General features: G+C 42.6%; 3 protein-coding genes across 3 annotated transcripts; all 3 read right to left on the bottom strand.

Annotated features, from left to right (window-relative positions):
• Positions 1 to 13,506: 13,506 nt before the first annotated feature.
• Positions 13,507 to 14,220, bottom strand: LOC133927595 (exocyst complex component EXO70A1-like). The gene has a single exon (XM_062374054.1). The coding sequence runs from the start codon at positions 14,218 to 14,220 to the stop codon at positions 13,507 to 13,509; it is 714 nt and encodes a 237-aa protein (XP_062230038.1).
• A 6,295-nt stretch (positions 14,221 to 20,515) lies between these two features.
• LOC133926624 (nudix hydrolase 21, chloroplastic-like) lies at positions 20,516 to 21,597 on the bottom strand. The gene has a single exon (XM_062372639.1). It carries the CDS (start codon positions 21,372 to 21,374, stop codon positions 20,853 to 20,855), a length of 522 nt encoding a protein of 173 aa, XP_062228623.1. The 5' UTR covers positions 21,375 to 21,597; the 3' UTR covers positions 20,516 to 20,852.
• Positions 21,598 to 42,171: 20,574 nt separating this feature from the next.
• On the bottom strand, positions 42,172 to 70,486 carry LOC133926623 (uncharacterized). Its single transcript, XM_062372638.1, is given in 44 exon segments — positions 42,172 to 44,821; positions 44,961 to 45,416; positions 45,501 to 45,560; positions 45,657 to 45,851; positions 46,043 to 46,108; positions 46,221 to 46,391; positions 46,469 to 46,636; positions 46,773 to 47,828; positions 47,906 to 47,968; positions 48,048 to 48,122; positions 48,217 to 49,206; positions 52,538 to 52,621; positions 52,743 to 52,826; positions 52,967 to 55,103; positions 55,186 to 55,407; positions 55,512 to 55,569; positions 55,675 to 55,782; positions 55,871 to 55,968; positions 59,233 to 59,307; positions 59,401 to 59,479; positions 59,621 to 59,790; positions 59,959 to 60,066; positions 60,153 to 60,233; positions 60,343 to 60,459; positions 61,565 to 61,654; positions 61,746 to 61,871; positions 62,039 to 62,252; positions 62,329 to 62,501; positions 62,607 to 62,703; positions 62,841 to 62,897; positions 63,061 to 63,104; positions 63,174 to 63,341; positions 63,454 to 63,634; positions 63,712 to 63,897; positions 63,985 to 64,082; positions 64,376 to 65,199; positions 65,284 to 65,348; positions 65,469 to 65,668; positions 66,124 to 66,326; positions 66,419 to 67,138; positions 67,219 to 67,424; positions 68,422 to 68,483; positions 68,570 to 68,686; positions 70,233 to 70,486. Coding segments are annotated over 43 exon segments (12,903 nt in total). The 5' UTR covers positions 68,675 to 68,686; positions 70,233 to 70,486; the 3' UTR covers positions 42,172 to 42,458.
• Between the last annotated feature and the right edge of the window lie 1,603 nt (positions 70,487 to 72,089).

The raw sequence follows: 72,089 nt of genomic DNA, 5'->3' as shown, positions 1-72,089 counted from the left end.
ATTTCAGCAGTCCGTTCGTCGCTTCTCCAAGCTTCTTCCATTGATTTCTTCTCCAACCGATGGTCCCCAACCTCCATAAGTACCTTGGATAAGTCCCTTAGGTTTCCCTTGGTGCAAATGCACGTTTTGGTTTGGTTAAGTTGGAGTTTTTGAGCTACGAACAAGTGAGTTGCGAAGCACTTCTGTTGGAATGGAGCTAGTGTGAGATGTTTGAATAAGCAAGAGCCAGTGATTCGTGTTAGTGGAGTGGGTAAATTAGGTCTAGAACCCTTACATTAGTGCCTAGACATGCCTATGTGGGTTACGTTTTGACATGCAAATCGAATAGACCTTGGTTTCTTCACGAAATTTGGCAAACTAGAAGCATCAGAAGTTCTGAATTGGATCAGAACTTTTGGTTAATCTTGAATTTACCCAATCGAGAGCCTCATTTTCGTATAAGTCCGGAATATCTAACCCGGTTAGAAGTTCTGACTTTTATACCGAACTTCTGATTGAATAGAGCTGCAACTTGAGGACCCCATTTTCGTATAACACCAGATGTTCTGACCACATCGGATGTTCCTACCCGAGGATCGGAACTTCCGAAGTTATTGTTCATCAGATGATTTTTTTTTATACTTTGCTGATAGCTTGTATATTTCGTAATTAATTCATTCAAACAATAAAAATCATGAAACTAATTGTGTTAGCTTCATATGAGTATGAACTACATGTTAAAAATGTTGGAACTCTCGAAATACTTTCTGATAATTAATTAATTAATTAAATGCATTTTAGTTTAATTAAATCACAGTTAATTAGTACCATGTCCTAAAATTATGGAACCACTTGGACAATTCATATTATGATCAATGCTATCTAGAAAAAATATACTTTGGTATGAAATGTTGTTTAAATTATTGAAGCTCATTTAGTCTTGAGAGCTAGCTTAATTAAGATTCTTTGTGGACATACCTTAAATAAATCATTTTTAACATGAGCTTATGTATTTAAATTCGAGTGTTTCTTGCTGCATTATGTTCATTACCCAGTGCCACATCACTATTAAAATATTGTAGCATTTTCATTGCATCTCTTTTATACTCATCATTGCATGCGATATTTCGTTAGTGAACGAAAGATCGAAGGGTGACACGGGCGTGATCGAGGATGATCTGGAAGTTGTTTCCCTTGCTTGTGAAGCTGATGAACAAGGCAAGCATCTAAATATTTTCATCCCATTACTTTGGATCATATATTGTGTCAATTGATAAGTTATGCTTTATATATGTTTGCATGTCAATGAGTTTTATGTCAGGTTTTGGGTTAGATCCTATTTGTTGCATTACCCTCCGTTGACATTGTTTATCGCTTGATCCTTTATAACCTGGGTTGTTCATGTCACATAATGGTCTAACTTAAAAGAAATGTTTTATGCTTAGCATGGCCTAGGTCCTCGGTAGAAGTTGAGCGGTAGTTCGACCATTGTTCATGAGCTTAGGGCGTACCTTATATCACATATAATGATGATGAAGGATGGTGTAAGCTAGTGAGGATGAGCCGAGATTTGGGCAGGCAATAGGGATGGCTCGAGAAGGGAGTCTTGGGTGTTATAGGCCTGCTTGAATCGATTAAGCACCGTCTGTTGTTGCAGTTGGCTTTAGCACTTGTTTGTACTTACCACATATCCGTATATGGGACAGATGAGCCAAATATCTTATGTAGCTATGATCTTTTGGCGTACTAGTCTCAGGTGTTATTGGCATAATAAGCTTAGAAGGGGTATCTAGTTTGCTCTAGGAGTAGTTCTAGATGACCCCCACTTGCCAAGACGCATATACAAATGGTTGGAGATTATTTGAGAAAGGTTGATATGAGTATCCCTTGTGTGGACCTGTGTGGTCATGCAAATCGTATGGTCCTCAAATCGTGTGGGTAATGGAGTACCTCCTGCAGGGTGTAAAACAATTCAAATTGCCGCGCTCTCTGTTATAAGCACACTTTTGTCCATTTGCATCAATCATAGAGTTCCGGTTATGGTTGTGATGGTATGTTGGGAAATGTGTGGTGATATTGTTGAAGTTTTAATACGATTCAAGTTACAATTATGGTATGGTAATGATCTCAGGATAGAAAGTTATTTATAGTTAGGTGTAGATGCTTACAATTGAGTTAAGATTGCTCTTGCATATGAAATTCACTTAACCTTGTGGCCAAGTTCTTACTAATTATCTAAATTGTATTCTCCTTGGAGTCAGGCTATTTGTAAGTGCCTATTGTGGATTAAGTCTTGTGAGTACCTTTGTACTCACGTGCTTTGTTTGCTTTTCAGGTGAGGAAGATTTAGTTTTTGGCTACTTTACGCCGGCCGATGTTGACAACGGGTATGAGCAGTGTCATTCTACTCGTGTGTTGTTATTTGGGGTGGCGCCTTAGGGAAAATGATGCTACCATCTTTTGTCGTCATGTAACTTATTCCACTGCGTAGCTACTCTAGCAAATGTTCGAGTTATGTATTTGTTGTAAAGTTTAATCTACTTAAAGACTTGTAACTTAATTTAATTACTCACTTTTTATTATGTATTATGATGATGTGCTTGTTGTAAAGGCGTGTGTTCCGATTCTGAAAGTAAACACATGTCGAGACTACCAGGGTGATATTCTGGTTAATCATTGTAGTCATGATTACACAAATGATTGACTTAATGATTAATTAGAATATTATCTAGATGGTTTCACATAGTAAGGGTCTGTCATGGCTATGAAATGAGCATATTTAATTAACCTATCCACTACCACCAAAATGACATCCTTCCCCTTGGATTTAGGTAATCCCTCTGTAAAGTTCACATAAAGATGAGTCTAGGCCATCTCAGGAATGTCTAGAGGGGCAAGTAGTCCAGGTGTAGCTACATTTTCAAATTTAGTGACCTGACAAACTAGGTATTCAGCAACATATCTTTCCACATGGATCTTTGAGTTTGGCCAATGAAAAAAAAATTTGATCTTGTGATATGAAGCTCTCATCCCAGAATTACCATCAAAAGAGGATGAGTGAAAACTCTACATAATCTTTCTTCTCAATTCAGTGTCATCTCCTACACAAATTCTCCCTTTGTACTTGATGATGCCATCATCTATTGAAAAACACCCCCTATGCTCCGGGTTAATTCTAAGGAGCTCCAAAACTTCTTGACACTTGGATCAGTAGCATAGCTTTGCTTCACATCCTCTATCCAGTCAGGTTTCAAAGTTGTGATGACTTGGCAGCTTGAAATTTTCCTAGATAGTGCATCTACAGCCACATTTTCCTTGCCTTTCCTGTACTCCACAGTATAATCAAACTCCAATAACTTCAATAGCAATGTGTGTTGGATACCATCAATTAACATCTAGGTAGTGATGTATTTGAGGCTTTATTGGTCAATTTTTATCACCACTTTGTTTCCTAACAAGTAGTGCCTTCATTTTCTGAGAGCTTCTAAAATGGCCATTGCCTCCTTATCATAGATGGACTGCACATGTTGGTCATTTTGGCACACATTAGGTTTTCTTTGAGAATGCTCAATGCCAACTGCACATGTTGTTGATGCTCATCGGAATTTTTGCTATAGATCAAAATATCATCAAAGAAGACTAAGATGAATTTGCCCAAGTATTTCTCAAAGATAGTGTTCATGAGTGATTGGAAGGTGGGAGGAGCATTTGTCAGCCCAAAGGGTATGACTATGTATTCATAATGCCCTAGATGGTTCCTAAATCACTAACACAGAAAAGGTCAATTCGCGCCCCCTCTTCACTGCCAGTTCAAAAATAACCGACAGTGGAAACATATCACCGCCAGTTCGTAAGCTTTAACCGCACATAAAAAGCCAAGCTTGCATCCTAATTTGATGATACCCTAACCACAAGTCCCATTTGGTAAAGATCACAACTCCATGTAAAGCATCCAACAGATCCTCTATCACTGGCATGGGGAAATTATTCTTGACAGTCAAGGAATTGAGCTCCCTATAGTTCACACATAACCTCCACAAACCATATTTTTTCTAACCATCACTGATGGTGATGAGTACGGACTTAGGCTTGGTCTAGGTTCTAATCAGTTCTTCCATAGCACCTTTTCTGTAATGTGGCTCTATATGGTCTGAGATTAGGAGGGTCTGATCCTAACTTTAAATGTATGGCATGATCACATCCTCTCTGAGGTGGTAATCCTTGGGTTCCATGAATACATCCTTATACTCCTCTACCATCTTCTTTAATAGATAGGGAATTTCACCCCCTCCTGTATTCACTTGCTCCTGCAATACATGTACTTGTATCAAGCTTCCCATTACTCATTTCTTGATCAATTTCTCCAGCTTAAGAGCATTAACCATACACCCCTTATCCGGAATGGTATGATTAGTAAAGGTCAAGGTATGGCCTTGCTTAGTGATAGTAAATAACCTCTTGTGCAAATCAAGTCTTATTGGACTGCACTCATAGAGCCAATCTGCACCTAGAATAGTGTCATAGATGTTTAGTTTTAGAAGTTTAAATCAATTTCTAAATCTGTGTCCTTGAATCCAATAGTCCAATTCATGTGTCACAGTGTCCATATCTAAGTCCCTTGCTCTAGCCACAGTGACCTTTCTATTGCTTACATGCTTCAAAGGGCAATTGATCCTAACAGCCAATTCATAGCTCATGAATGTATCTCTGCTTCCACTATCCACCAAGGGCACTGCTTTCTTGTTACCCAAACTAGTGATCAAAGAAAATTGACTGTGCTAGCAGTACCCTTCACTGCATGTGAGTATATCATCATTAATTGATCCTAATCACTTGTCTGAATGGATGGAGTATTCTCTTGAGTTTTGATAGGATTGTTAGGAGCGGTTACAAAGTTTTGCTGAGTGTTGGGTTCTTTCTCTCCTTGTCCCTCCTTTTCCCCAAACATTTCCATTAAAATAGAGTGTACTCTCTTTTTAACTTTATAGTTGTGTTGAGGGCTCCATGGTTCCTGACAATACCAACAGGCCCTTTTGTCTCTTTTAGTCTTCTAGTTCTTATCAGTAAGAAATGTTCCTTTCCTCTATGAGCCAATAGGTGGAGCTACCTTTCCCTGATTTGTTATGATAGTGAGTGGTCGGCTATTGTTGAAAGGTCTTCTATAATTGCTAGAAAGTTCCAATGCTTAGCATACCAAAAGCCTCAAAAGGTTGTTGGGTTGGTCGCATGTTACTTGGTGTTGAATATTGGTTTTCAACCATCCTATGAAGCAGCTCAATAAAAATGCTTCCTTTAGATATGTATGCTCTCTTTTTAGCAAAGCCATGCACTCAAATTTGTCAATGTACTGATTAACTGACCCCAACTGTTGTAATCCTTGAAATCTAGCTACAGGCTCATGTATTCCTAGAGGTGCAAATCGGTCCTACAACATTCTGCTAAGTTGTTCCCAAGTAATCAGTTGTCATGGTACACCCAATCCATGAAACCATTTTTCAGCTTTATCAACAAAATGGGTAGTAGACAGGTTGACCTAATGTCCATAAGGAGTTCTAAGTTCTAACCACTTCAAAGAACCTCTCACACTGCCTAATCCATCCCCCTCGGCTTTCTCCATTAAACAGAGAGATTTCCAGTCTAGGTCCCTTAATTATGGCTTTAGCATAACTCATGTATGCCCTAGTCTAAATCTTCCTGGCCCCTCTGCTGCTCCAACACTTGCACCCCATGGTAATTCAATTGTCCATCAATCATACTGCCCCCACCCATAGCTGAGTTTCCTAATCCATAAGGATTGTATCTAGGGAGTCAAGCATATCTGCTATCTTTCAAGGGTATGACAGTGGGATGTATATCATGAGTGTAAATAGACAGTCCATTGGTACAGAACAACTGCGGGGAAGATCTTACTATCCCATGCTGATCTCCATCTACCTGACCCCTATTCTCACTAAATGGAACACATAATGCAGAAATGGTAGAACTTAAGGGAACAATAAGATTACCATCAGAGGGAGCGATCACTAGATCAGCTGGAGAAGAGGAGAAGGGAGGTACCTGAGAGGCATGGGCCAAAGAAGGCAATAATCCTATCATAGGATGTGCCCAATACCAAACCCAAAAGCGAGTCAGAAATCTCCCACGACCAAGAGCCCCTACCTAGCGCCTGGGGACCGGGATGTCATGGACTGGGCCAGGGACATGAGCTACGGTTGGGCTGCAGTAAGCCAAAGTGGCCCACTTGGCTAGAAGCTAGCGGCTATATATGAGTCGGTCACCACTAGAGAACAGAAGCTTCTCCTACCTATGGATTTCATCTTCCTCCTCACACCAATTCCCCATTCCAATACTGTTCTCTTATCTCCTCCTAACCCCTTCTCTATACCCAGTCTAGAATTGCTGCTCCTCCCTAAGCTCTATTTCTCCCTCAATTTGTGTCCCTGCACTTGTGGAACTGGTTTGAGCTTGCAATACATATATTTGGTTGTGTTGATTGAGTGTTCATGTGATCGATTTGGTTGTGTGATCAAGCGAGAAAACGACAATTGGTATCAGAGCCGTTCCGCCTGTGGAGTCGGTGCTATGGAGAACATGCTCGATGATCTGTGTGCCATATTATTGGAGAAAATCACTGAGTAGGGCCAAGTCCTGGACTGATTGAGTAAGGCCATGATAGGCTAAAGACGGAGTTAAGAGCTTCCGAGTCCTCGAAGCCAGAGGCAGAAAAGGAGCCTGAGTCGCAAATCGAAGCCACTAACGTTATTGCCTAGTGTGATGCGCTCACCAGTGATGCCATAAGCATCGTCCCCATCTCGGCCCGTGAAGCTACCACCGTCAACACCGACGCCATTTCTGAACCAACGACCCCTACAACCGCATCACGCCCGACCTCATCCACTTCAACCTCAGCGACTTCCACTTTGACCTGCTAAAGGATCTCATCCTCTCTAACAACTCTTTGTCTCACGTGTAGCTTCTCGGCCACCCCATCCGAGGCTACCATTTCTCTAACCCCGTCGCCCATGTCGTTGTCATGTGGATGATGGTCCCGCTAGAAGATGGCATTGAACATGGATCCATCACACTCCTCCATAAGCTCATGAGCCAGGTAGTACTAGAATGGATTCTACCACTACTACGTCACTGCCGCCATTTCCTGTAGCTCCTGCTATAACTGGAGCTCGCCAAGTTCAAGACAGAATGCATCTACCACCTTCCAGATCTCCCATGCATGTGGATCATTTCAGAGCTCATCAATGACCCACCGGCGTCATCTTCTCCGCCGTGCTCGCAAGATTTGCTCGGTAGCCTCTGTTGCAGACGTGTCAAGCTCTGACGTCTGTATGTGGAGGGATCGGTGATTTTTTTAGGTCTGACCATACCGAATTGGAACCAGCTACTTGCCGCAGCATCTGACACCTTTCACTCCTTCCAGAGGACCTCCAAAAACACTATCAGGCTATTGTTCCTGTGTCAGACCAAGCTGGAACCGCTTGTGCGCTGCAACCTCACTACCATGGCATTGTGCGCCAGCATCTTCTCCCTCGTCACCAACCTCCACATAGTGTAAGGGCAACATGGCTCCTCGGACTCAGAGGTTATCAAGGTCAGGCTGTTCCCGCGATGCGCCATGTTTGAGCTGCTCGCGTACATGTGCTTCAGTGCGCAGCTCAGTCAGAATGTGCTAGATGAGATCAAGGAGGTACCCGTCACGTCCTCATCTCTATCACCTCCTTCTCGATCTTTTCTGATGGGCCCGTCGAGGAGGCACTCCTGTGCGGCCAGGTCATGGCGCTCCTTCACAAGGTCAAGGAGGAGCAGGGTTGCACTGTTGCCACTTTCGTTAAGCACATGCGCATCTGGGTGCTTCTCGGCGTCTCAAGATTGCCAGCATAGATCGTCGCATGCATGTCGACCTACACACCACAGCTCAGGCTCATCTCTACAGCTAGGGAATGCCTCCTGCCGCCTGATAGACCGGTGGTGATGTCTTGCATCCTAGAGAACGTGGAATTGCTGCTTCCAACGCTACAGGTCATTGATTTTTCCCTACCACTGCCAGCTGTGGAAGACAACCTTAGTGAGTTCCATCTGCACCGTGGCCTGGTGTTCGATGGCTCCCTCAGGAAATCCCTCACATTCCACGAGAGCAGCGGCGCCAGAGCTTGGGCAAGTCGTCATCATCTAATGATGGTAGCTTCTCGACGTGGTCCATTCAAGTCCATGCCAGCTCCGAGAAGGGTGATGAAGAACTCAGTGTAGGAACCATGGAGGAGGTGGGAGAGTACACAGGAGAGGGAGACACTGAAGACTCAAAAGTTCCATCAATTTCCTCTGTTATTGATCAGGACATCATCGATGTCAAGCCCTGGGGATTTTGGCTCTAATGTTCCCAGCATCCTTGGGTGTCAACACGATTGACCAATCGACCACCACACCATTGGTAATTGTCACTCTTGCTGGTTATTTTCAAGGAGATTTTGGTGTTATAAACAAGTCTGCTGCTCTTTTGGTTTATGATATCCACATAGTTACCAATTGCCCAATTGCTCAATTACTTTCTTCAATTTCTCCTGGCGCAGGAGTGTTATGAATTAACTGCTCAGAATGGAAGTCAAATTGACCCCAAAAGGCTGGATGAGAGTGGGGATGTGATGGCCAGCTTGGATCCTAGAGATTCCATTGTCACAGCCAAGACATTCTCATCAGTGCACATCTTGGGCTTTGATGCCAAGAGGTCTGAAGAACCCTTCAGATTTTGAATTGTGGGTGATGTGACTGCCTTATTCTATGTGGATTGCAGGTTGAATTTGTCGAGCATTAACAAAACCTAGCACTTGTGTTCAACGTTGCAGAGGGCTCTATTGATCATGTGGAATTGAAGCCTTGGCCAAATTGGCATGGTAATTGGTGTAGCAGAAGCATGGTGAGGTTTGTGATTGCTATTTCAGAACTCACTAGTCTAAATCCTATTGAAGAGGCTATTGTTCTTAGTACCTATCATGGAAGGGGAGTTATATGGTGGCTCTATCCTGGAACTATGAAATCAAAGGAGTAGTAGATTGGATGCTAAAGAAAATTGGTATACCTTCTTCTAAGCTTAGGGAGCACCTGTTCAGGTTGTGTGACAGTGATGCTACATGCCATCTATTTGATATATCAGATGTGCTTGATTCTTTGGTTCTTGGTGAAGGAAAAATCCTTGTTCATGTTAAACAAGTTGTGAGAAGTGGACAAAGCAGTGGAGGCTTGGGAAAGAACATGAATAGGATGTTCAGGTATGTAATCATAGCTGGTTAACATGTTTGATGTGAAACTAATACATCATCTAGTGTTGGGTCTTCTACCGTGTCCATGGTCTATGCCACAACCAGATTTGTCGAGCTATCTATCTCCCAAGGAAAATTCAGAGGTGACCAGTGTAGGAAGATGATTCTGATGATTCGAAATACAAGGGAATGAGTTGGTTCGGGGTTGAATAATGCATGGAAGTGCACCTAGCTATTCATTTGGACTATGTGCTACTTGAGTTGAAGCCATGGCCACCACCTACGACACAAGTTAAACTCCATGAATCAACAACTTGGCAGCAGAAGCGTGAAGTTGGCATATGCGCGGGAAATTGCTGAAGCAAGGAAGATGGAAGAGACAAGTAATATCTCAAGTGGTGGTGGTCGCCCTCACTGTGCCTCCTACAGCAAGGAGGGCCAAGTTGAGGCGAACTATTATCGAAAGAAGAAGCATCTTCGATGTTCCTCTGGTGCTTTCACCTCGGCTACCTCCTCAACTACCTCTCTGACTAACACTCAGCAGGAGATTGTGACGTTGCTTCGTCGCCTGGTTACAACCTTTGGCTCTACACTGATAGGTTTTACTTGTTCTTGTACTCTCTCTTCTGTCACTAAGAGACCACCTTCTACGCAATCAAGTACTTCTCCTTGGATTCTTGACTCAGGAGCATCTTTTCATATGACTTCTAATTTTTCCAGTCTGTCTTCGCTTCATCCTCTTATTTCTCCTATTCATGTCATTACCGCTGATGGTACTTCCTTTTCTGTTGCTGGTTGGGGCACCCTTAGCACTTTTCTTTTAGTGTTCCTTCTGTTGCTCATGTTCCCAACTCACCATGCAGCTCATGTCAACTGGTTATGGTTGTTGCGTTATCCTACATTCTAACTCTTGTTGTGTTCATGATCATTGCACGAGTCCTCTGGTTGGTACTGGCCTCGACACCATGATTCTCAGTGTTTGTGGGAGCTTGACTAACTTCGTCTTCCTTCCAGTGCCGCCACCGGTCTCTCTGCTTTCTCGGCTACTAGCTCCTTCCAGCAATGGCATCATCGTCTTGGTCATGTTTACGGGTTGTGTCTATCTTCATTAGTTTGTTGTGGTCTTTTAGGGTATGTCTCAGGAGATGTGTCTTTAAGTTGTCAGGGTTGTAAGCTTGGTAAACTTATGCAACTTCCTTATCTTCATATGAGTTAGTGTCTCAACGTTCTTTTGATATTGTTCACTCAGATGTATGGGGTTCGGCTCCATTCATTTCGAAAGGGGTCATAGTTAATATATTATCTTTATAGATGATTTCTCTCACCACACTTGAATTTATTTCATATCTTCTCATAGCCAGGTGTTATCTATATATAAGTGATTTGCCACTATAATTTATACTCAGTTTGACACTCCTAATCGTGTTTTCCGTGTTAACTCTACTGATGAATTTCTTTCTAGGTATCTTCGTTCCTTTCTTGCTGAACATGGTACATTGTCTCAATTCTGTTTTCCTGGAGCTCATGCTCAGAATGGTGTTGCTGAGCGGAAGCATCGTCATCTCCTTGAGATAGCTCGTTCGCTCATGATTGCCTATTTCGTTCTACCTCATTTTTTGGCTGAGGTGGTCTCCACTTCCACATACTTAGTCAGCATCCAACCCTCTTCTACTCTCAAGGGTGGGATTCATTTTGAGAGTCTATGTGGGCACCTTCCTGACTACTCTTCTCTTCATCTTTTTGGCTATGTTTGTTACATTCTTCTTGCCACCCATGAACGTACCAAACTGACTGCTCAATCTGTTTAGTGTCTCTTTCTTAGTTACAGTGATGAGCATAAGAGTTATCGGTGTTGGAACCCTGTTACTCGCAGGATGTGCATTTCTCAGGATGTTACTTTTGATGAGCCTCGGCCCTTATATCCTCGTACATCTCCTTTCACTTATTCACCTCATGTTATCTCTCATCCTGTTGTGCCACCTTCTGATGAGCCATCTCCTTCTAGCGATTCATTTCCTCCATGTTCTCATCGCTATTCTCTTCATGATCACCATTTGATTTGACCTCTAGGTCGCTTTCGTTTTGCTGGTGTTGTTCCTACCGAGCCATCTTCTTATCGTAAAGCTATTGCTCATCTGGAATGGCAATATGCAGTGGCAGAGGAGCTTGCTGCTCTTGAGCGCACTGGCACGTGGGATCTTGTTCCTCTCTCCATATGTTCATCCTATCACATGCAAGTGGGCTATAAGGTTAAGACTCGCTCTAATAGTTCTCTTGAGCCTTATAAGGCTCATCTTGTCACCTGTGGTTTCTAGCAGGAGCATGGTCGTGATTGTGATGACACTTTTGCTCCGGCGGTCCACATGACCATAGTGCACACTCTTCTTACTATTGACTCTGTGTATCACTAGTCTATCTCCCAGCTTGATGTCAAGAATGCATTTCTTAATGGTGACTTGTGTGATGAGGTATACATGCATCCACCGCTAGATTCTTCTATTCTTGAGGGAATGGTTTTGTCGTCTTCACCGCTCTCTCTATAGCCTTAAGCAAGCTCCTCAGGCTTGGTTTGAGTGCTTTTCTTCTGTGATCATTGTTGCTGATTTTTCTGCTAGTGCTAATGAGCCTACGCTATTTAATCACACTTCCTCTCGTGGTCGGACTCTTCTTCTCTTGTATGTTGATGATATGATCATTACAAAAGATAATTATGAGTATATTGCCTTTGTGAAGGCTCATCTCAATCAATAGTTTCTTATGTCCGATCTTGGTCATCTTCACTAGTTTCTTGAGATTGAGATTTCTTCTACTTCTAAGGGCTTATTTCTGTCCCAAGAGAATTATATTCAGGATCTTCTTCATTGTGCTTCTTTTACTAATGAGCGCACTGTTAATACTCACATAGAGTTTAATCTTCAGCTTTGGTCCATTGATGGTGAACCTCTTGCGAATCCCACTCGTTGTCGTCATCTAGTTAGGAGTCTTATTTACCTTGGTGTCATTCATCCTGACATTTCATATGCAATGTACATTCTCAGTCAATTCGTTTATACTCCCACTCAACTCCATTATAGTCACTTCCTGCATGTTTTGCGCTATGTTCGTGTGACTATATCTCATCATCTCTTCTTTCTATACTTCAGCTCTTTACAGCTTCGTGCTTATTCTGATACTACTTGGACTAGTGATCCTTCCGATCGCTGGTCTATTTCTACATACTGTGTTTTTCTTGGTGGTTCTTTCATTGCATGGAAGACTAAAAAGTATACCGCAGTTTCTCGTTCTAGTGCAGAGGCTAAGTTGCATGCTATAGCATAGTTGATAGCAGAGCTCAATTGGTTACGGTGGTTACTTGAGGATTTTGATGTTTCTTCTCCTGCACCTACTCCTCTTTAATCAGACAGTATATGTGCTATCAGTATTGTTCGGGGTCCAATAAAGCATGAGCTCACCAAGCATATTAGTGTTCATGCTTCTTATACACTAACACATGTATATGATGAGGTGATTACTCTTCAATATGTTCCTTCTGAGTTTCATTTGGCTAATTTCTTCATGAAGGTACAGAGTATAGCTCAGCACAGGTTCTGTCTCTCCGAACTCAGCGTGGTTGATCTTCCATAAGTTTGATGGGTGTTGTTAGATATATATATTGCTTTGTGTAATATCCTCATACTATAAGAAACTCTTTGTATACTATCACATGTATATATATACACTGGCACATGATCTCCAGAGAATACAAGTATTGCTAACAGTTTGAACCCTGCTTATCTCTCTGAATGCCGAGTTGAAGTTCTTAGTCTTTTTCACAAAGCTGTAACCCCATTTGCCTTGAATGATTGGCTGACCTCGAGGTCTCAAATGATGAAGAGCTGCAAACCATGAGGCTCGAAGGTACGCTGTAGCGTACTGCTCCACCCGCAACACAAGTTGTTCATGGACCCAATCATCCCTCAAGGACCTCCTGAGAACCGAAGAACGTGAGTATTCAAGCACATACATTGCATTATTCATCAAGAATATATACCGCAAGCGTTGGTCCTTGTAAGATTCAGATTTCTCCACAATCTTCAACTGCAAATGAGAAAGCACACGGAGCACATAGAGTTCCGAGGGGCTCATCGTTCTCTCTATGCCATCCTCCTCCTCAAGGGGTAAAATAAGATTAAGTGCGTCACTGTACTCATCAAGTACTTTGATAAAGCCCATGACATAATGTGTCAATGAAAGGATATTTCTATCAAGTACAGGCTTCTCATCTGGTTCGCGATTGAACCATAAACTCAAGAAACCCAACAGTAGGCAGAGATGCTTCCCCAAGCTTATCGAGAAGCATGCTGGCCTCCTGACTGATCACGTCCTTGGCATCGCCAGGCAACAGGTCTAGTAGGCTTGGTCGAATCTTTGCCAGTTCCTCGTGCATTTGTAGGAGTAAGGGCATTTTTTCATATTGCTGGTCCTTCACTTTGGTCATTACACTTCCTCCTGCGAGCAATTGTTGAGTACAACGTGTGGTGGCTCCGGCGAAGCAATCCTCCTCAACTGTGTTATCGCACCCGAAAATCTGAGCACAAGCGTAACGCTCCTCAGGAATGACTGTGACAACAATAATTTTGAGTCCTTCGATCCACAGTTTCACTTTTCTACAGTCTAGCTTCAGGTTGTATCCACCTTCAGCAGTAGCTGCTGCTGGGCTGTGGATTTTTGGCTCAATCTGAACACCAAGCAGATAAAGGCACTGCATTAATTTGTTGTAGCGGGTTTCACTATAGATATGACAAAGTTTTGGATCATGGCCAGAAAGGATAATAAGTTCAGCAATCTCCTTTAGCGCGATTGAAGCTTCAGGGTCGATGAGATACAGGTATACCTTCTCCATGGACACAGAATCTCTACTGAATCCAGGACAATATGTTCGGCTGTCATCAGTAGGAGTTGTGGTGAATGAGGAGATGCCGTGAACCTCCATGTTGGGGAATAGAAAAGGATCGGACTATGCTGTCGTGTAGTGATGCTTGGAGACTGTCAGGGGCGTGAAAATATGTGCCTGAAATAAGAACTTGGCGAAACTCATCGACAAGATGTCCCATTGCTGTCTGCAGGAAAAGTAATGGTCAGTTTAATACTTCCTGCATAACCAATGACGAGTACAATTTATAGAAAAGCATGTTCTAATCTTCCATATATAGTATAGTTATATATTCTCACGAGGTGTAATACTTGATACACCTTCTAATCCAAAATATAAGTTATTAAGGACATGCATCTTCAGTAGTATAGTACTAAATCTAGGAGTTTAAATGATGTTGTTGGCCGAAACACGAAGAGAACGCAAGCGGTCGGAAGATAAGCTTCTCACCGCTGAATGGGATTCAGCCCGAAGGTTGAGCGAAGGAACACTCAACATGAAGGCTCACCCCCCTCCCTAGGACCGTCTGAAAATGAGGTGCACCTAAAGGCTCCTCTAAAGGCCCCCATCCGGAACATCGAAAAGGGATCACCTGATGGTTAGGCCCCACTCACCGGAGCTTGTGTTCGTGGGACCCAACTCGGAGGCACCACACAGTGGTAGTTTTGTAATTAGCTTTTAGGATTATAGCAAATTATCATTATGCCCTCAGAATATGCCTCCCTATGATATTATTTCGATGAATATCTAATAAGTAGTTGAGGTATGAGCTATAAATACCGGTACACCGGACTGTAATAAGGCATTGAATTCTCATGTGCTAGACACCAAACACGAGTCTCCTCAGTGCCTAGTCTTGGGAGAATCCCCCTCTTCCAAACCGACACATGCACCGTTTCATGGTAACACACACAATAGCAATAGTCAAGATAGTACTTCCTCCGATTGCAAATATAGGTCGTTTTAGATTTGTGCACAGAGATTAAGAAAGTAGATCAAATGACCTTGTTGCCTTTTATTTATTCTGCATTGAAAAAGATAACTCATTCATTTATGAGAGTGGTAGCATTTATTAAACAAGGGTAAGAAAGTAACAAAAGAGAAAAAGTGCATAGAAGTTCGAGAATGACTTATATTTAGAGAATAATTGAGAAGGCTAAAATGACCTATATTTGCAATCAGATGGAGTATATGGGTAACTTATGAAAGTTACTGATGATGTCAAAGGCATGCAATTGCCATTCGGGATTACATGAGAAATAAACCAAATTGATTTCTGGCATTTGCTTGCATGATATATATATTTTTTTTAAAAAAAAAAGAAAATGCTGCTGAACCTGGTTGACCAATTTTTTTTTGTGTGTGCTGGATGCTTGATGTTATATGGTAAGTGACATTTTTTTCCATAAATCGTTTCAATATTGTGCAAAGGGTTTTTTAGATGAATATTGTGCAATGGTTGGTTCAAAAGAGATGCGACCCTCACGCATTTGTTTTCGACACTTGTTATTCATATTTGTCAAATTGATTAAAGCTTCGATGTATTGTTCAACTAGCACACTGGATGTTATTTTCCAATTTGTACATATTCTTCAGAAGACGCACGCATGATGACTGTAGATCTTTCGATATGAGTGGTTCCGTCATTAACTTTTCCAGGTGAGCAATACAACGATCATGCCAGCTGCGTAGTATGCCTGCATCTGGGCTTCCTGACCCTTAGCGCACATAACAGTTTGTTTCACACTTGTTTTGTAGAATGTCAGACCTGAATCTGAAACACAGTCATTACTGCATTTCCACAGACTCCAGAGTACAGCAGCAGTAACCGTATTCAGAGAGGTTTATTTCTTATCACTCAACCAAAACCTGGCTATAAATTCACAGTGTTCAGTTCTTTACCAACTTGACAGTCAATGATGGTAGGAATTTCTTTCCCAGCTATGTCACAATAAAAAAAGTAAGCGCATAATTCTCCCCCTTGCATTGCAGAAAACTGGCTCAGGTTTATGGGTGTTCCTCTTCAAAAGATTGTGACTAAGCATCCAAAGAAAAACATGAATGCGTGAAGGAGGAACAGTAGTCAACCGCACCCACACAGCAGGAATGTTGACTGGTCGAATACCTCTAAAATTAACAACAACAACAACAAAGTTCAGGAGGAATACTCCCCTTCAGAAAAAGAACTGCAGATGCAATTTCCACTAGATAATTGCTATTGTAGTAGGAAAAGTTTCCATAGCTCTGTTCAATTCTGATGTTTACAGACGAGCATGCTTGTTATCCATTCCCCCCCCCCCCCCCCCCCAGAAAGGAATGAAGCTGGAGCATTCGGATCTTCAGAGCTCTCCCTCGTCAATCAGCCCCATGTCAGTCAGCATCACATCTATGTATCACAGTGACGCACAACTCACACTATTCTGCATCCGGGTACGCGAATCCGTTTCGACCAGGAGTGTCGCTTCTTCTCAGAATTCTCATGGCCGGGTGACGCGTCATCCGGCGGTGCAGACCGCTGAATTTCCAGCACATCAATTCTTGCTTGCCGATCGAGCTGGTGGAGTGTAAAATTCCGGTACGAGTCTGGGTCTGACGATGCAGGAGAAGGAACGACTGGTTGCAGTTCGAGTCCACCTCCCACAAGGAAAGGGCAGTAGCTGTAGCTCGGAATGAAAAGCTAAAGCAGCACATAGACCAGTCGGTTCGCGATCGAGCGATGACCGCTGACCGGGATGTATACAAGCATGTGCGACGGTGGTGAACGACTGAACGAATTAGCGATCCGTCGTTGTCAACGGCACGATCGGCCCGCCGTGTTGATCTTCGGCTAGTTGTGATAACTGGGTAACTGGAGGAACCGTTATTCGTCGTGTCAGATCCTTGTGATTCGAATGTTTTGTACAAGAGTTCCCTCTAATTTGTGCCTGTAAATATGGACATGAGTAGTGGAGTTAACGAGCAGGGCCCAGGGTGACACGCAGGAGTGTCTCGTAAGTACCATCACCTGAATTCACTTTGCTGGGGAAAAACAGCATGTCTGGCCTACAACGCACAGCAAACACTCGCGTGCCGTCATTACCGGCAGGCAGATCACGCATCTACGTGCTGTCGCTGTGGCGCAGCAGGCAGCACGTCGTACAGGGAGAGTTGAAATGTCATCATCGGTGACGCGAAAACGGCGGACAAAACCAGGGGCAATGGCAGGCAATCAATCAGGCAGCGGATAGCACAAGAACCAGCAGGCAAACAGTCACACAGAGCGACAGAGGATGCAACAAGCAGCAGCCCCGGAATCCATCCGGAGGCACACGTGGACCACACGGCGGCCCTGCCCAAATGATTTCTCCCGGACCACGTCCGCAGCCACTTGGCGAAAGGTCATCGCCGCTAAAGGACACGGCGGGTCGTCATCGCCTGTCGCCTTCGCCGTCCGGGCGAGGCGAGTGGCTCACCGCGGCGCCCAAGTGATCTGTCTGGGCGTGTGGCCCATTTGCGTTTCCGATGATAGCCCACCGCCCGCCCTCCCGCGCCCACAGGAACGCGTCTAGTGCTTGGTGCTGGGAGCCTGGGAGTGCGGCCCGTGCCCACAGCCGCATTTCACGAAAAAAGATGCCGCTTCATCATGGACGGATCAGACCCCTTTTCCAGCTTCCATGGTGATCCACAACTCCTCCACTTGCGGTACCAATGTCTGATCGGCGTTCCAACTGCTGGACACAGACTACTCTTGTGGATGAATGTCTCGTGTCGCGTGGAGCCAAAATATGAACGTATCGAAATCCCTTAAGCTATGTTTGTATTAATTAGAGCTTATAAAAAGTTACTCTCTATGATAACAAATGTAGATCCGTTTTAGACTTATGCACAAGAATTAAAAAAGTAGATTAAATGATTTTGTTGCTCTTTACTTATTTTGCATTGAAAAAGATAACTCATTTATTTGTTAGAGCGGTAGCATTTATTAAACAAGGGTAAGACGAGAACAAAAGAGAAAAAAAAAATATAGAAGTTCGAGAATGACTTATATTTAGAGAATAGTTAAAAAAATTAAAACGATCTACATTTACAATCAGAGAGAGTAGCTTACAACTTATAGATCGTTAAAAGTTAGTTAAGTAAAAAGTCCAGCGCTGTTTGTATTTTTATTATAAGCTGCCTTATTATTGATTTTAGATGTTAATTGTCTATAGTATCTTTATCTTTATAATTGTTGTTTTGCTAAGTTGACACCTTTTTTGTTATGGTTGTTGTTGTTCAATAGTGAATTTATTCATCTTCGATTCATGTTAGTTACCCTCAGTTCTGGACTCTCAGCTTCAAGATAGATGATGCCTCGTCTATCCTCTCTTGCATTACACACGATAGAGGCAAACGCATGGCTTTGCTCTCATATTGAAACCTCTTTCACGGGCGCAAGCAAAGCAAAGGAGAGGTGGAAGGTGGGGCCAAAGAAGTGAATGCGGACAATGACTAGGTTACATAAAAATAAGCAAACATTAGTGTTGCCTGTCATCATGCAATTACATCCAGATTTATGGTTCATAAGGCATAAACCATAAAAGGTTTATGGTTCATACAAATTTAAATATTTATCTATACAAATAGCCTCTCACAATTATTTACACATAGCAAACAAAATATTAGCAAGATTATCATGGAAGATATTCATGTCCCGATCCATGTGCTCCCAAAAAGGTCCATCAAGGCTATAGCGACTCGCGGCAGCGGTGGCCGAGCTGCAACCCAATGGTGGCTAGGGTTCGGCGAGCGTGAGGGAGAGATGGGCGGCGGTGGTGTGTGAGGGAGAATGTGATGAGGGGATAAGATCAGGTGAAGGGCAAAAGGGTCTTTTTATATCTATTAGCTGAAAATAGTTAGAGAGAACCTGTTTATGAGATTAAGCTAGGTGGTTGGATTATTATAAGCTAGATAAAAAGTTAGGTTATTTAGATTAACTAGAGTTTTTAAAAGAAACTTTCTACTCTATATATTCTTCTTTAGATGTTATTTTAACCTTTAATATATAAAATAAAATTGTAATAAATTCTTTCATGTCATGTGCAGGGTTAAAAAACTGTCGGTAACCGTCCAAAAATTCTAGTTAATCGAACGGTAACCAAAATTTTTGGGCAGTTACCGACCTTCCCGGTCTGGTCCGGTTTCAAAAACCGAACGGTAACCGAAATTTGAATTCAAAAACTTCGAAAAAATAAAAAAATTCAAAACAAATTCAAAAAATCTTAAAAAAACTAGACACAATTATAAGACCTTCTGTGAAAATTGTTTTCAAAAATAATGTCGTTTGCATTATATTCTATAGGGAGAGTTTGAAAAAAATGAAAAAAATTGAAGCGTGCGGCTCAATTATTAACTCACGTTAAGGAAAAGTGTAACATGTAAACACATATTTTTCTTGTATAAAACGTATTTTAAGATAATATTTAAAATTGATTTCACTTTATTTAGAGTTTTATTAAATTCTCTATGATTTTTACAAAGTTCACAAGCATAAAGTGAATATATTAAGAAACAGCACTGTAATTAACTTTTTCATGTCTACTATTATTTTTTCTATGTAAATCATAATATAAATAAACTAATGAAAGTGGTTTCACTAATTTTTGAGGTGTGATGGGTCAGTTATGAATTAATCTAGTCGCAACACATTTACACAATCATGCATGTTACAATAACAATTCATGAGTTCATATATTTTTAAAAGATATAGGATCATGTAAGAAGACTAACAAAATTAGTTTCATGATTTTTGGATTAGCAAAGAGTAAACTATGCATTTACCTTGGTTTAACAAATAAAATTTCTCACAGAAAATTTTGAACTTTTTATGAGTATAAATACTTTTATCATGTAGACCATGCTACAAGGAAGCCAACAAAATTTATTTCACTTGATTTGAAGCTCAGATGAATTAGTTATTGATTTTACAAGATTGAACCATTTTTTAGGTTTTTTGTTGAACTGCGCTGAAATTCGATAAAACACTCGATAAATCGAGAAAATTGAGCGGTTACCGACCCAAACCGCTCGGTAACCGACCAAATCAAAAATGCGAGAAAATCGCTCGGTAACCGACCCAAACCGCTCGGTAACCGACCAAAACCGAGCGGTTACCGAGAGGAAAAAACACGATTTTTTCGCAAAAATTCAAAAATTGCCGAATGAATTTTCTCCGATTTTTTTTGAATTTTTGACCGGTAATCACGGTTATCGTAGTTTTTCGGTTACCGCCGGAGGTCGGTAACGTGAACCATAACGTGAACCATGGTCATGTGTGCCTCCGCTGCACACGTTGCTGCCTTCGCAGCTTCACGCTGTAATAAAAGAGCGAGCCAGATTAGTGAATCTTTGCTGTCGTTTCCTCTTCGTATCACAGTGAATTTGGTAACTACGTGGGATTTACATTTTGAAATCCCCAGCCAGCCAAGAATGTACAAGCTGTGTCCTGTCACAGCACAATGCTCACGTTCGTGTGTTACATTCAATCTTCCCGTCTCCGTCCCACCGGCCCGGGAATCCCGAGCCCGCCGCCGAGCCGAGGCGGCACAAGCCGCGGGCGGCGGCGAAGATGCAGCGGAGCAGCAGCCGGCGTCCCGCGCGCGCGAGCGCGGCCGAAAAAACGCGGGAGGGAGCATCCGAGCGAGCGCGACGCCGCACCTTACGGGCCGCCTTGCTTACAGGGCAGAGCCGAGCAGCATCGTCTCCGCTGTGGCGGCGGCGTCGAGGCGGTCGGCGAACCGCTGGAGCGCCTCGCGCATCCACCAGTGCGGGCACCGGCCGATGGCCTCCGCGGCGGTGACCCACGCCCGGCGGCGCGCGTTCATCTCGGGCCACCGCTCCAGCTCCCGCGTGACGCGCAGCGGGAGCACGATCCCCTCGTACGTCGCGTCGTAGCTCCGGCTCCGGTACCACCACCGGCCCAGCGCGGGGCCCGCGACCTCGCCGGCCACGCCAGCCTCCTCCATAGCCTCGCGCTGGGCCGCCTCGTCCATGGACTCGTCCAGCTCCCACCCGCCCTTGGGGATCAGCACGCCGCCCGCCGTGCCCTTCTTCTGCGAGCTGATCACCAGCACCTCCACCTCGCCGTTGTCCGCGCGCACGCGGTACGGGATGCAGCCCACCACGACGCGCCCGCCCGTGCTGTCGCTGTACCGCTGCAGCTCCCGCCCCTGCCTCGCCACCATCACTGCTGCCATGGCCTCTGTCTCTAAAAAATTGCTTCTTTTCTTTGTTTCTTTCTCAAATTGCTACTTCAACCTCTTGGATCGTATGCTCGATCGATCAACCTCCTCGAGGAGGGAGAGGGATTCTAAAATAGGGAGTGAGATGCGGTTGTGCTATCTTTGGATCTCTGCCAGGAACAGAACCGAAGCCAGCTGTTGGATTGGGGCTGATCCGCTGATGGCTGGAGTTTTGGTATTCCCGGCTTATTAATAGGACGTGCGCGTCCCCCGGCGGTCGCTGTTGTTGTCAGTGTCGTTGCCGAGTGGGCACGGGCGCGACGCGACAGAAAGGCACGCGGCACGAGTGCGTGGCTCGGCGTTGATGGCGCGTGGACAGGGTACATAGGCTGTGCTAAAAAATGCTGTGCGTGGCTTCTCTTTGCAGTACCTCAATTCTATTTTAAGGTCGTTTTAGCATTCCATATATAGAATAAGTTTTTAATATTTTTTATATGATATATTTCCTCCTCTTGATTTTTTTCACATTCAATCAATAACACATAAGTCACTAATCCACCACACTCATTAAATTGAAACTCTACTTTTCAATATCCTTTAATATGGATATTTTAGTAAAACATTATTTTAAAAACCTAAAATTATATCTATTTTTATAACAAAAACAAATTCCTAACATGACATCTATTTTAGAACAGATATAGTATCTTGTTCCGGTATCTGATTTCTGCGACGAGCCGTCGATGCATGCTTGGGCAGGCGGTTGAGCTTCTAGTGGGTTTGTGGGGTTTTGAAGCATGAGAGTCCTTCTCCTGTTGAATCGAAGAACAGGGACCGAGACTAGAGTGTCTAGAATACTTGACTTTTTGCATATTTCATTGTATTAAATTAAATTGTTTCGTGTTCTTTGTGGGACTATTTGGTCTCCTTTCTAGATGCATGGAAGCTTTGGACGATTCTAATGAAAATGGTTTGTGTTGCTTCTAGATATTTTCAAATAACCTAAACTTGGTTACCAGATCCACATGTTCAAGAATTTCAAGACAAAATCTTGCTCTCTTCAAATATTACTGTTTTTTTAGACAAAGACATGTCATTTTCTCTTTCTTACAAGTTTCTCACTTGAACAGTAAAAAAGAAAAACTTTGTTAGGAGTACATAATATAGGGAACAAAACTATTAATATAATAGACTGTTGCATAGAGTGTCTTTTCCTTTCACTCACGATTATATAAAAAACTGGATACTACTCTTTTTGTGTAGAAATCATGAATCAGTTGTACAAAAGCAATATAAGAAAAAGAGATACTTGGTTGTTCTATCATCAATTGTTTTCTGATTCGTTATCTGAAATTTCAAAAGTTGAAATCCTATAGGAGACATGGCAAGATAATTTTATCCATATTTGTATTTGGTTCTTATATAAAGAACATGTTTGACAGAGTTTTAGCTCCAAGATACATATAAGATTTAGAGTTTTTATGATAAAATAAAATATTTTAGGTATTTGTTTGTCAGTCTGAAATAAGAATGAGATGTCTAAACTAGAGACCTTTAATCTGATCATAACTTTAACCTAAAATTTTGTAAAGCTAGAAACTGCCAGTTAAAAAAAAATTAAAGCTAAAGCTCCGTCAAACGAACTCAAAATTGCTATAGCTATACGGGGCCTCGTAAACCAATAGGTCCAACACCATGCATTACTTGTTCCCCAACCGAATCAGTTGCCCCTTTGCCCATTTGGTCCAATGGACCGTGTCCACGGTAGTAGCGTGGGAGATGGGACAAGGGTGTGATAAAGCGCGTACGCGAGAGCATCTCGGGCTCTCGGCCTTCGCAGCTGCTTCTCTTATCCTTCCCGCTTTTCCAGTCTCAGGACGGCGCTCGCGTCGGCTTCTGCTCCTCGGCCACACGCGCCTAGACTCCGCGCTCCCGCCCACTCCCACGCGCTCCGCACTCCTTTTTTCCGCTCCTCTTCTCGCCCGCTCTTTTCATGCAGCCTTGGACTGACTCATGGCGGGCACAAATGCGTGCCAAAAAAACAAATTTGTTTATGACATGCCGAGATTCCATAGCCGAGTACGTCTTTTCCATTCTTGTGTTCCATGTGGATCGTAGTTCGTTCTCGACAGCCCTTCCTAGCTGCCACCACCGAGTCCTAGTTTATGATCAGAGTTTGGAATCTATAACATATCCTAACGAGTTAAGAATCGACGACCTCTCGGTGCATCGAGTTACGTAGGTATTACACACCAATCACAGCGCTACAAGTGGCATGCGAAGCCGGCACTAGGGGAAAAAATGCTGGAGAAGCTGGATCTCCTTGTGGTTGCTGTCAGTTGGATCTTGTCGGATCCGTCTCTCCTCCCTTTTGCCTCCTCCTGCCAGTCGGATTTGCTTTGTCGCCCACTACATCGACCGTGAACATCGCACACCTCCCACGGAGATGCGCATTGCGCCTGTCAAATCTACTCTACCACCCGCCACATCGAACACAAGCGTCACACGCCACGCGCAGAGAGGCGCACCGCGTGGAGGTCATCACCACCACCGCCGAGTAGTCGTCATGACCCCGCCCTTCATCTCTATACACGAGCTATCGCCGAGTTCTTCGGTCTCACCATAGTCACCACCACCAAAGTCCGCTGGCCCCCTGACCCCATCAACCTCCCCACCGGTCCCCGCAAGTGTGCCGATGAGGAGCTCACCAACACGCGCATCTTCAGGGCCATGCAATGGGTGGCACCGGTGGCGATCCACACGGCGACCCACCCCATCCGCTGCCAGATGCGACAAGCAGCCGGAAGCTCTCGCTCGCCACGATGCCACCGCTTGGGCTTCAGCCAAGACTCGTGGGTGCGTGCCCATGTCGCACGCGATGTACATGCCACAATGTTACCGTCGAGGGCCGCAGACACCTAACGGACAAGCTGCATCCATGCGAGCCGTGCCGCGGAGCAGCAGCAAGGTGGCTCAGGCCTTGCCAGCCTTCGCTGATCGTGGGCCCTCTTCCGGTGGTGCCATCAGTAGTAGGAGCACCTCCTCGGTGCCATCATAGCCCGTTTCCAGGACGTTGTCGATGTACACTCACAGCGGGCGCGATGGACGGGGTTTAGGTGCGGTGGAGCGGGGTTCGGGCGCGAAGGAGACCGAGGCTGCATCCCCCAGTATCCTAGCTGACAATGTCGTGGTCCTCATCGGTGTGGTCATGGGTGGATCTAGCCTCCCACCTCATCACCAACTTTCCCAACCTCTATGTGCTCCTCTAGACCTGGCACTCTCCTCCGCCATCGTTGTTGCTACGCCGCCTACCACCCCGGCCTGCCCTGATGGACAAAGTGAGGACTGGATATAGAGAGAGAGAAATGAGGGGGTGGGGGGTTGGATAAGGATCTCGGCTTGCCCCGATGGCTGGTGGAGGAGAGGAGTGGGTAGAGAGAGAGAACTGAGTGGACTGAGGGAGACTGAGGGTGAGAGGATGGATAAGGATGACTAATACTTTAGTTTTTTTTTATTTTTTTGCTCAATCCAATTCACTATCGGTTGGGTATGGATAGGCGCATCAATCTACCTAGTCTTTTTGTCATGCCCGTGCACCAACTGCACTCTTTTCTTGTAGCTTTTCGCCAAAAAAGGTAGTAAAAAACAGTTAAATTGTGCGCTTGCATCATAAGCTCCTACAGTAATTAGGAGTGGGGTGGCATCACTTGGGAGCGCATGCAAAACCAACCCCCTGTGAGGCACGGCGGGCGCCAGGCCCGGCGCGCTCGTGGGGCACAGGGCGCTTCCCACTACCGCGTCTGCGCGCGCGTGCCAGCGCCGCAGTTTTCTCCAGGTCGGCCGGGCTTGTTGGGATTGGAAGATTGGAACCGTACCCGCGCGCACGGGCGGCCAGGCGCTGACTTTAACCGCGCCTACCCGCCGTGCCAGCACGCGCGCGCACGCGGCACTCCAGCTGCCACACAAATGACGTGCGTTTAATTTGATGGCGAGGTCAATGCGTCGTTAAAGTCTTCCCCTGTTGCCGTGCGTGCATGGCAATGGCAGCAAAGGATGGACTGGATCACGGATGGGGCGGTCGCCGATAGTCGAATCCTCGGGCGCCGACCACAGGTTATGATGTCTAGGTCTCTTCTTGTCACCAACCGTGACAACCAGGAAAACGGGACTACTACAACTCTGGTGGATTGGTACGGAGAATTTTAGGTCTGTTTGTTCAACCGAGGATTTTGAAAAGCAACTTGTAAATTATGAATTGTAAAAATTTAGATCGTACAAAATTAGATTGTGAAAAGTTTTTAATTATAGATTTTAAAAAACTTTTATGAACAATTTAGTAAAATAGATTTTTACCGTCTATAAAAATTGAGAGAAACCAACTTCTCATATTTCTATAATCCAACAAGCAGATTATAAAAAACTATAACAAAAAATTATCTATTTATTTCAACTTCATATCGTAAAAACTAAAAGCCATAATCCAAAACTAAAATAAACACATCTTAATCTAGGCTGACATCTAAGATGTCATGAGTAGTTGTACAAGGAATAAGAAAAATAGTACACGGTGCAGTTTTGCTGCAAACATATCATGGACCGAGGCATGGAAAAAGGGACTAGAGACCTTTTGGAACGTAACAATAGCGAAAGCACATGATTTTAGTAGGAATACAAGTGCAAAATATATAAAAAGTTCACGAATGACTATTTAAATGGAGCGTATAAAAACATAGAAATTTAAGGAAAAAGATTGGCGCAAACAAATTATACATGAGGTTAAGTCTCATGCTATGATTTGGCCAGTTTTTTTTTAAAACAAGCCAATCCATCTGAACTTCATAGGATTTGTAGGATCGCAATCATTTATTCCACTATTTTCCGTTGTTCCGAAGGGAACGTAGAGTAAGTAATATCCATCACCCAACCAAGGCACAAGTCTAGTACAAAGAAAAAACAAGGGTAGACTTATGATTACAATTACTATATGATCCTTATGTCTGTAGTTAATATATTATAGTACATGGTTATATTATAGTACTACCAAAATAAATATATTGTGTTCTCTAGAATTTTATGCTTTTTCTTTAAGGACCATCGAGGTCCCTCCGGTTTACTCTTTTTTATATAAGTATTCTTTCAGTAGCTCAATTGCATATGTGAGAAGAGACTTATTCTCCATAATGAATAAGAGGAACCACTTTTTACTATGCTGGTAGAGATATGAGGGTACAACTCCACACACCAGTGTTTAAATTCTAGTGACTATGATTTACACCCATGTGAGTGTTTTCAACGATTTATTTTTAGGCATGTGATGTGATATGAGGTATACTCGTGGATGTATAAGTGTAGTGTGTATACATGGTAGAGTGCTATCCATGTAATTGAAAAAAACCTAGGCAAGTGGGCCGGCATGCTCGTCCCAGAGGTGCAATCCAACCACACTAGCTACCGACCGAGATGGCCGTTAATTAATTAGAGTTGGTAGTTGCCTCGCCACCAAATTAGCAACGGCACATGAATCTTACGCTCCCAACCGGACAAAGCATTCAGCTAATGCTTGTCTCCCTCCTTCACGTACTGTCAATTCGAAGATCGAGCAGCTGCTATTGCAGTTGCAAGCATGATTGCATCGTAAGCATAATTGGTTTGTCTCTTTGTTCCCTCACGTACCTTTCTGTGCGACAGATCACAGGAGTATCTGTATCTCATCTTATCCATCACTCTATCCATGATCTGTCTCTGAATTTTTTTTTTGGAAAAAATGTTCTTGACCATATCAGGGAACAAAAAATCCAATAAGACTTACCGTAGTGTTTGACTTTTTTTTCAACGGGATACTGTAGTGAATGGATAGTACAAAAGATGATGGGGAAAAAAGAAAATATAAGCAGAAATGTCCAATTTTCGCAGGGTTACCCAACACATACAGTATCAAATTACCTCCCTATACTAGATAAAAAACCTGCTGTTTTTGTCTTACGTTAATACAAATCCAATACGAGGTCTATTTAAAAATAAAATCAAGTTTCTAAAACCACATATAAAGATAATGGTGAGAGTACTGTAGCTGTGGAGAAAGTAATTTAGACCGGTAGAACAAAACAGAGGAGAAACAGTGTCGTGCAACGTAGGGACGTACATGCGACGGTGCAGCAGGCGACGCCCTACTCCTGTTGCATTATATGTACAACACGCATGACTGTAACCTGGACCGAGGCGCAAAAATCAAAATTAGACTAGAGTTGCTTGCAAGTTCGCAGCTGCATATGTTCACGTGGTTTCATAATGAACGGGCGCAAACCGCTGCTTTGCTGCTACCGATAGCAACAGACGCCATCATCTGCCTTAACCTATCTGCAGTAGCGTGTAGAAAGCCCCAAGTATTTCAAGGTGAAAAAAATTGCAATTTGAGGCAATCTTTTTGGATTTTTGGATTTATAAAAATTGAATAGGAAGTCGATGTCATACCCGATTTCAAAAGAACAAATCAGATGTAATCCACATGCATATCAGGATCAAATTTCATACATACGGTGACTTTATAAGTGATAACATAACAATGTCATTACATAACGATAATATTCATTAAAAAAGACCCGTATGTCTTAATGAAAAATACTAAGATAACTTCCATTGGTAGCGGGTCTTCCATCTATTCACAGATGTTGTCCGAGAGAGCGTCAACTTAGAACATAGTCTTTAGGTCGAAAACTTCTTTCTTCTAGAATCCAGCTCCATTGGCCAAGATGTCATTGGAGTCCTCATCTTCTGAGTAGCATCATGAGGTTGGGAGAAGGCAAGCGTGAGTACATGAAATACTCAGCAAGTATGAAAAAATATGACATGAAGGCTTAAGGCAAGAAAAAAGCTTGACTCGGGTTTACTACATTTATGTCATCCTAATCTAGGACTCAAAAATGACTTAGCAATCCTATTTACTATGTGTGACGACACTAACATTAAAGGAATAGCTCATCGAATTCCATCCGACTGCTAGACTCACCAGATATCTCATATTCAGCTTCCAACTCATCGGAGTACCACCACTCAACTACTCAAAACCAACCATCCAAGATCCCCATTAATCATGAAGAAGTTCAAGCCCACTCTTAACCGTGAACACGACTGATCGATCAGTTATATAATCTACAGAGTCTGCACACTTTACCCACTAGTCGTGATCAACTCTTTTGCCGGTACCCGTCGGTACCTTACACATTTCTGAGCTATGCTCCAAGAGATCACTACAAGGCCTTTACAAGATATCTCCAAATCCGTAAACACTCACTAAGGTTTCACTGCTAATAGGAATTTCATCCACTGCAGAGGCCTCCTTTTGTGTCACTCAACCGTCCACTGGTGCGTACAGAATAAAGAGGGCATCCAATTAATTGGCTAGACCGTACCATATAAGCCTCGTGGTTGCGCTGTTATATCAGATTACATGTCCATGAGCTGGTCCTTAGGATGTAAAGCAGATACTTGCACATCACCCAATATACACACAATAGCCATACCAACCAATCCAACATGCCTAGATCCTACGTTCCATATTGCTACAAAAGATTACCCAAACCGGTTCATGTTGCATAGACCATTAATCAAATTAACATTTATCCCACCCGATTTGATACCATAACTGAGCATTTCTACCCTTGACACCCAACAACACCGGCGATAAGCATAATCATGGAAAATACTAATAAACCCTAAACACGAGATTCATATTGACAAAAGCATGAAATTAGAAAGTAAAAGACACACTTTCCTACAATAGGATCAATGTGATTAAGGATACTTGCCTTCAGCAGCGGGTTACTCAAACTCTTCAAAGATCTGGTCTTGCAAGCTCACGTACTGCTTGTCTCCTATTGCAACCGTGCACACCGGAAACAAGCAAGAACAAATATCTAAGAACAATACACTAAACAGAAGCAAGGTACTATGAAAAGCCTACTAATGGATAGTACTCACTGCTACAATTATATGAGCACAAGAATCATGTAAAACAGAGCTATAACAGAAATAGAAAGTTACATGACTTATTTGTAAAACTTAGGGACCTATTTATAAATAAGTAAAATTTCAAAGGGCTAAAAGTAAAATAACGGTACTGACAGGGGAATAATTGTGAAAATAGTAAAGTCTAAGGGCCTAAATGCAAGATCACCTAATTTCAGAGATTAAAGGATTTATTATTGAATTAAAAAACCTAATTAGTGCGTCAACAGGCTAACTGGGCTCAAACGAATGACGTGTCGCCTATGTGGGTGCTGACTGGGCCTATGGTGACATACGGTGCGATCTTACTGGTTTGCGAAGGGGTATGGGCTAGTTTAATCATGGCCGCTCATCTACAATTGGATGACCGAGGGCGAAAGTGGGGTTTGGCAGCCGACAGTGACAGGAAGCGGTGGCGTCGCCACGGGCATGGCCATAGGATTGCCGGAGACACTCGAGAATGTGCTACGAGGTACCAAACTCGACAGGAAATGGTGCAATCGAACATGATGGCGATGGGGATTCTCACTGAGGGATTCACGGTGGCCAGAGATGACTCGGTGGTGGTCGGTGACGGAGAGAAGAGGCGGCAGTGACCGGAGCTCGACAGGAACTTGGCCACGGCGACGGAGAAGCGGAATTGATGGTCGACAAAGCTTCCTCTAGGTCTTGCAATGCCGGAGGGACGATCAGTGGGCCACGAGATGTGACAATGAAGCCAGCAACGGTGAGATGGTGGTTTGGCTTACCGGAGCTCAGCAAGATGGTGTTTTTAGCGGTGGAGAGGGAGAGCTGAGGGGTTGGAAGCGTCCCCCGAGGCTTTACGGTGCCGAAGACGACCTTGGACACATTGGGGAGGTTCAGCTGCGGTGACCGGTGCTCAGTGGAGCTCTGGGGCGGCAATAATGGCGGCTCGGGGTGAATGGGTGGCGGGGCTGAGGGAGAATGGGAGAATGGAGGGGTTGGGTGGTATTTATAGGCATGAGGGAGAGTGGGGCTATTGCGGGATCGTGGGCGCGGGCGCGGAGACGTGGGCAGCGACATCGGGCGGCGCGGTTGCAGCGTGAGCGCGGGCGCAGGCGAGGGAGGTGCGGAGAGAGGGGGATGATGGGTGGGCTTGTGCTGTCAGAGATAGAGTGAGCTGGGGAGTGGGCTGGGCTTCAAGCGCAGGAAGATGGGCTGGGCCAACAGCAAAAGGATGGGCATTACAAACCTACCCCCCTTAGGATGAATCTCATCCTCGAGATCTGGAAAGATCGAAGAATAGTTGGAGAAATTCTACCTTCCGATCTTCTTCTCTTTCCCAAGTGGCTTCTGGTTTTGAATGATGTCTCCACTGTACCTTGCACATATGGATCCTTTTATTCCAGGTAACACGTTATGATGTCTCAAGAATCCTGACAGGGTATTCTGAATAAGAGAGATCCTCCTGCACATTCAATTCCTCCATCGGTAGCTGCTCTTCTGGAACTCTTAGACATTTCTTCAATTGCAAGATGTGAAACACATTGTGGACGTCGGAGAGCTAGGGTGGCAGTTCGAGCTGATAGGCCACTTCACCTCTCCTCTCTAGTATTTTGAACGGTCCAATGTATCGGGGTGCCAGTTTTCCTTTGACCTTGAATCTGCGAAGGCCTCTGATCGGGGATACCTTGAGATACACGAAGTCTCTTACTTCGAAGGTCAACTCTCGACATCGATTGTCCGCATAACTCTTCTACCTTGATTGCATCATTCACAGGTTGTTTCGAATTTTCTGTACTTGTCTTTCTGCTTCCCTTAGAACTTCTGGACCAAATACTTGGCTTTCTCCGATCTGATTCTAGAATAGCAGGGTTTTGCACTTCCATCCATTTAGTTCTTCAAAAGGGGTCATCTTTAAACTTGCCTGGTAGCTATTATTATATGAGAATTCCGCATAGGGAAGATTCTTATCCCAACTCTTGTCATTCTTTGAAGCACTAGGGCAGTGGTTAATCTCTTCTTTAATTCATTAAAGCTGGTCTCATGAGTGGGAGTCCACTTAAATTCCTTTCCTTTCTCTAGTAGCTCCGTCATTGGCTTGGCGATCTTGGAGAAGCCTTCTATAAAGCGACGATAATATCCTGTTAAACCTAGAAAACTTCGGATCTCTAAAACGATTTGTAGTGGCTTCCAATTTAGAACTTCCTTCACTTTGCTAGGGTCAATGGATACTCCCCATGCTAAGATGATATGACTTAGAAAAGAGACTTCTTTCAACCAAAACTCACACTTGCTCATCTTGGCATACAACTGATTCTCCCTGAGCTTATGTAGAACCATCCTCAAATGCTCCTCGTGCTCTTCCTCCTCCTTCGAGAAGACCAGGATATCATCGATGAACACAACCACGAACTTGTCCAGATAATCCATTAAAACCTTGTTCATGAGGTACATGAATTATGCTGAGACGTTGGTCAATCCAAAAGACATCACTGTAAACTAATACAGACCATAACGGGTAACAAAAGCAGTCTTGAGAATGTCCGATGCTTGAATCTTCACCTGATGGTAACCTAACCGAAGTTAATCTTGGAAAAGATGCATGCTCCTTTTAGCTGATCAAACAAATCTTCAATGCGAGGCAAGGGGTACTTGTTCTTAATGGTCACTTCATTAAGTGCACGATAATCGCATTCTTTGAGTTCCATCTTTCTTTGGCACGAAGATAACTGGGGCTCTCCAGGGTGAGGTGCTGGAGCGAATAAACCTCTTTTCTAATAGCTCTTAGATTTTCTCATTGAGCTCAGCCAACTAATTAGCATCTATTCTGTACGGTCTTTTATATATGGGAGCAGTGGCAGGTAGTAATTCAATAACGAACTCAATGTCTCGTCTGGTGGCATACCTGGTAACTCTTCGGGGAAGACATCCAAAAACTCATTGACTACTCTGACTTCCTCCACTGTCTTGGCCTAGTTGAGCTTGATATTCTCTCCTGATACTGATGTGGCTTTGAACTCCATCTTGGTGCCACATGTATGTGTCAACTGAATTGTCTTGGTGGCACATCCTATCACGCCATTGAACTTAGTCAACCAATTCATTCCCAAAATAATATCTATCCCTTTAGATTCCAAGACGATAAGATTTGTGGGGAATTTTACCCCTTTAATGGCAAGAATTATCTTAGGGCATACATGCCTCGATTCCATTTCTCCGCCTGGAGAACTGACTATCAATCGACTTTTCATTATGGCTATCAGCAGAATATGCTTTTCTACAAACTTAGTTAAAATGAAGGAATGTGTTGCTCCGGAATCGAATAAAACTATAGCGGGGTGAGAGTTGGCGGGGAACATACCAAGTATCACATCCAGGGCATCCTCCACTGCAACGTGGTTGACTCATCCACTCATGAAGTTCTGACAAGGCTGCTGGTGTGGTTGACCTCCGGGGCGATTCTGCTGCTGTTTCTTGGGACACTTATTGGCAAGGTGCCCCAAGTTCACATAGCTGAAGCATGGGCCAATGGTATTGGATCCATGGCCAGTGCGACCCTGCTGTTGCTGGTTCTAGTTCACTGGGTGTGGGAACTGGTAGCTAAAATGCTGCTGGGGCTGCTACTGCCTTGGCTGATTGAAAGATCCCAATGTCTGGTTGGGTGCCCTTTGTTGCTGGTTCTGGCCTGCCTGCTGGTACACCTATCCTAGGTGATGGGTTAAAGAGGGGACAGGTGTTGCTACCTGAAGACTGACCCTGCATCATTCACTTGTGTTCTTCTCCTAAATTATGTTTCTTCTTCTCTAGAATAAAGGCTCTATCAACAAGTTTCTTGAAAGCTCGGGTACTCATTGGCTGAGAGAGAATACTGAAGCCTCGAGTTTAAACCTTCTAAGAAATAGTCTTGTTTCTTCTCATCAGTGTCCTCATCTTCAGGGGCATAGCGGGATAGATGCATGAATTTGGTAAGGTATTCACGCACTGACATGAGACCTTGCTTTAATCCAAGAAACTCCTTCTGTTTTAGTTTCACTTCCCCTGCTGGCACATGGTGCTTGCGGAAACTGTCCTTGAATTCTGTCCAGGTGATCTCTTGGGGGTCATCATGAGCTACAGTGTAAGCTACCCACCAATCTGAAGCTGGTCCTATAAGCTGGTGAGAAGTGAAGAGGAATCTTTCCCTGCCTATGCAATGAGAAATCTATAGTTTACTCTAAATCGTCTTAAGCCAATTGTCGGCGTCCATTGGCTTGACTTCCTGTGCAAACGTAGGTGGCTTGGTGCTCAGTAAGTCCTTTAGCTTGTTCTGCGACTGCATTTGCGATGGCGGTAGCGGTGCCTGATAAACTGGGGGTGCCTGTTGTAGTCTTGCCACGACCTGCGCCAGTCCTTGTAGAATCTGAGTCTGCGCGACCATCATCTGCATTGGGTCCACTGGGTTCAGATTGGTCTGCCTATTCCATGAGGGAAACAGGTCCTAGTTGTCATCTTAGGGGTGAGCATTGGGGTTACTGCCTTCAGCGTTGTTCCTGTTGGCGCCACCATTGTTTGCATCCCTCATGTTCACCATCTGACGGTTGCCAAGACATGAGATTGAGAAACAAGAACAGGGCAAAGACAGATGAAGCATAACAAAGAACTCATAAGCTAATATATATAGATTGAAGACGGATACAACTGTGAAAGACAAACTTTCACATCGCATCAACACACACAAAGCAAACCTAACACACAAGTTCACAACATCGAAAGCAAACATGTCCATTACATCATCAAACAAATGACTCTAAACGATACTAAACTAATACTTGGGGAAAAACTACTAGCTCAAGAACTGTCGCTACCTTCAGAATGGTCATGCGATGCAACACGCAGAGCGGCATCGAGGCAAAGCTTCTTGTGGGAGGGAGAGCGGGGAAACTCTGGCTCGAGCATCTCCTCTGGTTCCTCCTCCAAGTCATCAGTCATCATAGCCTGAAGGGTGCGAATCCTCTCCTCTGCCCCAGCGAGCCTCAAGTGCACGTCGTCTAGCTCGTCAAGGGCTCTGTCTATCTCCTGAGTCAAGGTGTTGATGAGGCGAACCTACTCCACCAGTCTTGCATCACCCTCCCTGTTGGTGGCGGCAAAGGTGACCTCCAAGCTGCCACTCTTATGCTGTGGGTAGAAGTTGTACTGTGTAGTCTAAATAGTGCCATGGTACTCTGCGTATATGACTGAAAGTGCCTAGCAAGCTGCGTCACAGATCCCAGCTGCAAAGGTTTCTCTCAGTGTGAGGGCTGAATGGATCCTGCTCACCCTGTGGCCATCGTTGTCTGGGTGCTTCTAAAAGATGATCACCTCCACCATCCAAGAATAACCATGGTTGCTGAGCGTGGTCTTGAATCCCTTGTAGATCGAGGCCTCCTGATAGCCCAGACCCTCGAGGATCGTCCAAAGCTTGCGAGGGAACTCCCCTGCCTGAAGTCCAGAAGAGTGAAACTCTGCGGACGGTTGAAATGCCCAAGTAGCCTCTCTGGGAGCTCTAGCAGGAACAAACCCTCCAACCTGCTTACGGGACGTCTGCTTCGTACGGGCCATATAAAATTTTGAAAGAGAGAGAGAGGAGTCTGTAACCATTTAACAAAGATTTTATAAATAACAACAATAGAAAGGTGGGTAGAACGACACTGGTAGAGTAAAAGTTTTTCATAAATTAGTTTTTTTTATAGAGATATGTCTTTAAAAACGACTATTTCTAGCTAGATATTCTTCCTACGGTCAACACGGCTCTAATACCATCTATTTCACACCCGATTTTAAAAGAACAAACTGGATGCATTCCACATGTATGTCAGAATCAAGTTTCATACATGCGGTGATTTCATAAGTGATAACATAACAGTGTCATTACATAATGATAAGATTCATTAAAAAAGGACTCGTATGTCTTAAAGAAAACACTAAGATGACTTTCAGCGGTAGTGGGTCTTACATCCATCCACAGGCGTTGTCCGGGAGAGCGCCAACCTAGAACATGGTCTTCAGGTCGAAAACTTCCTTCTCCTAGTACTCAGCTCCATCGGCCAAGATGTCCTCATCTTCTGAGCAGCATTATGAGGTTGGGAGAAGGCAAGCGTGAGTATATGGAGTACTCAGCAAGTGTGGGAAAATATGACATGAAAGCTTAAGGCAAGAAAAGGCTTGACTCAGGTTTACTGCATCTATGCCATCCTAATATAGGATTCAAAAATGACTTAGCAATCCTATTTACTATGTGTGACGACACCAACATTAAAGGAACAGCTCATCGGATTCCATCCGACTACCAGACTCACCAGACATCCCATATCTAGAGTCCAACTTATCGGAGTATCACCACCTGACTACCCAAAACCAACCATCCAAGATCCTCACTAATCATGAAGAAGTCCAAGCGTGCTCTTGACCATGAGCACGGCTAATCGATCAATTATTTACTCTGTAGAGTCTGCACACTTTAGCCATGAGTCGTGATCAACTCTTTTACCAGTACCCGTCAGTACCTTACACACTTGTAAGGTGTGCGCTGAGAGATCACTACAAGGCCTTTACAAGGTGTCTCCAAATCCGTAAACACCCACTAAGGTTTCACCGCTAACAGGGACTTCATCCACTGCAGAGGCCCCTTCTTATGCCATTCAACCGTCCACTGGTGCGTACAGAATAAGAATGACATCCAATTAATTGGCCTGGCCGTACCATATAAGCCTCTTGGTTGCGCTGTTATGCCGGGTTACATGTCCATGAACCGGTCCTTAGGATGTAAAACAGGTACTTGCAAATCACCCAATACGCACACAACAACCATACCAACCAAACCAACCTGCCTAGATCCTATGTTCCATGTTGCTACAAAAGATCACCAAAACTGTTTCATGTTGCATAGACCATTAATTAAATTAACATTTATCCCACCCTACGTGACAATACAACTAAGAATTTCTACTCTTGACATCCAACTACAACACCGGCGATAAGGATAATCAAGGAGAGTACTAATAAACCCTAAATACGGGATTCATATTGACAAAAGCATGAAATTAGAAAGTAAAAGACACACTTTCCTATAATAGAATCAATGTGATCAAGGATACTTGCATTCAGCAGTGGGTTGCTCAAACTCTTCAAAGATCTGGTCCTGCAAGCTCACGTACTGCTCGTCTCCTATTGCAATCGCGCACACCGAAAACAAGAAAGCACAAACATCTAAGAATCGTACACTAAACAGAAGCAAGGTGCTATGAAAAGCCTACTAACGGGTAGTACTTGCTGCTACTATCGTGTGAGCGCAAGAATTGCCTAAAACGGAGCTATAATGGAAAAATTATGAGGGGTTTAAACTACCAGAGCTTTTTTGAAAAAGAACAAGGGCTAATTTGTAAAAACAGAAAATTAGACTTATTTGTAAAATTTAGGGACCTATTTGTAAATAATTAAAAGTTGAGAGGGCTAAAAATGAAATAACGGTACTGACAGGGGCATAATTGTAAAAATAGTAAAGTCTAAGAGCCTAAATGCAAGATCACCTAATTTCAGAGATTAAAGGATTTATTTTTGATTTGAAAAACCTAATTAGTGCATCAGCAGGCTGACTAGGCTCAAACGGATGACATGACGCCTATGACATGGCGTGATCTTACTGGTTTGCGAAGGGGTATGGGCTTGTTTAATCATGGCCGCTCATCTACGATCGAATGACCGAGGGCGAAAGGGGAGTTTGGCGACCAGCGGCGACAGGAAAGCGGCGGCGCCGCTGTGGGCATGGCTAGAGGATCGTTGGAGACACTTGAGAACGTGCTACGAGCTACCAAACTCGACGGGAAATGGAGCAATCGAACGAGATGGCGATAGGGATTCTCACTGAGGGATTCACAGTAGCTGGAGATGACTCGGTGGTGGTCGGCGACAGAGAGAAGCGGCGAGATCGAAGCTCGACGGGAACTCGGCTACGGCGATGGAGAAGCGGAATTGATGGTCAGCGAAGCTTCCTCTTGGTCCTGCGATGCCGGAGGGACGGTCAGTGGGCCATGGGATGCGACGGAGGAAGCCAGCGACTGTGAGATGGAGGTGAGGCTTACTGAAGCTCGGCGAGATGGTGTTTCTGGTGGCGGAGAGGGAGAGCCGAGGGGTGAGAAGTGTCCCCCGAGGCTTTGTGGTGCCGAAGATGGCCTTGGACACACTAGGGAGGTTCGGTTGTGGCGACCGGCGCTTGGTGGAGCTCCGGGGCGGCAATAATGGCTGCTTGGTGTGAATGGGTGGTGGGGGTGAGGGAGAATGGAAGAACATCGGGGTTGGGCGGCATTTATAGGCGCGAGGGAGAGCAGGGCAGTTTCGGGATCGTGGACGCGAGCGCGGAGACGTGGGCGGCGAAATCGGGGTTGCAACGTGAGCGCGAGCGCAAGAGCAAGAGGAGCGGAGGGAGGGGATGATGGGTGGGCCTAGGCTGTCAGAGAAAGAGTGAGCTGAGGAGTAGGCTAGGTTTTGAGCATTGGGAGATGGGACGGGCCACACCAAAAGAACGGGCATCACAATCGAGGAACTTCCAAGTTGAAAATCAAACTCTTTTTAATCTAAGTTGAAATCTTTCCCAATATTTCTTTAGAAAGTTTGTAGATTCCCTTTAGGAGTAGGAAGTTCGACATACTCGCTTGAAAATTCTCAAATTCGGTCCTAGAGAAATACCCTTGAATGTCACACTAGAAATCTGTAGACCCTAACAAGTTTTTATATAACCTCGTATGTTTCTTCCCGACCAAACTTTATTTTGATCAATTTCCTGCTCAATTTTTTTGATCAATGTGCATACCATCTCTTGCTGGTGGATTCCACCAACTAGTTCTTCTAGTCGTATAGCTATGGTGACGCTACTATATGCCGGACAAATTAAAGCATCCAGCTAATGCTCGTCTCCCCTCCTTGGCGTATAAGTAGTATCGCAGTTGCATGATTGCATGGCATCGCATCTCTTGCATTATTGCATCGCATCGCATCTCCAGCTAACAGCTACTCTGTTGCAGTTGCATGCATGCATGATTGCATCGCATCACATCTCTTGTCTCTTTGTTCCCTTGTCTACCTTTTGGTGCCACGTATTGCAGGAGTTTCTCTATGTCACTATCTTTATCTCTCGACGATTCATCACCATCACCCTGCAGTAGGGGTGAAAATAGATGGTAGGAAATTCGAATTATTCGATTTCGTATCTGTTAAAATACGAATATGGATATCCGTATCCGTATTCGTTTATGAAATGGATACTAAAATGGATATATCTGAATTCATTTTCGAGATTCGGATTCAAATATGGATATCCGAATTCGAGATATATCCGATTCGTATCCATATCCGCCAACCAGGGAAACAAGTTTTGCTAAAGTTTTAGAAATTTCAAATATGAACAAAATTCCAGCCCAATCAAATTGGAACAAATTCAGTCAAATTTCATCAAATTTTAGTTAAATTTGATAAAAAAAATTAAATTTCCAACATGAATTTTGAACAAAATTTCTAAAATTTCGGCCCAATCAAATTAGAACAAATTTCAGTCGAATTTTATCAAATTTCAATCAATTTTTTTCAAAAATTTAAATTTCCGACCTGAATTTCAAAGATCGAGTGTATATCCGAATGCGGATTCGTATTCGAACTATCCGATTCGTATTCGTATTTGAAAATATCCGGATCTGTATTCGTATTCGAATTAAAATATAGTAAATCGTACTGTCCGAATTCGATTCCATACGTATTCGATCCGTTTCGATCCCTACCCTGCAGTGATCTGTCTCTGCATTGCCCTTGACTACAGCAAGTACTGTGCACCCCCTTGTGGCAATAAATGTCGAGAAGTTCGGTTCAGATGCTTGCAATTGGACCGTGGGAATCACATGAGGCAGACCATTTCATATGCATATATGGTACGAAAGAGGAAAAACAAATTGAGATGCACGCCGGAGTGTAGCATCTAGGCCCCTAGGTAAGTAGTAAGTGTTTCGGTGATTAATGACAACCATATTACTGTGACTAACAATTTGTTTTGAAGGGAATCAAAAATTCAGTATACAATGACATTTGGTTAATCTTGGTCCCTAAAGTGCTTATATGGACAATCAAAGGACATATGCTTTAAGACTAAGGATCTTCTAGTTCTAAGTGTCACAAAGGAGATGGAGGATACTTAGAGTAGTATAGGTCTCCTTTTCTTTTTGTCTTTTGACCGTACTATAAAGGGGGGCTAAAAGTAGTAGCTTGACTTAGTGAGTCTAGACGTAGATGATGCACACTTGTTAAATTCTAGCACTAGGTAGAGCATACAAGTCCATGGTGAAGCTGTCAAGGAATTAGAGCTCAAAGAGAGTTGAATTGGACAAGCTCACAAAACATTTATTCACCGGATTATCCTCTGATGGATGTCTAATACTCACCGGATAAACACTAATTGAGGCATCCGAATTATATGAAAAATTTCAGAAGTGTTACACCGGAATATCCGGTGATGAAAGTCCGGTGACCACCGGAGCTTTTCCAGCAGAGAAAATTTTCGGAGAAAAACAATTTTGTACCCACCGGATTATCCGGTGAATGCATAATATGAACACCGGACTATTTCTTGCAGAGAGCATTGCTTCGGGCCACAGTGGAAAATTACGTTCACAGGATTATCCGGTGACTTAGCTGGCAGACCACCGGAGAAATGTTGTGAAGAAACTCAGACAAATTGAACTCACTGGATTATCCGGTGCTAGCAAAAATATCACCGGAGTATTTCTTGCAGAAGGTTCTGAAATTCGAAGGGTCGGGTGAGTTGTACTCACCGGATTATCCGGTGTTGACTGTTGTTCACCGGAGTTTATCACCGGACAAATGTTGCCGTGCAACGGCTAGTGACAGCTGGCTCTGGGTTTGAACCCACCGGACTATCCGGTGATCTTAAGGATATAGCCAGCGGATTATCCGGTGATTACAGTAAAATGAGAGTGGTTAGCCAACAGCTAATTTTTTATCTCTAGGCTATAAATACCCACTCAGTTGGTTTCAACAGTCGCTCTTGCGACCCTGTAGCAGCTCATACACTTGGTGTGTCATTTAGAGGCAAGAGAGGGAGCACTTGTGTCCATTTTAAGTTCTTAGTTGAGGATTAAGGACTTCTTTGAGTGCTTGGAGAGTAACAAGTGTGCATCTAGCTGTTGTCTAGGTTTGGTCTTTGTCAAGTGAAGCTTGAGGCTTGTTACTCTTGGTGGTTGGCAACACCTAGACGGTCTTGGTGATCGGAGGATTTCTCGGTGAGCTCTTGGAGCAATTGTGGGAACCCCGGAAAAAGAGGATGTACTTGGTTTGATACCCGCCAATTCGGAGATGGAGAAGGGGTAATCAAGAGGGAGCACTTGAGCCTTGGTGACTCAAGGGAGAGCGACATCCTTGGTGGATGCTCCAACGAGGACTAGGGGGAAGTGCCAACTTCTCGAAACCTCGGGAAAAAAATCGATGTTGTCTTCTCCAACTCTTTACTTTCTTGCATCTTATTTTGAGCTTTGTTATTATTGCAAGTTCTTCTTAGGAATTGTCTTTCTTAGTTAATTCTTGCGTGGTTAGCTATCTTGTGCTAGTTAAAATTCCTTACTTGCGTTTCTTATAAGTTTTATTTGGTCAAGCAGTAGTTAATTAAAAAAAAATTAATATCCCAATTCACCTCCCCCCCTCTTGGGCTATTCGATCCTTTCACGGAGTATTGTTCCAGAAGAGAGACTTTAAGTTTGAACACATTAGATAGTTTGGTGGTGAATGAGTTTGTACACGTTGGTGTATTTGTTCAGAAATGGATTTTAATGCTTGTAAATGTCAGATGATCCGACAAGGTTAAGTTGATTGTGTTGGTGTATTTTTCAGAAGAAGGATTTTTTAAAGTTGTACACGGTAGATGGTCTAGTGTACACATCGGAGACATTGTCAGAGTAAAGTTCAGAGGGATTTCTTTTGGTTTAGTGGAAGATGATCTTACACACGTCGGATAGTTCGATGTATGTATCAGATGATTCGCCAAACAGTTCAGTGGCTATAACGGTTAGTCCTAGGTGAGAAGAGCTGAAACACTTAGTGTATGATTAAGAGGTAAGAGAGTGCGCTAGAGTGATTTGCAACGTTCTCAATTGAAGATTAAGGGCGTCATTAGTGCAAGAAGAGTAGTAAGTGTGTATCTAGTTGTAGTCGAGGCTTGATTTTGATCAAGTGAAGCTATTAGCAACATCTAGCCAGTTTCAATGATTGGAGGTGTCTTGGTGGAGCCTCAAGAGGAAGCTTTGTGCTTAGTTTAAAGCTCGTCAATTCAGATATGTAGAAGTGGCTATCATTAGATTACACTAAGTCTTAGTGACTCAAGGAGAAACGATATTCTTAATGGATGTACCAACGAGGATTAAAGAGAATACCAACTTCTCGATACTTTGAGAAAAATTTCAATATCTTCTTGTCCATCTCTTTACTTTGAGTATTTATATTCTTACAAGCTAATATTTTGCAATTCACTTCATATTGTAACTTGCATGTTTTCTTGTTTAGCATTTTATCCATTTTGATTATTGCAGTTGTTTTACTTTTCATTTAGGATAATATTGTTACTTGTTTCAAAATTCGGTTAAAATAGTTTAAATTAGGACACAATTCATTCGATCCTTTCAGTGCTACACCATCTCCTTATCTTGATCACAAAGAGGGCATGGTTCCAGATGCGGCAAACCTCGACGAGATAAGCTGTCCGCCGTCTCTGCTTCCATATATCCCTTGCACTCTAAATTTATTCACATTCACATGCATAGAAATAGAAATAGGGATATAGATTTGAAGCAGAGCACCTCATCACGGTTAAAGGATTTTGACACACTAAAACCTTTTGGTGGTTCAACAAATGTAACCTGACATGAAAGCTACGTTCGATGTAAGACGAGACAAACCGATACTGTGTCTACAAAATAATCCAATGCAATGTGGCTCCAGTGACACATCAGTTCGGCAAGAACATTCAGACGCTAGAAAACAATTAACTGCCGTGTGCCACCATTGCTGCATTTCAGCACCACGGGAATTAACATTGATTTCAGCAAAAGCTTGCGATAGTCACAACTAAAGCACTAATGAACAATATTTGTCGTAGTTTACACCTCCATCGGCCTCTGCTTCCGCATCTTGTCCTCTTGGAGACGGCAATGGCTGATCCGAACCACCACCTGTCTGTGCACCAGTTGAAACAGTGAGGGTTGCATCTCCAAACAGTTCCTGAACAACAGCAGCCCTTTCCGACTATGCATTTTCATCATCTCCCGACGGGCCAGTGCTTGGAATCTCCTTTCCCTCTTGGTTGGGAAGCTCGCTACATGATTCAACCTCACCAGATAAAGGTATCAATTGCCGTTCAGTGTCAGCTTCACCAGGTTTTGCGTTTTCATTACCAGGAGCACGTTCAGCGTTTAACAGTCCCTGCGTAGCAGCAGCCATTTCAGTCTTCGCATTTTCATCATTTTCAGTGCTTGCAGCCTCCTTTACCTCTTGGCTGGGTGGCTCACTAGATATGTCTACCATGGCCTCTCCAGATGAAGATAGCGATTGCTGTTTGGTGTCAACTTCACCAAATTTTGCATGTTCACCGCCAGGTGCAGGCTTTGGATTTTCAGCATTTCCCGGAGGGTCAGTGCTTGGAGCCTCCTTTACCTCTTGGCTGGGAGGCTCACAAGATACGTCTACCATAACCTCACTAGATGAAGATAGCAATGTGTCAGCTTCACCAAGTTCCGCATGTTCACCGCCAGGTGAAGGCTTTGGATTTTCATTGTTTTCCGGAGGGTCAGTGCTTGGAGCCTCCTTTACCTCTTGGTTGGGCGGCTCACTAGATACATCTACCATGGCCTCACTAGATGAAGATAGCAATGTGTCAGGTTCACCAAGTTTTGCATTTTCACCAACAGGTGCAGGCTCAATGTTTAGCACCTCGGCTCCCACTATAACAGGAAGATCAACATCTGCAGCATCACGCTGAGCTGTGCTTAGCATTGATACAGTGCAGGGCGTCTCAGGCTGGGGGGGCCTACCTTGGAAGTCATTTGATTGGTTCGACAGTTCCAACTTGAGCACTGATGACTCTACTAGCAATGGCACTTCACCAGACGCATGGCTCTCAGTTTCTTTGCAAACTTCACATGCAGTAGTAGTATCATTAGCTTCTGCACCATCCTCTTGCATAGGAACAACTTCTGACTCTACTGGCATTGACACTTCACCAGATGCATGACCCTCAGGATCTTTGCATACTTGGCAAGCAGTAGCAATATCATTAGCTTCTGTACCATCTTCTTGCATAGGAACAACAATTTCTTGAATGGGCTCCGGTTCCATAACAGTTTCAGACGAAACACCACCAGGTTCCACTGCTGCACATCCATCCCCTGCACTCGTTGCCAGTTCCACTTGCAGAACATAAGTTTCTTCAATTGGCTCGGGTTCTGCGACATGCTCAGACGAGACAGTAGGGCCACCATCTTTCGGTTCTGAGCAGTCATTTTCCAAGTTTGCTATGCTAATGGATTCTTTTTGCAGAGGACCACAGATCTCAGTTGGCTTTGTTTGCAAATCAACAAGTTCAAACAAAACATGTTGCCCTTCAGCAGAATGAACCACTTCAGTCGGTTCTGCTCCTCTAGCAGCAGTAGCATTACCACTGGATCTACTGTTGTATTCATGCTTAGAACCCACAGTATCTATGATTTCTTCTCGGTCTGGAATAGTAGCTTCTCGAGTTGATTCTACAGAAACAGGTTCCACTGAAGTGGGCACTTCTGAACGGTTACCCACAGTAAGCTTTTCTCCACTAGATGCCTTTTCACAAACAATAATTTCCTCTTGGTTTGGAATGGTAGCTTCTTGAGTTGATTCCACAACAAGTTCAACTGAAGTGGGCACTTCTGAATCGCTACCCACAGTAAGCCCTTCTCCACTAGGTTCTTTTTCAGACACAATACCTAGTGTGGAACATGATGTACCACTGCCATCAACATGTTGCGGACTGCCACTTTTCTCATTCAGATCACCTGTTCCTTTTGTTTCCTGCTGATCAGCGATGCCAGTCTCTTGGACACCCACTGTTTCAATCTCAACACCACTAGAAGATTCTATATTGCTAGCGCAAACAATTTCAACATCACCGGCATCTTTATCGGATTCAGCCATCATGGTGGTAGTTGCATGAGAATCATTCCCATGTTGCAAGGAGCAGCTTTGCCAATTCATATCAGTATTCTCTGGAAGAGCAGAGGTGGTTTCTTGGACATCAACACTGGCTCCTTTACTATCCACTAAATCACCACCATCAGCTACTTGGGCAGAATCATCCTCCATTGAGTCTTCTGAAGAAGAATATCCTACTAAAGCCATATTAGATGCTGCTTGTGTACCTGAAACCATCTTCATTTGTTCTGAACCATAAGCTTCAATACCTGAAAAAGCCATATGCAAATGAGTACCTGGGCCCAAGGTACGCAGTATGAACATTAAGCAATGGGGAAAAAAAAGTTTCCCTCACTCTGTGTGTGTATATGTGAGGAGTGAGGAGAAAAGATGTGGCGTGGGGTTTACCATGCAAGTCACTTCCAAGTGATCCTTTTTCTCCAGATCCAGCTAATGCATGATCATGCATGCTCATGTCATCCAGATAACCTATCCCTCGTGTTCCCTCATGATCAGCAACAGCAGCAGCCTCCTGGACACCAAGTGGAACAATCTCACCACCACCAGAAGATTCTAACTTGCCAGCACAAACAATTTCCTCATCACCGGTATCTTTATCAGATTCAGCTGTCACAAGGGTAGTTGCAGGTGGATCAGTAGAATGGATCTTGTCTGAGGCATCACAAGGGGCTTGGATACCTTCTAAGACAACCTCAGTAGGATGGTCCTTATCACCCTCAAAATCTGCATTTGTGTCGCAAGTGGGCATGTTATCTTGCAATGTGTCCTGTTCCCCACTAGACAAAAATACAGTGTCATCACCAGTTGTATGATGCACTTCATGCATGTTGTGTCCTTGATCATCTGTACAGAGATTCGATTAAGTCCTAAAAAATAAATGTTTCATGTGAATATTAACTTCTTCAAAATTTGAAATAGCCCGCAAACCTGGTGTAGATGCTGCAGCCGAAACCATCTTCCCTTGTCCTGAATTATGAGTCTCAATACCTGAAAAAGCCAGATGCACATGAGTACCTAGATACACAGTATCAACAAACAATGGAAAAATATGAAGAGCTTGAGAGGGAGGGGAGGGAGGAGTACCACGCAAGTCACTTCCAGGTGATCCTTTTTCTCCAGATTCAGCTAATACAGGAACATGTGTGCTTATGTCATTTGGATCACCTGTACCTCCTGTTCCCTCATGATCAGCAGAGGCAGTCTCCTCGACACCCACTGTTTCAGTCTCTGCAGCTGAAACTATTTTTGTTTGTTGTTCTGAACTATTAACCTCAACACCTGAAAAAAAGAAAGGGCAAAGGCATGCATAAACTTTTCTCAAACGCGAAGGATTGTGTCATTGTATTAAGTAGGTGAAAAACATCAAGTATAAACGCAAGAACGAATAAACCCAAAAGACCACGAAAACCAAAAGGCATGCATAAATGCTTGAATATTAACTACTTCAGAATTTTAAATAGCGTGCATACCTGGTGTAGATGCTGGTTCTGCACATGAAACCATCTTCATTTGTTCTGAACTATGTGCCTCAACACCTGAAAAAGCCAGATGCAGAGTACTTAGGGCCCATATATGCAGTACAAAGTTTGTGTGTGGGTGCACACGAGTAGAGGAAGGGGTGGGTGGGTGGGGGGGGGGGTTGGTTACCATGCAAGTCACTTCCAGGTAATGCAGGAGCCTGTGTACTTATTTCATTCAGATCACCTGTTCCTCTTGTTCCCTCATGATCAACAACAGCAGTATCCTGGATGCCCACTGCATCAATCTCCACAGCGGAAACCATCTTTGTTTGTTGCTCTGAACTATGAACCTCAATACCTGAAGAAAAGAAAAGAATACGTAAGAAATGCCAGCCATTCTTACTATTGACCTCTGAAAAGTGGCAAAGAACGTACTACTCTTCTCATCTGGAGCAGGAACTATGGCGTGTGTGTGTGTGGGCACGTGCGTGTGAGAAAGAGTAGCTTGCACATGTTCATCATTTGCAGGTGCTGCTTCCGCAGCTGAAATCATCTTTGTTTGCTGCTCTGAAGTATTAACTACAGTACCTGTAAACAAATGAGCTAAGACATGCATAAGAAATGTCGGCCATTGTTACTGCTGACCACTGAAAATAAGAGCAAAGTGTGTACTACTCATGTGGACCAAGAACTGTGGTGTGTGTGTGTGGGGGCGCGAACGTCCATATGAGAAAAGTACCTTGCATGTGTTCATCATTTGCAGGTGATAGTTGTGCAGCTGAAGCCACCTTGGTTTGTTGTTCTGTACCATGCAAGTCACTTCCAGGTGATCTTTTTTCTCTAGGTTCAGGTAATGCAGGAGCCTGCGTGCTTATATATGCTGCAGCAGACTGAATCGCAGATGCTGACTTGACCTTTGAAGACTGTACTGCTATCGCCACTTCACCAGATGCATGATTCTCAGGATCCTTGCATCCTTCACAAGCAGCAAAAGCATAATTAGCTTCTGCAATATCCTCTTGCATATGAACAGTAGTTTCTTCATTTGCCTCCATTTCCATGACAGTTTCAGATGAAGCACCACCGTCCTCTGCCATGCAGTACCCATCCTCTGATTTTGTTGCCTCTAGTTCCACTTGCATAACAGAAGTTTCATCTATTGGCTCGGGTGCTACAGCAACATGCTCAGATGAGGCAGTTGGGCCACCGTGCTTTAATCCAGAGCAGTCATTTTCTAACCCTGCTGTCTGAACAGGTTCATTTTGCATAGGACCAGAAATGTCAGTTGGTGTTGTCTGTGTCTCAACAAGTTCAGATACAGCAGGTTGCTCTTCAGCAGAATGAACACCTTCAATCAGTTCTGCTCCTCTAGCATCAGCAGCATCACCATGGGGTTCTGTGTTGCAATCATGCTTAAAAACTACTGTGTCTATGATCTCCTCTTGGTTTGCAATAGTACCTTCTTGAGTTGGTACTACAGCAACTAGTTCAAGTGAACTGGGTGCTTCTGAATGACTACCGCTAGTTCTAACCAAAGCATCGTTTTGTTCATCTTCATAAGGAGCTGGAGTATCCTTATTTGGTGCATCACAAGGGGCTTGGATGCCTGCTAAAATAGTCCCAGCAGAATGATCCTTTTCACCCTCAAAATTTGCACTTCTTTGACAAGTGGGTAGGTCTACATCAGTACTACTATCGGTGTTATCTAGTATTTTGTCCTGCTCCCCACCAGACAAAAGTATAGCAGCATCACCAGTTTCATGATGTACGCCATGCATCTGATGCTCTTGATCATCTGTTAGATTGGATAAACTACTAATTAATAACTACTTTGTATGAATATTAGCTAAGAACTTTAAATAGAGTGCCCACCTTTTGTAGATGCTGGCTCTGCCGCTGAAACCATCTTCACTTCTGAACTGTGAACCTCAGTACCTGAAAAGACACAGATTTGCATTAGCATCCTGGGCCCATTCTCTATACACCATTGGAAAGTAATAACAGTAGAGCATACTGTTATCGTCTGAACTTGGCATTGGAACGGTGCAGTATGCCTTAGTCCTAGCGAACCCAATCCCTTCAATCAACTCTAGAAAAACATGAAAGATACTTTAGCTGGGTGAGGAATAGCAATGTCTAGTGTGTGACTGTGTGTGTGTGTGAGAGAGAGAGGAGGGGTTTACCATGCGCATAACCTCCAGCTGGTCTTTGTTCTCCCGATTCAGCTAATGCAGGAGTCAGAATGCTTACGCTGGCATTTGTTTCCTCAACGTCAGCTGCACCAGAGAGACCAGTAGATTCTGATTGGTTTATCAGTTCTAACTTGAGATCTGATGACTCAACCGGCATTGTCACTTCACCAGATACATGGTTCTTGAGATCCTTGTGTACTTCGCAAACAGTGGTAGTACCATTAGTATGTTCACCAACTTCTACCATTCTGGTCTCTTTACCAGATTGGGTGGACAAAGCATCACGAGCTTCCTCAGGGTCATCAGTATTCATAGCCAGGACATCAATGGTAGTTCCCTTAGTTCCTTGAGCAGGACAATCCTCATTTGAGTTTTCTGAAGGAGGATTTCCTAAAGCTGTGTTATGGAAATCATCATTTGCCTGACTATGAGTTGGACTGTCACCAGCATTCTTATCCAATGTTTCTTCCATTTTCACCTGTTCCTTGCTACATGCAAATTTAAAGCCACTATTCTCCAAAATCTCCTCTTGATCTGCAGGCTGATTTGACTCAGTTGATTGTAAAGCAACATGCAAATGACTGGAAGAACCCCTAGAAATATCATCAATTGGCATGTTGGCATCTTTCACATTATCTTGCTTAGAACCAGTCACATCAACAGCAGTGCTGTCACTGCACAAGCCATTATCATCTTCAGTGGAGCCAGGAGTGTCCTTATCTGAGGCATCACGAGGGGATTTGCTGTTTGCTAGTGATGAATCAGAATGCCTAGCAGTTTCAACAGTACATGGGGCACCTGACTGGAAAGCAGCACCGCTATAAACTTTATCCTGCCATATGTCCAGTGCCGTACTAGAGCTAAGTATATTACCATCAGCAGCCTTAAGATGTACTTCATGAACCATGTGTCCATTTGCGTGTCCTGGTTCCACACCTGAAACAATCTTTGTTTGTTGTCCTGAACTATTAACCTCGATACCTGACAAAAAAAACAGATAGCAAAGATATGCAAAAGAAATGTTAAGTATATATATGGTAACATATTATTCTGGCTCATATTGGCCTATGAGGACCGACTCTATATTGACATCAAATCTATTGGGCACATATGCTTCTCTCCCACAATTCCAGTCCAAGGTAACATGGAATCAAAACAAGGTTTAGGGTTAGGGTTAGGGTTAGGCTCCAACTAATCCATCCCAATCCAATTTTTTTCCCATCGTCACCCGTCACAAAACCGTCGCCCCTCGACTTGAGGTTGCTTGCTATCTTCATGTACCCATCGGCAGTCATCTGCCCGTTCTTTTGTCGGGATCCAGCAGCTGCTCCTCAGTCGCGCTCGCCCGTGAAGGTTCCGTCCGCCCCTCATCAGTCGCGCCTGCCCATCGCGGATCCTGCCATCGCCTATCTTCATCGCTCGCTCGCTGTCGCGGTCGAGCCACCTGCCGTCGCGCGCCGTCTGCCATCTGCAACACTTGTTCATCTGCGGAGGCAGCACGCAAGAAGGACCTTCTCATATGTTGTTGCTCGACTTTGACCGTCTTTACTACTTAGAACAAGGAGGTATTCATCCTGCGGTCACTATGCTCCTACCCAGCTGCTGTTGTGTTGCTACTGTTCATCTGCTGCCCCTGCCATTTTTCAGTATGTCACAACCCGCTGCGATTGCTATTCCTCTCAAACTTGATGATCACAATTATCGAGAGTGGGCTCTCTCTGTGAAAACTGTGGTGAGGGGTTATGCGCTGGCATCTCATTTGATTAATGTTCCACCTGTTGATAAGTTCAAGGATGGTTCTAGTGCAACTGTAGTCAAGAATTGGCAGAATAATGACGCAAGGGTTATGAGTGCTATAGTCACTAGCATGAAGGAGTCTTTAATCATGAGTCTTGAACATCACAAGACAGCTAAGGAGATGTGAGATTATTTGCAACATCGATATGTTCATAATAGTGGTGCTCTCTTGCACTCTGATGACAGGACTTTATGGCCTTCAGCAAAATGATCTCTCCATAGATGAGTACTACACTGCATTTGATCATTTGCTGGGACCATTGCTCTCCATGGTCCCTCAGTGTACTAGAGGGTGTTCAGGCTATTGTGATCGGAAGAATAAGTTCATCAAGAAGTTCCTTATGTATCAGTTCTGTCATGGACTACGATCAGATTTTGAGTCTATTCGGATGTAGCTGCTCGACAACCCCACTACTCCATCCATTATTGATGTATTGTCTGATTTGATTGCAGAAGAGACTTGTCTCTGTTAGCTCACGTCTGCTCTAGTGTCAATACCTCATTGTGTACTTGTAGCTTCTCAGAGGACCAACACAGCTAGAGGTAGTTCCTCATAGGATATTCCTTGTGAGTATTGCAAGAAGACTGGTCATCGTTCAGAGAACTGCTTCTCTCGTCATCCAGAGAAGTTGGTTGAGTTCTATGCCCATCGTGCTGATCGAGCTCGTAATACAGCTCCTTCTCGAGGTTCTGTATTTGTTGCTACTGCTCCTAACAGTGATTCTCAGTCTTGGTTCTGGATTCAGGAGATTTCTTCCATGTCACATCCGATAAGTCTTCACTGATTGCTTGCAACCTGGTCACTCCTAAGCTTCTATTCAGACAGCTGATAGTACATCTTGTCATATCACTCATCAGGATGCCCTTTCCACTTCTTGTTTTTATGTACCTAATGTTTATTTTGTACCACAGTTATCCATAAATCTCCTCTCCGTAGGTCAAGTCACCGACCAAAACTATTTTGTTGGATTTAACGCTTCATCTTGTTTTATTCAGGATCTTCAAAGAGGGAATGTGATTGGAACTAACCGTCGCTGTAGTGGATCTCTTGACCTTTACGTTTTGGATACTTTGCATCTTCCTCCTTCCACTAACTCTACCGCTCATGTGTCATCTGCTACATCGTCATCTGTTTCATCTTTTGCCAAGTGGCATCGTCGTCTTGGTCACTTATGTGGATCACGTCTGTCTACTTTGGTTCATCAGGGTCATTTAGGTCTTACATCCATTGAATCCACTTTTCATTGTAAGAGTTGCAAGCTTGGTAGATAGCTCCCAACTCCCATATTTCTATAGTATTTCCCATTCTGCTAAACTTTTGATCTAATTCATTCCGATGTATGGGGTCCTTCACCATGGTCATAGCTATTATGTCATTTTTATTGATGATCATTCTCGATATACTTGGATTTATTTCATGAAACATCGCTCCCAATTGTGTTCTAATCTTTTGCTCATATGGCCCACACTCAGTTCTCTACAGCCGTTAGTCTTTCGCTCTGACCCTGGAAGAGAATGTCTCTCTTCTGTTTTTTGTTAGTTCCTCACCCCTGAGGGCACTATTGCTCAGCTCATGCCTTGGGGTTCATGCTCAAAATGGCGTTGCCGAACGCAAACATCGTCATCTTATAGAGACTGCAAAAGGGCGTACTTTACTTCTCCTTTATGTTGATGATATGTTGATTACAGGAGATGATGTTGAGCATGTTGCTCATGTGAAAAAGCAACTTAGTGAGCAGTTTCAAATGTCTAATTTAGGCTCTATTAGTTACTTTTTGAGGATTGAAGTTATAACTTCTAAAAAGGGTTTCTATCTTTCTTAATCTAAATACATTCAGGATCTCATGGCTACCTCTGGCACTACCGATAAACGGACAGTTGCTGCTCCTATGGAGCTTCATTTGCAACTTCGTCCTACTAATGGTACACCCTTTGAGGATCCCTCTTGATATCGTCGTATTGTGGGTAATCTTGTTTATCTTACTGTCATCGGACCTGACATTGCTCATGTAATTCATATTGTGAGTCAGTTTATGAGTACTCCCACTTCTGTGCATTTCGGTCATTTTCTTTGGGTATTACGTTACTTGAAGGGAACATCATCACAGTGCTTGTTTATGCCCGTCTAGTCCGCTTCAGCTTTATGCTTACTCAGACTTCACTTGGGCGAGTGATCCGATGGATCATTGTTCTATCACTGGTTATTATATTCTTCTCGGTGCCTTTCTTCTTACATAGAAGTCCAAGAAACAGGCTTTTGTATCGCGTTCTAGACTTCTAGTACAAAGGCAAAATTTCAAGCTCTTGCCACTACTACTTCAGAAATTATATGGCTTCGATGGTTGTTGGCTGATTTTAGAGTCTCTTGTGAAGCACCCACACCTCTTCTATGTGATAACACTGGCGCAATATAAAGTGCTAATGATCCTGTCACTATTGACCATTTAAAATAACAGCAAAGAGCATACTACTCCTCATCTGGACAAAGAACTGTTGAGTGTGTGAGAAAGAGTACCTTGCATGTGTTCATCATTTGCATGCGTTGGTTCCGCAGCTGAAACCATTTCTTTTTGTTGTACTGAACTATCAGCCTCAATACCTGAAGAAAAAAGAGAGCAAAAACATGTATAAGAAATGTCGACCATTGTTACTCTTGACCATTGGAAAATAACTCTTCCCATCTAGTCAAAGAATATTGGAGTGTGTGTGAGAAAGAGTACCTTGCATGTGTTCATTGTTTGCAGGTGTTGGCTCCGCAGCTGAAACCATTTTTGTTTGTAGTTCCAAACTATCAGCCTCAATACCTGGATAAAGAAAAGGAGAAAGCAAAGACATGCATAAGAAATGTAGGCCATATTACTATTGACCATTGAAAAGTAACAGCATAGAGCGCACTACTCATTTCATCTGGACCAAGAACTGCAGCATGTGTGAGAAAGTGTACCTTGCTGATCATTGTGGCATTTGTTTCTTTCTTCTGATTCAGCAGCCCCTGCAGGGGTCTGGGTGATCATTGTGGCATTTGTTTTTTCCGTACCTGCGGCGCCTGACTGGCTAGCAGTTTGGTTAGTCGGTTCTATCTTCGTCTCTAATATCCCCACAGGAATTGAAATGTCACTAGACACATGATTCCCAGGATTCTTCTGTGCTTCACAAACAGAAGCAGTGATAAGCTCGGCTCTTGAAAAGCCAGCTCCCTGCTGCTCGATTGTTGAAACACAAACTGCTGCGCTTGGATTTGCTGATACCTCTAGGTTTTTCGTATCATCTGTCTGCTTCAACCCAGCGAGTCGAGCACGACGTTCACATGCAGCTGTTGCGGAATTACTTCTGGTACGTGGTTCACGAGCTGAGCCTTTCCGCCTCCTACCAGGTACCTTATTCAAAGCAGCACCATCAATGTCCAAAGGCAGTGCAGTGCTGTCCTTACCTGAACTCTGAAGCAAGGAAGCAGGCGGTTCAAACTGAACTTTTGCTGTTTTATGATCACTAGCAGGATTGGGAACCATTTCAAAATGAGTAGCAGGGCCTCCAGAATACACCATCAAATGTTCCTTCCCTGCCTTGTGCTGTGCTTTATTCTGGGAAGCAACAGAAACAAGCGCTTGGAACTGCAAATCCACTGGTTTACCTTGGACAGCGGGATTGGTAGATTCTCTGGCAGGAGTTATTTCAGAGACAGCAGGATTGGTAGATTCCCTGGCAGGAGCTATTTCAGAATGAGTAGTATGAGCATCACTGAAACCACTAGAAAATGTAGCTTCATTAATGGGAACAGCTACAGGTGTGCTTGGTTGAGAATCATATCCAGACTTCTCATACAGTGGATAGTTCATATTTGGTAATTGATTAGAAGTAGCTTGAAGTTCTTTTTCTTTCACTGTAACTGGTTTCTCACTTGGGATCATATCAGCACCAACTTCATCACTGCTAACAAGGGTACTGTAATGAGATTTCTTCATAGCTGATCTTTGCCTAGTGCTGACTCCAGTGTCCTCACTACCAGATATTTTCTTTCTGCGGCGACGTGAAGCAGCTTGCTTCTCGGCAGGCTTATCCTCCACCACATCATGTGACGTTTTCAATAACCCTTCTGAAACCACAGGCACAGTAGGTGCAGATACCGAAAAAACTTGCTCAGTACTCACTTTAACCAATCCAACATTGTCAAGAGATGTATTTGGTACCGTGCTAGTGTTGTCCGATGTCATTACAGTTCCAACACATATATCTTTTGCCACAGGTGTTGTAATCGTTGCACCTTTATCTCCTTCATGAACAAGGGGGGAAATGCCCTTACCTCCCTCTGGCAACAATGTATCCAGTTTAACTGTGACCAAATCCTTCTGCAATCCTGCCACAGCACTTGCTTCTGATGAGGGCATATTCCCTTGAGGATACGAAGAAACACTAGTGTCTGCTCCTCCACTACCAACTGCAACTGCAGGGTTGAGAATAACATCATTTACACTAGATTTTGGTTTTCGGCCTCGCCTGCGAGGCATTTCTCCTGCTTGGGCTTTCCTGCCTCTAGCTGGTAGATGAGGTGCTGCAGGAGCTGCTAGATCATGAACACTCTGTACTGGTATAACAACTTCCGTTGCTACAGATCCTTCCGAAACAGCAATAAAACTGGTAGGCTTAACATCAGCACCAAACTCTGGTGTGATATCAGCCGGTGAAATAGAATGTACAATTACATCTGAAGCAGAAGAATGGACGGGAGTAGCTGGTGCCCCAGAATAAATTGTACTTGCTGGTGTAGCAGAGCTAATATCATCTATGGTTCCAGTCTCTTGTTTGCCAGCACTAGTCAGGTCTCTAGTAGGAAATAATACAACATCTGACCTTTTAGGTCTGCCTCTCCGCCTTTTAGCTGGTGGGGAGTCCCCAACAGCTGGGGCTGGCTCCTTCCTTTCTTGCTCTGGTTCTTTTGAACTTTCTGCTGGTATTTCAGGTTTAACCACCTTAGAAATATCTAAATCCTTTGACATACCACCAGATTGGGGTGAATTAGGAGAATCAGCTTGACAAAGTTTTTCAAATTCTTCTTCAGTCCACTGGTCTTCATAAGAGCGAACCTACAAGGATATCCATGAATTAGCATAGAAATTTATCAGACCACAATTAAGAGATATATTAAAAGACATTTGTGCAACTGACCTCGCGAGCTCGTTTACCCCTTCCATAATGCTGTGTATCAAGACCCCCAAGTTCACCCTTCCGCCTAACATTAACCTTTACAGTTTTTACATTTGATGACTCGTAAAGCTTCATAGCATGGCAGAAGGACTTGAGATCATCATCAGTCACAAGACGAGAAGGCATTACTGCAGGGTCGAACGCACTAGTGGAACCATCCTGAACAAGCTTTTGCCAAGCCACCTATAAGGATACAAGAATCAAATGTCATCATTAGAAGCATTAACAAAAAAAAAGTTAACATGTAGAAGCTTTAGCTGAAAGAAACCTGTACAAACTCAGCATACCATTTCTTCTTCTCGCCTTTGCTTGTCAATAGATTCAAATATGTCAATCTCAGTTTCGCTGCAGGAAGTGAAGTGATATTTAATTTTAAATAGAAAACATAAGGAGTCACAAAGAATGTTAAAACAAATGCTCGTATAGTACTCGCAACAAATCTGGTCTTACCTCCGGGCAAGAAGATAATTCAGAGCATCATCATCTAACACTGGAGCTGCTTCTTCCTTCTTACACTCGCGTAGGAGTGATTCAAGATACTCCCTTCGATCTTCAGCGCTATAATTGCACCCCGTACTATGAATTGAAGGGAAAAAACAGAGAGAACTGCAAAGGCTAAATTTTATAAGCAAGTAGAAGAATTTACCTTGTGTTATTGTCAAAAAACCCGGCAGTTATACTCTGATTAGCAACACCTAATTTATGTTCTGCTGAAGCCCTGACTTGCTCTTCTACAGTTCGGACCTTATATTCAGCAAAGTAGATTGAAGTCAAGAACAAAAGGCGGTATTGAGATTTTCAGCTTGAACTAAGGACTATTTTGGGACGGCCCAATCCTTCTGGGACCCCCCTAGATGGGAGGGTTGTCCCAAAATGGGCCTAAAAGAAGGTATTGATTCTGGTTAGACCAAGCAGTATTTCTCGAAATTTAAGGTCATCATAAAATTGTTTAGAGGTTCCACTGAGGCGCAAACAAACAAAGAAGATAAAGAAAAATCTCCTGATGAAATTTTCTATATAGCTAAGTATCCAAGAAATACCATGTATTTTTTCTCACTTCACTAGTTCAATGAATAAATCTTACAACAAGCAAAAGAAAAGGGCCTAAAAAGCCGAAAAAATGCTAATCAAATAAGAAAATAAAGGACGCAAATCTTACATAACAAAGTAGTTTTTCAACGAAAGCTTGAATTACACAACAAAATCAGTTAGCTACAAGTAGTTCTTAATGGAATTTCCAAGAACACTTATAAGCAAGGATGCTGTGACTTAATTTATTTGGTTACACACAAACCTTCAAATAGTGCAACAGGCATGTTTGAAAGAGAAACATGCAATTGTGTTGTGCCTTCTAAGCAACAGCAGAAACAATAGGTATTATCAAGAGAATCATCAATAACCAAGGTTTTCTGCACTTTATTAAGTTCAATGCATTAACCCTTTTTCTGTACTTTCTTAGATTAAACGAATTAACCTTCAATTTTTCATACTTGGCATATGGTAGTATAATCCTTGTGTGTTGGTACTGCAGCAACAGTAAGTCGGTTACTGTAGCTACTGCTGGACGGTTGCTGCGCCTTTATATTGGGCTGACCCCCCCCCCCCCCCTCTTTTATAAAACACACCTTTGGATGAGTTTCAATCCTATTGTGGTTGTTAACTGCTATAGGCTTTTAGGTATTTGAATAAACATCAGAAGCTGCTGGCAGCAAGAAAACTCCTGTCCAGTGTGTGCTCGCGTATGTGTTCATACGACCCACCTCTCCCACGATCGATTCCAACATAGGAAAGAACAATATATGGCCGATGGCATCATCACCAAGAAAACATCCATAAGCAAACCCTGTTTTCTAGGACTAGTCCTCTGTTTGGAATACCATGACACGCTACATATCTGATAAGACCAATCCTGATCTAGGATACTCAACCCCTGGCGCATGAGCTTTGTCTTGCAGCACCCAAAATCCAGCAAATTGAAAGTCAGTACAGCTAGCATTTTACTTAATCTATCCATGATATAACAACAATGTTGTCTCTCGGACAGAGTGCAAGCCAGAATAATATGCTGTAGGAATAAGGCCTCAACTAATGCTTCACCTTGGCTTATGTCTTAGCAATGTTCGCGTAGACGATCGTCTAGCGCGTCTAGACGATGACTAGTCACTAGTTGAAGGCTCGGCGTCCAATCTAGGGGCTAGACGCAACTCTAGATGGCTAGATCATCTAGACGGTCAACTCTGGCCAAAGACGGACTAGTTAGTGAATCTAAACGGTGGCTAGACGCGACTAGTCGGCTACGCGCGCGACTAGGCAGCTATCTTGGCAATGCAGAGTTTGGCGCCTGGCAGGTCTGCGCAAGAGGATTGTTTTGGCTAAGCGCGGGACCGAATTTTGGCAAGCAATGTAGGATGAAATTTGATGTGGCAAGCAATTAAATGATGAAAGAGAACGAACTACTGTATTGTGGAAGAAACAAGCTAGGCTTGAAATCCAAGAGACAAGAAACAACAAAATATGTGGGGGAAGGTAGTGTCATCGGTATATGTTATCGCATTTATCTATTGGTCATACAAAGCTCTCTAGATAGAAGCTATAAACATTATGCATTGGGCCCTCGTTTGATTCCGACAGCCATAGTTATTAAGGCGTCGCTATATTGTCGCTATAGCGTAGATATAGCGTCGTGGCGGTGAATTGCACCTCGCTACGACGATACCACGACGCTGGCATGTATGGCGTCCGCCATATCGTTGTGGCGTCCCTATGGCGCCGCTGTGGCGAGCCGTGGTGTCACTGTGCGGTGTGGCGGGCACCATACACGCAGGGTCGCAAGGATTGTGGAGGGGAGGAGCACAGGCACAGGGTGTTTTCTGAAAGGAAGACCTGATCATTGAGGGGCTAGGGTTCCTACACCGCTCGCCACCGAGCCACCCTCCCTACAGATCCGATGGTCGAGGGCGACAGATCCGACTACGGCAGCAGTAGATCCGGCAAATCTACACTGGGGAGGGATTGTGGCAACTGTCGAGATCCTAGGTCCAAGCTGCCGCTGCTCTATGTCCATGGGCAACGCTTTGTGTGGAGCTACCATGCGGGAATCACGGGGCTTGGGATGGACTAACAATGGGTAGGTTGGCTTGCTGGTGAGCAGGCTGTGGGCTTTGGGCTTTGCTGCTTTGGCCTTGTGCGGTTGGACTAGTTAGCTACTCAGCTAATGTAGCTCTAAGTGGGCTACTTAGAAATGTGCATACCCACAGTCAAGCTCAAGCTCAATAGCTCCAGCTCAAGGTCTGTAACTCTGTTCTAGTGTTATGTTTTATATAGCACTAGAGTGTAGATAGCACATAGCAGTAGCACAAGCACACTAGATAGCACATTGCTATTTTGATTTACTAAAATCCTAGACTATCACATTTGAGCTACATTTAGATTGTCATTTGCCAATATAATTTCCTACTATCCTATACAATGATGTGTGTATTTGCCACGCCAATGTGCGTATGGCGTCGTCACACCGTGCGCCATAAGCGATGTAAAGGTGTGAAGGTGGTTGGTCGCTGCGCCTCGCCACATTGCCGTAACAACTATACCGACGGCCGTCATAGATGAAATCTCATGAGAACTGCCCTCAGTAAGGTTAACTAGCAACTTGACTCACTGCACTCGAAAAAGATAGCAAAGCGACAATTGTTTCTTAGCATGTATTTCTTGCATTATCTCTCTAAGAAATAGCTATAGACATTTTGCACTGGGAGTGGCCTAACACATCAACAAACTCTAGAACGTCCACCAAAGGAGTGAAGGACACAGACCAAAATATTATTGGCTTCCCAATGTCAAACATAGTGCTGTACTGCTGTGTAATAATTCAACTTGAAGCATCATTCTTTTTCTTTCTAAACAATCGTTTCCCCCTTTTTTTCTTGCCAACATGTGTTATTTGCGCTCTTCAAATTTGTATTCACGAGATAAACAAATTGTCAACATAACACTTTAAGAAATAATTACCGTTTCTAAACGTAAAACAAGAACCTCCTTCTTTTGACCAATTCTGTGGGCTCGAGCCTGTGCTTGCAGGTCAACCTGGATAATAATTAATGAGGAACGTGCACATATGTAATGTTTTCTTAAAAGAATGAATCCCCAGAATAATATAATTAAGGAGCTTTTAGCTACCTGAGGATTCCAATCAGTGTCGAATATGATAACAGTATCAGCTGCTTGGAGGTTGACACCAACACCTCCAGCCCGTATACTATGAAAAACAGGGGTAGTAAACCTTAGAGCTAAAGTATTTGTTGGTTAAATAGGTAACAAAGTTTAAATATTAATCAAAACAGTACGCAAATTGTGACTTCCATTTAGATAAAACCTGTGATGCAGTTTAGTAATATACCTAAGCAGAAAAATGAAAGCTTGAGAATTGGGATCATTAAATTTATCAATAAGAGCTCCTCTCTCATGGCCAGAAGTGTGCCCATCCAATCGAAGGTACTTATACTTTTTCCATACCAGATAATCCTCCATTACATCAAGCAATCTTGTCATTGTAGAGAAAAGTAGAACCTGTAGGATTGTAGTTGTCATCAGTCAACCAGAAGTAATCCCCCAAAAAGGAACAAAGATATTAAGAGAAAAAAGAGCATTCAAATTCAATTCACAACTAGAGAAAAAAAATAGCATTCAAATTCAAATGTGTACAAGCCAATCTAAATCCAATTAAAATTCACTCACCCTATGGCCAGTAGCTTTGAGTTTGGGTAGCAGTCTGTCCAACATCTCAAGTTTTCCGCACAGCCTCAGAACAGATGGCAGATAATGTTTAGGTAAATAACCCTCAATCTACAAAGAGAACCCAAATGGTTGATGACAAATATAAGGAAACAAAAATAACCAAAGTGAGGTAACATGGAAGAATCGCATTCTACCTCTTCAACATGAAGCTGGCTAAGGTATGGATGGTTGCATATATTCCTCAGTTCCATGACAGAATTGTGCACAGAGCGAACCTAAAGAAAATAAAGTAGCATCTTACAGACCAAAACCTTAGAAATACTTAAGAAATGAAACATGGCAGTAAGCATAAGAATCAACCCAAAACAACCAGATAGTATGCACCTTAACTGCTCCAAATGCACCAAGATTGTCTTCCACCCTTGTCATCAGAAGTTTCTGATAAGCAGATGCCTCACATCTAACAAGTCTTTCGATCTTCTCTGGCAGCTCACTTTCAACCTAAAGGTAGTAAAACACAGCTAAAAATATTGCAGAAATTATCTGGATACAGACAAAGACGAGAAAAGAAAGGGAGATGATAAGAAACGCCAACTTAATGAGCTAGTTGGTAACTGAAAGGTTAAAGGTCTGCAACAATGTATTAAGTTTCAACATTAACTGAAAGGGAATCATAGACATTTTGGTTGGCTTTAATAAAGCTGTAAGACACAGTAAAACTGATAAGCTTGAGATAGCACATATCATGCACTCCCACCGTTTGTAAATGTAAGCTCTTTCCTAACGTTCATGGTAAAGATACAACACAATTGAAGTAAATATGTTTGAAAAAAAACATAATCTCAAAAGGTAATGTTATTGACAGGGAAAAAATAATGACAGAAAGCATAAAATATTTGCCTATGCATGTGTATTAGTGGTCAAAGTTGCAAAAGCTTGTCAGCGCGTGCAATGATATGTCGAAATGAAACATATTTCGAAACAGAAGTTCTGTTGTTTAGCTTAGATGAAACTAAATGGATTGATAAATGAACATCGAGAAAATCTAAACAAGAAAACTTTGAATTACAGATCATGTAGAATGTAGACCAACCAAGCTAATTAGAGCCAATTTGGCATTGTAAATTGTGCTGCCGAATCTAGTTATGGAGAATATCCGGTTCTTCACCCATCGCATGCCAAACTCAACATTCGTAAAATACAAAAAGACGAACATATCTTCTCAATTCTCATTCAACTAAAAGTGAAACATATTAAGAATTGAGAAGGAAATAGTAGTGCAGAGACGTTCACCGAAGCAGCTGGTATCTGGAAAGCTGAACTGCATAGTGCTGCTGCAAGTGAAAATTGTATCGATTCTTGATAAACTACAGCTACTAAAGTAGCACTAAGCTTTCAGATAATAAAAGCACACAAATGTGAACAGTAGACAAGGTAATTCTGAAAGGCTGCTGCTTGGTAGATAATGCAGGTAAATAGTCAAGTACAGTATGCTTCCTTTTTACACTTGGAAATTCAAATAAATTGCACAAAGGATTGCTGGATATGAATGTATAACTATTCAATTATTTCCAAAAACAAGCATAAATATCGCAAAATCAAAGACCTTATGCTTAAGTCTTCGGAGTACAAAGGGGCGAAGAACTTGGTGAAGACGATTTATGATCAGCAAGTTTTCCTCCTCTGAAAGTAAGGCCTTTAAGCAAAAAAGATAACATCAATCAAACATCATACCTTACAACAGAACAGTCCTCCACCGCGGGAAACAAATAAAACAAAAGCCTTACCTCATCGGGTGAATTATCACCATTACTTTCAAATGGTTTGTTAAACCACTGAGAGAAGTCTTCTGATGAATTAAAAATATTGGGCAAAAGGAAATTCAAAAGTGCCCATAGCTCCTCGAGATTGTTCTTCACAGAAAAAAGCACATTAAATTAGCGACCAGAGGGAGAGAGAGAGTAAATGGTCATATATGGATAGTTCAGTAACACTAGATCAACAAACAGTTGACGCAGGCATTAGTTGAAAAGCAAATGACTGAACTAATGTATAAAAGTACAAATCCAAACTTTAGAACCTGCAGAGGAGTTCCTGTCAACAATAGCCGATGAGAGCTCCGATAAAGCTTCAAGTCAGCATTGAGCTTACAAGAGGCATTCTTTATACGATGGCCTTCATCAATTATTATATAGTGCCATTGTATTTTGCTTAGTTTTGGCCTATCATGCTTGTTCATCAAGTACTCGTATGTTGTCAAAAGAACATTGAATTTCTGATGAACAATCATCTCTCTGAAAGAAAATAGCTAAAGTGAATAAAATCTTCGCATGGACTAGTGCAAGATGAATTGAAGAATTTAACATTTACTTGAACAGTCTGCGCCTTTCTTCAGGAGGACCAGCATAAGCAATTTTATTTATACTAGGCGCCCAGAAGTTGAGTTCAGATACCCATCCAGGAAGAACAGACGATGGTACAACAACAAGAAAAGGTCCCCGGTCATTTTTTGATTCCATAAGGTAGCACAACAGAGAGATTACCTGCCAAAGTAACAAAGCAAATAAGAAGGATTCAAGTACACTTTTTTTTAGCCAAATATAAAAAAGATGAACATAAGTGCTGAGCAATACTGCACTAGGCCTTACTTGTACTGTTTTACCAAGACCCATCTCATCTGCTAAAATTCCATTCAAATGATTATTGTACAATGAAACCAGCCAACGCAAACCGTTCATCTGGTACCTGTAGCATAGCAAGCAAGTAATAGATCAACAAAAATGTGTATTAAATGATCAAATGTGTAAAAGAAATAAATTTTCAATGATAAGAATCAAAAGTTTTAAGGAAAAAATAACAACAGAATGAGCAGCACAGCTTACTCTCGCAATTTGCCACCCTGAACATAAGAAGGCTGGTCATTTACAATTTCCTTTACACTAGAAAAAAGTAGGCAATCATGTAAGAACAAGAAAAAGGATTGGAAACATAAGTAGAAACTTATGAACACTAGAAAACTGTCATAGGAGAATTTAAAGTCCAGCATGTGTTTTTATTTCCCATCGAAAAAAGAACATGTATTTTATCCAATCCACGAAGTACCTGTGGGCCAGTTGATAGTACTTCTCATTACTTTCTAGATAATGCTGCAAAGAGTAAAAACACAGTTAGGTAAATCTTCAACAGGAAGTCTAAATAACAAAAAAGTAAAAAACCTGTGGCTGGTAGCTCTCATCTTCAATATCGTTTGCAGTGTCACTCTTATCGGAAACATAAGATGCACGACCATCTGAGGACTTTGCATTCTGTAATTTGTTCCCAAGTTTCTGTAAATATTTCTCAGTCTCTCGCAATAGTTGCTTAACACGATCAGATTTTGCATCCTACAATGTGGCAATATTTGTTAGAAGTGACGTAGTCAAATTAATGTAGGATAAAATAAAGGACTAAGCTCAAAATATACAGGTAAATCAAAACAGAGAAAACAAGACTCGCCTGGACCATCCTAAGATATCCCTCAACATCATTATTCTTAAGCAGGTTGATCTTCTCTCGTTGGATCCTATCCAGTTTCTCCCGGTGAATTCGTTCTTTCCTCTTGTGAAATTCTTTTATGTATCGATTGAAACCCTTCAAGCGTTCCCTCTTAACCTTGAAGCTGTCCTCAAGTTTCTCTCTGCAAAAAACATCAGACAGAGATGAATTAAAATGGCTACAATAAAATGATGAGTACAATAGAGATTGTTATCCAACCTGTGAGCCTCTATATCAGCAAAGAACTCCTTCTGTCTCTCACGAATTCTCTTTTGTCTTTCCTCCTTCATTTTCTGTTCTATTTTTTCAAGCTGTTTCACACGCCGTCCATGCCTATGTTTCTTCACTGCTTTTATGCGCTCCAAGTCAGCTGTATTTAGCTTGAAAAAATCTAACAAAAATTCACTGCAAGATAAAAGCAAGAAATTGAAACAGGGATGTCATAGTCAAACAAATGTATAGTCAGATTAAAAAGAGAAAATGACAACAAACCTGCGAACATGACGTTGAAGAGGGAGAAGTTGAAGCTTTTTCAATTCAATGACACTCCTTGTCTTTGCAGAAAGATCTTCAGATGAACTAACGTTTTCCTGAAGATGTACAAAATTTATATTTTGCAACCAAGACTTACAGACAGCAGAGGACAAGATGTAAATCTAGTAGTGTAACACAAACAAACACACACATGCACCCACATAATTGCTATGCTCTGAAAATACAATATAGCTGCTAGGATAAATAAAAGTCTGAATTTGTTAAAACGATGACAATATGTGCATATGAAACAGAAACTCATTTACATCTCATAAACATGTATAAACATTTACAAATGATGTTATTCTCATTTCAGACTCTCAGATTAAGGGAGATGGTAGAGGGAGACCTTTAGCTTCTCATAGGACGATGAAATTCTGCTATGTGCTTTCTGCTGCTCCAATACCCTTTTTTTATTTTCATTGTATCTTCTCTTCTGATAATCCAGGACCCATTTTTCTGTCATTGTGTATTTTGGAGGAGGTGATGGCAAATCATCATGCTCAGAGAGGTCATCATCTCCTTCATCAGCAGACTGATTGGGCAGAATCTCGGCTACGTGGCTACAATTTTCAATATCATTGCCAGCTCCAGCTGTCTCTGGAGTTTGATCTACTCCTGGTAAATTGGAGTTGTAACCATCAACAGGCATAAGGTACGACCTTGAAGGTGCAAGTGATTCTTTAGAAGCTTCATCTAGTTGCCGACCTTTGGCCAAAATGGCAGCTTCCAGATTCAGATGTTGTCTATTTGGTACCTGGCCTCCCCAACTTAAGTTCCTATTCAAATTTTCAGCATCAGTCCTATGGATATCAGGGGCAATTCTTCTTGTATCTCCCTGGAAGTATGACTGCTGTGGTCCAGATTGCATGGGAGATGCAGTTTCTTGGGAACGCATTTCAGAACTAGTACCCTGCATAACAGAAGATTGCTGGATATTTTCTACTTCCATCAATGATTTCTCGTGTTCAGCTACCTTGATCTTCTTTTTGCCAGTTTCTTGGTCCTTCGAAAAGGAATCAACCTCTGCTATACTTCCTGCAGATGTGGATGGAAGTCTAGAAGTATCACTTTGCCTACAAAAAATAGCAGAATTTTCCCTACTGCTTCCATTTTCCTTCCCCAAACCATCAGCCCCTCTGCTCTCGTTACCTCTCTGACCTGCACTGTCACCTGATTTCAAGTATAAATACATCAACGATATGACAACAGAAATATCAAATAGATCGCACATTGTGCTTTTTTCTTAGTTCTTACTTTCTGCAGGAGGCCCTCTACCCAAGGCAATTTCAAGATGCACCTTCCTGGGCTGCAAATTATTTCTACAAGAAAAAAGTAGCCTATATGAGTGCCACAGAATGAAGTTTGGATGTAATGCTGTGAGCATGGATATATTCTGTGAAGTAACAAAAAGCAAATGAGAGATAAAACAAAATGTTGACCTAAATGCAAGAAATACTAAGCACTGTGCTCTGAGCTGCTTCAGCTGCTGTTCTTTGAATGGTATGGTGGGAGGGGCGTGCGGCATTTGACTTGACCCACTATTTCTATTTGGAAGCAAAGACAATCTGCCTTCTTGAAAAGATGCCTCGGCTCTTTGTGGTGCTCTGATAATACCTTGCCTTTCTTGCATTGGACTTCCCTGGAAAATTGTATTACATGTCTCAAATAAGAACTCTGGAAGCTTGCATTAACTATTGGAGATACAAATATTAATGAACAGATGAGTTGATGACTAGATGAGCAAACAAAAGGTTTCTCAAGCTGGCTGGTGGAAGCAGGTTGCACCAGTTAGATGATCAACCTGGTAGAAAACCAATTAAGGTGTGCTCATAGAGAGATTCATCAAAACATTGCATGAAATGAATTTTCGTGTAGGCTCAGTTACAACCTTATGAGAATGAATACGCCACCCTCCTTACTTCCAGTGGCCAACATATTGTCTAAAAGACACAGTATTTAAAAAGAGAAAACAACAAGATATGTCACAGGACAAGCTATCTAAAAAGGTCCAAAAAATACATGATATCCAAAACATACGCAAGTAAGTCTATACTTAGCACACATGATCTCCAAGTATTAAACCAAAGGCCTTACATGGGAAATCCCAGGCTGAGATGCAACTTTAGCTGCCGAATGAAGCTCAGTGCCAATATTGCCGGAAGCCAATTCCTTGTCCTTGTCCAAAAACTGTGAGCTACCCCCAAAGGAAGAAGAATTGTAGGGAGGAATTGTGGGGAATTCCATTTGCGGTGTGGAAGTAGAGTTAAAAGCTCCTTGCGACTCTACATTAACTTTCCCTGCAATATAAGCAAGCTCATTATCGGCAAGGTAAGTACTTGAACTCCAATATTTCTCATAAGACTGCTATGCCTTATTTCAGTGGAAGTACCTTCAATGTTAACTCCAGACCTCACTAAATTGGGAATAGAGCCTTGAGAATTCTTTGTAATTGGACCTTGTGGATTTGGGTTCCAGCCAAAACTAGCATTAAATAAATTTGCTCCACCCAGTATACTTTTCTGCAACTCGGCAGGGACACCACCGGAAGCCAGTCCTTCAGGAAAATTTGGAATTTGTGCCATTGTGAATGGATTTGATGGTTTAGTCTTTTCAATAGTCCTCCCAGAAGAAGTCAATGGACCTTCTGGGTGAGCCCTGAGAAAAGGTGCACCACCATGTAACGGTGGTACCTGAGCAGTACCACCTTGCAGTGTACGTGATTGTTCATGCTCAATTCCCATGGAAGGCTGACCTTGTCTACCATCTTTGCCAACATATTTTCCCTTTCTAGTATTGTGTCCAGTGGACATAGCATCTGACTTTGAGTTGTCTTCAGAATGCAAGTCCCCAGCTGCTTTTGAATCCATCCTTTTTCTCTTTGAAGAGGTTTTCTTGCTTGTTTTTTCGTCAGATTTCAAAGAGTCATGTGAATTCATAGATCTGGTGTCCTCCATCTGCAAACTTGCAGGGCTTTCAATACCAGAAGACCTACCGCTCTTTTGCGACATGGAGCCTTGATGAATATCAGCTGCTGCGACATCACCCCTATTTAGCCCTGCGGGTACCCTGCCTGAAATAGATGCCCCGTGCCTTATCATATCTATTGAACCTGACAACATAAAAGATGTATCAGGTAGTCACATTCATACCTCCAAATCGATCATAAGAATTTCTTTTGAAGCTGCTCACCTGATGGAAACTGCCATAATCCAGCTAGCCCACTACTTTGGGATGCATCACTTCCAACCATGGGAGACTGACTACCAATGATCTCCTTGTCCTTTGACATAGCACCACTAGAATCCCATGCCTGTGGGCCACCAGGAAATGGAATCCGCGATGATCGCAATGCATTCATATCAATTCCATGTTGGTTTACAACTGTCTCCATAGCCCTGCCGATGTTACAGACAGTACGAACTTATTTTGAATTAGGAAGAGGTGAAAACTCAAGTTCTGCTTTGTGAAACTTCGATAATCGATACAATTTGATGAAGTACATAGCATCCTTCCACTTGGCATTTAAAACATTCATGTAAAAAGTACAGTCAAATAGATTTTTGTGTTACTTCGGATTACTGAATCATAGGTGTGGGACGTGTGGCGAATCATCTGACACCAGCTAGTATATAACATATAGCATTCAATGGTCTTACTAAGTATGAGGCGTCTCCCAGCATAAAGGTCACAACATTTGGTGCTGGTGCGTGCATGCCATTTTTTTACCTGTCTGCGCATGTGTGAAAGGCAATATACGTTGGAGGAAAACCCTCCAAGACTCACTCCCCCTGTAAGCCATGTTTCTAACCCCAAAAGAAGGGAAAATACTATAGGTCCAATCAACAATATGGACAACTGATTCCCAAGAACCCTCCACCACATCCAAATTCCTTCACCAACTCGTCCCTGAATCTGCAAAAGGATGGGCTCCTTATGCGTTGTGGCAGCCCTCTCTTCTTTTCCCCCTTCCTTGAAGGTTAGGGATGCTTGAATGTGTTGAAGGAAACAGATTTGAAGGTTCAACACATGCTGTGTTACCGGGCCTTGTGTTGCCCCAAGGAACCTCCTGCTTCATATTTTCCTGTCCTTTATTACTGGGGAAATTGGTTCTATAGCACAGAAAAAAAAACCTGCTCCAGTAAATTATTGCCCCAGTCTGCCTGTGTCTGATAGAGCTTTTCTTTTTTTTTTTGTTGGGGGGGGGGGGGGGGTCTTGTCCTCTCCTCTTCCCCCAACCACCAGCATTCTTCTTTTGCAACTCCAATACAAGATTAATATAGTAACAAGTATGAAGTTAAAGAGAGCAAAAAAAGAAGTCCTGAAGCATTTAGAGAACTCTGTTCCACAAAGAGAAAAGAAAAGAACTAACTAATATTTGAATTAAATATTCACCTTGATATGACCTGATATGGCAGTGACTGCTCCTTTCCACTTACTTTCATATGTTGACATATCTGGAATGTCAAACAAATAATCAAGTTTATTGGTTTAGTTTTTAAGATTTTTCATGCGCTTCTGCATTATTGGTTAAGTTGCATACCACATAAAGTTTTGTTGCTAGTTTAGCAGGCTCATCCTTCGATTCCTGAATAAGTTTATGAAGAAGTTTCGCAGCTTCCACCTCAACATGCTGTGATGAAGCCATTTGTGAACTAACCTGTCATCACAGCGAGATCATTCAAAAATGGAAAAAAACAAAGCATATCCAGGGGGCTGTAATTCATGTTAAACTAACAAATGTAGCAGCCTTCAAGCACCAAATAACAGTGTAAAGGTATAGATACAGTGGCATGATATTTCAGGACTACTTTTAGTATATGCAGCATACTAATGCAAAATTAGCATATTTTGTAAACGAAAAATAAGCATAGTTTCATAGTCACGTGTCAATCCACTTCAGAACTTCAAAAGAAAATATTGGCCTGGGTTTTGCATGTTCACCACACACCTGATAGTGTGCAAATCCATAGCAGACATCACATATGGCTCACTTTAGTGGTATTATGGATAAAAGTAGAAAACAGCATAGATAGCGCAATATGGGCAGCAAAAGTTTGGATTGCAATTTAGATCTATGGTACTCCCTCCGTTCATAAATAGTAGGCATTTTTTGGAAAAGTCAAACTTTGTGTACTTTGACTAACATTTAATCAAATTATAAGAATGTCTTGTATATAAAAATTATACAACCAGGTTCACAATTCAAAATGATTTCATACTACATAGGTTTTGTAGCTATAAATGATATATTTTGTGAGAAAACCTTAGTCAAAATTCAACTTCGAAGACCGAGCCCAAAAGAAATACGCCTACTACTTCTGAATGGAGGGAGTACATGACATGAGACCTCTTCGCAAGCTATAACATTCAACGCATGCAATGGAGAGCTCTGCTGATTATAAAAAGCAATTTCACCTTAATAATCAACTAAACATCACTAACAAGAAATTCCACCCTATACCACAACTCACAAAGTAAACTGAGTGCAACTAGAACCAAACCAATCAGGTCATGGATTTTTTTTTCCTGAAGGTGCAACCAGATCATGGCTAAATACTATACACGTCCAGAAAATCTGAGACATCATCAGAAACATGTAAATCCAGCCATCCAGACCAAAACAATCCTAAGTGGTTGTTTGGATCATGAGTTATGTTCGTTTCACATAAACATGTTTTTTAGGTAAGTTCTACTAAAGCGGATTTTAATTAGCAACTCGGCTAGGATAGCTTTTAGTTCAAATGTTGTTTGGATCAAACTGATGTTACGTAAAACAGGTAGAAGTAGACAATTTTTCGTAAACCTATTTTCTGAGTTTTGCGAAAACTGATTTTTGATATCTAAGCTTTATCATAATCTAAGCGAGTTTTTAGGTAGTTAGGCTTTAAAACCAATTTATCAAAAATCTTGTCATGATTAACTTCAAAATCCAAACAACCCATAAGCATCGATGAACTAGATCAATCCCACCACATGGTGCATTCAAAGCTGCTGAGCAGCTGGATGACCCAACTAGATGTCACAAAAACAACCCTTCAAACTTCGCACCCAAACTTACGCTACTAAGCACTAACCCTAGCTGACAAACAGAGCTACACTGATCGCGACCACGATTCCCAAATCCGCGCACAGGGACACCAAGCCTACACTTGAGGTGAGCTCGAGCTAGAAAGGAAACACCCAGGCAAGTCACGGCGACTTACAGTGATTGGGGATCGGAGAAAACCCTAGCGGGAGAGAGGGGAAAGGGCCAGGGCCGCAGAGCCGCCGCACAGGGGAGCCAGCGGTCTCCTGCGGCGGCGGCGGCGGCGGGAGGTTCGCCTGCGAGCGCGGCGGGGGGTGGCAGGAGCAACGCGTGAGCTACGTGCCCGAGCTCGAGCTCGTCGCCTCCGCCATTTCAGGTTTCCCACTAGACTCTTGCAGTGCCGCTCCTCGTTCTTTTCTTTTTCTTTTCGTCCGGTCAGGTGAGGCTTCTTGGTCTGGGCTTTCGGATTGAGTTGGGCTTGCTCCAGTTTTCGTCGGTTCTTGGGAGTTTTTATTATTTATATATTTTCTAACATTAATATGTAAATAATAGATTTTTTAAAAGAATTGCAAGGATAGACACGATTATATCGGGCGGTAGCATGAACAGTGTTTCAACAAAATCACTGTTCATAATAATATATTTATAAACTATGCTCTTTTGTTCTCCAAAAATTCTAAAGTTTTTTTTTACGTATTTTATAATTCATGCGCAACTCATTTTAATTGGATTCAACTGAAAACATATGCAGAATTTAAACTAAAATTCTAAAAGAAACTACTTATATGCATTTTTATCATTTCATGTGAATAGAGTATTATAAAAGAACTCATTTTTTCACCATATAGACTATGTCTGGAAATAATTTTAGAAATTATTCCATCATATAAGATGAATATTATTGAATTGTTTCAGATTTTTGAAAATTTATTTGAGTCCCTAAAGATTGTTAAAAGTTATAAAAGTAGTTTTTTTTGGAGAATTTTAGTTTAAATTCTACACATGCTTTTTAGATGAATATAATTAAAATGGGTTGCACTAAAAAAAATTTAGAATTTTTGGAGCAACAAAAGACCACAATTTTGTATAAAGAACATGGGAGGAAACAATATTATTGTGAATGATTTTGACAAAGTACTGTTCACTGCGGCAGAGGTCAAATCTTGCAATTCTTTCTATCAAGTATCTATTTATTTAAATATTAATATTGAAAAATATACAAATAAAAAAACTCGATTCTTGGTACGTCAATTTGAGCTTTGGATCAGTTGCGTGAGCGCATTTTGGATTTTTTTAAATAATATTATTGTAAACAGTGATTTTAACGAAACATGGTTTACATTACCGCCGATCAGAGCACTGTAAGGCCCACATTGCCACGGTGGCCTTGTGAACAGTGATATTGACGAAACACTGTTCATGTTACCACGTGGACTGCTTACTAACTGCTCCATAAAAAGACGGTAGACGTCTAATCTTCTAATTTTTTCTATCAAAGATCTATTTATTTAAATATTAATATTAAAATATATACAAATAAAAAAACTCGGTTCTTAGTACGAGAATCTGAGCTTTGGATCAGTTGCCTGAGCACATTTTGGATTTTTTAAAATAATATTATTTTATTAAAAAATGCAAAAAAATATTATTTAATATGAGAAAGTGTATAAATTGGCACTTCAATTGTCAACTAGTGTTATCGACAAATAGAGTTCCTACTAGTCTCCTGCAGAATCATCAAATTTCTAGCCACTTTGGCATTTAAAAAGATTCAAATGAAAAAGTGTGCACTATAAAGTTGTCCAATCATCAAAAGATACAATTTTTATATAAAAATCACCTTCATCCAAGATCTTATAAAAAGTTATAAATTTTCTTTTAAATATCATCAATGTGACACAGTACCTATCGGCCAGCGGATTGCCGACATGTTCCTGGGGCTCAATTCCTTAGACATGTTGGCTATCCAACTGCCGATAGAAACTAATCAGCACTCTAATTATTGATAACACTCTAGTCGGCAATTGGATTGCCG

This window comes from Phragmites australis, chromosome 8 (assembly GCF_958298935.1).
Source record: "Phragmites australis chromosome 8, lpPhrAust1.1, whole genome shotgun sequence".
Taxonomy (NCBI): domain Eukaryota; kingdom Viridiplantae; phylum Streptophyta; class Magnoliopsida; order Poales; family Poaceae; genus Phragmites; species Phragmites australis.
Note: the sequence above shows the minus strand (reverse complement) of the source record. Positions and strands in the feature narration are given on the sequence as shown.

Excerpts from the sequence above, each read along its gene's own strand:
- LOC133926624 (XM_062372639.1), bottom strand. The coding sequence starts at position 21,374 with ATGGCAGCAGTGATGGTGGCGAGGCAGGGGCGGGAGCTGCAGCGGTAC.
- LOC133927595 (XM_062374054.1), bottom strand. The coding sequence starts at position 14,220 with ATGGAGGTTCACGGCATCTCCTCATTCACCACAACTCCTACTGATGAC.